This window comes from Haliotis cracherodii, unplaced genomic scaffold (assembly GCF_022045235.1).
Source record: "Haliotis cracherodii isolate W230 unplaced genomic scaffold, xgHalCrac1.p SCAF_15, whole genome shotgun sequence".
NCBI classification, from domain to species: Eukaryota; Metazoa; Mollusca; class Gastropoda; order Lepetellida; family Haliotidae; genus Haliotis; species Haliotis cracherodii.
In genome coordinates, this window is record NW_027266270.1 from 22,073,050 (window position 1) to 22,145,138 (window position 72,089).

General features: G+C 41.0%; 3 protein-coding genes across 3 annotated transcripts in view; 2 read left to right on the forward strand and 1 right to left on the reverse strand.

The window, feature by feature from the left end:
• Window positions 1-3,061: 3,061 nt before the first annotated feature.
• On the forward strand, window positions 3,062-45,063 carry LOC139461953 (uncharacterized). Its single transcript, XM_071243442.1, has 26 exons — window positions 3,062-3,274; window positions 4,243-4,366; window positions 6,513-6,623; window positions 9,134-9,238; window positions 10,423-10,557; window positions 11,201-11,233; window positions 11,654-11,748; window positions 13,669-13,750; window positions 15,261-15,350; window positions 21,458-21,584; window positions 22,321-22,400; window positions 22,911-23,015; window positions 24,154-24,280; window positions 24,824-24,900; window positions 25,883-26,125; window positions 27,147-27,257; window positions 28,613-28,712; window positions 31,299-31,419; window positions 32,755-32,908; window positions 34,474-34,632; window positions 36,897-37,072; window positions 38,682-38,762; window positions 39,258-39,335; window positions 41,440-41,633; window positions 41,902-41,988; window positions 43,820-45,063. Exons 1-26 carry the CDS (start codon window positions 3,102-3,104, stop codon window positions 44,038-44,040), a joined length of 3,189 nt encoding a protein of 1,062 aa, XP_071099543.1. The 5' UTR covers window positions 3,062-3,101; the 3' UTR covers window positions 44,041-45,063.
• Window positions 45,064-50,643: 5,580 nt separating this feature from the next.
• Window positions 50,644-68,075, reverse strand: LOC139462380 (apoptosis inhibitor 5-like). Its single transcript, XM_071244058.1, has 13 exons — window positions 67,938-68,075; window positions 66,669-66,830; window positions 65,061-65,226; window positions 64,193-64,353; window positions 62,436-62,576; window positions 61,887-61,952; window positions 60,798-60,992; window positions 59,437-59,615; window positions 58,253-58,346; window positions 57,493-57,612; window positions 54,496-54,539; window positions 53,491-53,621; window positions 50,644-53,054 (listed from the first exon to the last, which is right to left on the reverse strand). Exons 1-13 carry the CDS (start codon window positions 68,004-68,006, stop codon window positions 52,957-52,959), a joined length of 1,626 nt encoding a protein of 541 aa, XP_071100159.1. The 5' UTR covers window positions 68,007-68,075; the 3' UTR covers window positions 50,644-52,956.
• Window positions 68,076-68,378: 303 nt separating this feature from the next.
• The window catches only part of LOC139461954 (uncharacterized), a 20,025-nt gene continuing 16,314 nt past the window's right edge, over window positions 68,379-72,089 (forward strand). The window contains exons 1-3 of the mRNA XM_071243444.1: window positions 68,379-68,473; window positions 70,448-70,596; window positions 71,225-71,325. Of these exons, the coding sequence (XP_071099545.1) occupies window positions 70,485-70,596; window positions 71,225-71,325 (213 nt within the window). The 5' untranslated portion in view covers window positions 68,379-68,473; window positions 70,448-70,484. The remainder of the gene's footprint in view (window positions 68,474-70,447; window positions 70,597-71,224; window positions 71,326-72,089) is intronic.

Below are 72,089 nucleotides of genomic sequence, written 5' to 3' on the forward strand. Positions count from 1 at the left end.
GACCATTCTGTAGGTGACCACTTGGTTGTGTGATCAAACCTTATTTACTAAACAGGACACTGTGACTGCAGCAATTGTGTGTCTACTGTTTGAAACCTCAGTCACTCATTCACAATCACTTAATACATCTCTGTTCGTGTCTAACTGGTCCATAGCACATTTCGGGGTAGGGGCGGTGGGGTAGTCTAATGGTTAAAGCGTTCGCTGGTCATGCCGAAGATAGTGTTCCATTCACCACATGGGCAACATGTGTGAAGCCCATTTCTGGTGTCCCGTGACGTGATATTGCTGGAATATTGGTAAAGGCAGTGTAAAATCATACTCACTCACTCATTTCGGAGTAGTAAGTTGTGTACAATAATATCTGAAGATGAAACAACTTGTCCGTCTATAGGTTTCCAATAGTCTCGGACTAATGGTCTAGGGGCTGTGTCTTTCTCCCAGCTTATGATCTTGCATATGTAAGATTCCCAGTCCAATGTACCTGTACTAGCTGTGTACACTTATGACTCAAAGAGTTCTTAAATTGGACGCCAAGACAAACAAGCATAAAAATACTCATATCCCCCCGCCAATATGACGTCCGGGTGTGTGCAAGGCAAGAAATATTTACGGTTTTCAAGATCTGTTCCGGAAACCAGTACTACTGCCATTATCAAACTTAGTCAAAGTCGTTGCTATTGAAACTCGAAAAATATTTTTTTTAAATTTAAAATCCCAAGCTATCAAAAGCACCAGTTCACCATAATAACGTGACGGACGGACGTATGGATGGTTGGTTGGTTGGTTTGTTGTTTAACGCCGCTGTCAGCAATATTCCAGCTATATGACGGCGGTCTGTAAATAATCGAGTCTGGACCAGACAATCCAGTGATTAATATCATGATCATCGATCCACGCCAATGGGATCGATGACATGCATCAACCAAGTCAGCGAGCCTGACCACCCGATCCCGACGTATGGATGGACGGAAGGAAAACACCCATTCCTCTCTCCCCATTCCACTTACAAAACCATGACGGGGGATAAGTTAGAGGTATGGAGAGGTATGAGAGGGGGATTGGCACCGTCTAACCTAGTGTCTGTGAAGTGTTCGTACAGGACACGTACGACTGGACATCAGTGGACATCATATATCTTATGTTGACAGATGTGTGAACTGTGTCGCCTATAGGAGGGTCGCCCGACGGATACGTCAGTCAAGTCTTAGCTGGAGGATGGTACGCGAGACAGGCTGTCATAAAAGTGTTAACACATTCACAACAAAGAAAAAGAGGTCACGAAAAAAGCGACCAACAGGTATTGGGGTGTGATACGAAATAAATGGCATATACACCCAATCTTTAACCCCGCTTATATGTGGATAGACATTGATAGAAATTGGTATATTTTCTTAGCTTATCAAAAATGTAATTCTCCAAAGGTATTTAGGCTTTGAAAAATTAATATTCAGAATTTTATTTCCTTACTAAATTTCATTACTTTTCCGTGTTAATCAATACACCGTGTGTGCCTAGTTAAAAGTTCTGTAATAAGTACTTTAAAAGTACTACTTCTCCATGTTAAAACAAAAAACGTAAATATTTCTACATCGATAATCTGAATGTTCATGTACCATAACAAATCTATGTTGCCCAAGTAAATCAATCTAACACCAAATTCATTTACCGATAAAAAGAAACAAACAACCTTGACACGAACAAAAACATTTTGTCACGCGATTAACAGATTACCCTTCGCTGAGAGCACCTGTTGACAGAGTGGCCTCCCCTGATTTATGAGATTGTTTACAAATGGCGACTGACGGTTTGGATCGGTGGCACAACACTGATTTGTTTACCTGTTGATGCTTGTGATATGGATTTAATGTCTGAGTCAACGATGTATAGGATATTGAAGTAGACATTGTAAGTCATTTCCAGGAGGAAATCGCAAAATAGGTAATTTCTTTTCTTTATATAAGCTCGTAACCAACGAAAATGTGTGGTTGATTGATTTTGTCCCAGCAGTTGCCTATGGGATGGAGTTGATATCTTAATGAAAGTTTCAACATTGTCGGGGTTTTTTATGGAATGATCTAGTTTTTTAATAAGATTCTATTAAATTGTCAAGACTTCCAATTTAAAGTAAACTACAGTCCTGACGATTTTAATTTTAATTTGAAGTTTTTTTAATAAATAGGCCCTAGATCTATAAAAAAAATAAAAAATACGGGAATGTCTAATTTTAGTCAGTCTTCCAGCATTCAGAGAAATATATGGGCTGTGCATAGCCTACAGACACTGAAACTGAAGTAGGCCTATGAATTAAATATCAACATAGATTCTATATTCGACTAATTCAGAAAATGAGTACACAATCAATAATAACGATATAGCCTAGCCGAATACCCTATTTTCAAACAACACCTATTTTTGGACAGCCATGTTGAAAGTGATTTTGTCGTTTTATAACTGTTGCCTTGAGAGTGCACAAGTTCAGGGTGTCAACGTTGTGTTCATGTAAAGTACTGTACACCTGTCAGAACATTCCCTCGTCATTCAGAATTGCCATGTCCGTGCCATGATGAAAAAGAAGATTATCCAGAATAGTGTGAACATTATCATTTGACAAATATATACCTATAATTCAATTACTGTTTGAGTTTTAATTCCAACCTGCAAGAAATATGTTGACATGCTTGTTCATTCATGGAAACCCCGCTAAAGTACCATACCAATCAGCTGTTTGAAAACAGGTGACGTCGCTCGAGTGCAGCGGAAGCTTACTGACCATGCAAATGAGGTCACGCCTTTTATCGAGGATTGTTTTTCTTTTGGAATGAAGCTGAATTCTAATGTGGAAGACATCACCTACTGCTGTGAAGCAGAATTTGAGTTTTAAATCGCTTATCCCTCGAAATATTAGCAAAGCCATCTTAACTGTTCGAAAATATATAGTATCCTGAAACTCGTCCAATAAATCAATAGTTAGGGTTGTAAGGTTATTGTCCAATTTCAAACGAGATCTTTGTTTTTTATTTCATATATTCTCCAGTAAATGACTGAGTCACATCCTGAATTGAGGCAGACTTCATAGTGAGATTGACCTACATTCCAAGATGTCGATGCGTACAAAGATCCGTGGGTTTACTGCCTGGGTGAACCTTCGCACCATGTCCAACAACAGTCTGCTGAACAATGTTCTGATGGACTTACTGACAGGCACACACATGAAGTACCTCATAGAGAGCATTACTGGCAGGGACTTCAAGAGGCTGGAGAGTTTCGATGGGTAGGATGTCACATTTGTTGCAGTTTTTTTACAATAATACTTACCCACTGGTTGGTAGCTGGTAACATTTCAAAAGGGCAAGTGGATCACCGGAAAATTGAAGGCAAAGTTCTAGGCATTTTGCTAGCCCTGCTTGCTAATTTATCTGGAAAACTAGTAAGTCTTTCTAATTAATGGCATGTATGTTTATGAAGAGTTTTGTACACTTTTCTAAGATATCTGAACCATTTGGGTTAATTGGATATTTGAAAGGTTTGGGTCAATATGAGGCTGAGCTGAGACATGTAAAGTTTATTCCTTTCACTCATCCAGCCTGTGTGTGACTTTAGCAACTAGTCCGAAGGCTGAGTCAAGTAAAATTGTGTTCAGTCTGATGTGTTTGTTTCAGTCATTCTTCCCAAGGCGAATTAACTGACTATAAAAGTCCAGTTTCCACCCTTGCCGAACTAGGCTGCAATAATGGAGATATATTTTGGCTGGACTAACAAGTCTATGCATAGTCCAATCAAAGACACAAGGCGAAATCAACATCCCGTTCGTAAACTGGCGTGCAGATTTCTGTCAACTGCAGGATTTGCAACACATGTGTACCGTCATCTTGGTGTCAACAGATATTTTCCAAATCTTTTCATGTTTTTAATTAAGATGCCCACATGATTTGATGCACTTTGACAAGTAAGGCCCGTTTTATTACATCATACATCTTGATGTTTGATCAGGATCACCTTCAATGGGCGCTGCCGTTTTGTTTGAAACAAATGCAAGCAATATCAGAGGGGGAATCTGATTGGTCAATAGGAGGGATATAGAAGGGACATAACTCGTAATAGCCACTGATGGCACGACGATCGAACCCAGAAATTTGGGCTTTGTTCGGCAAGGGTGGAAACTGGACTTTTGTAGTCAGTTAACTCCCTTGCCTCAGGAAGATGGTTTCAGTCTGACACAATGAGTACTCTATGTTTCAGGTTGAGTCAGCAGCAGAAACAGACCCGTGTGGAGTGGGTCTTGGAGGAACTGAAGCGATGTAATGTCATCCCCATTGACACCTACGTGGATGCCAGAATGTTTGCCATGCGGAGTGCAGATCACGTGAGTCAAAATGTGCCTTTATTCAAGGCTAAATGTTGTTTTGTCTTGTTTATAGCCATAAGATATACATCAACACTATAAAGCTGCTGCTTTCAGAAAATATATAGTTTTAATTATTCACACTCACTTTTACTCTTTTTTTATAGAGAATCTCGTCCAAGTGTCTTTTGATATAAAATATATAAATTTTATAAAAGTTTAAAACATGCCAAGGAATTTTAGAAATTTAGCAACAAGTGTTGATATAATTGATATCGAAAGACACATTGGGAAAATTCCATATGTCATCCAAAATCATTCTTCTTACGTTTTTAGTTTGTAAACAGTAATAAGTAGTGTATTGAGTTATAGTTACAACACACCAAGACGAGTTGTTTGGGCAGTAAGAGCACGGTTTGGCTTAGCATTTGATTGACAGACAAAAGGGTCACCTCGGGGCTCCGCCCCTCGGTCCTTTTGTCTGTCAATCAAATGCCAAGCCAAACCGTGCTCTTACTGCCCAAACAACGAGTAGGTGGGTGTGTTGTAAGTGACTTGTAGCTCGGGTTTTTGACGGTCATTCCAAAACTGCGCGTTGTGTAAAATTTAGTGACGTTTAATATGACGTTAACTTTTAACGTTAACGTTTAACTTTTAATCTAATTGTTAAATCAAGTGTAAACTTTGGAATTTTCAAAGGCACATTAGAAATGTCATCTATTAATTTTCCGAATTTAGCAAAATGCGTTCTGTGTCCAGTTGTTTTTATGTTTGACAGTTACATTGTAATCTTTTAATTGAGTTATAAACATTTCTATTTTTTTTATTATTATTTACGTTATTACTCTTGAACACTGTGTACAACGCTAAAGAAACATTGTAAGTTTGAAATTTCTCAAGCTAGTAGGCGGGGCTTGCTGTTCTTGGCATCAGCCAGTGGTAATAATCTTTAACAAACCGTGCTCTTACTACCATGATACAGCACGGGTAAGATCAAAGGTACTGCTCGCAACCCGTGCTACAAGTGTAAGTACAGTTAACCAGCTTCAGTGGCAGAGAGACTAGTGATGTCATTTGATTGTGATGTCATGGTAACCGATGATGTCACAATGGTCTTCAAAGCATGGTGATGCACTTTCATTGTAGTGATATCTCCTAGGAGCCATCACTTTATATCACCCAAGTGATATCTGCTGTGGAAGTCAGTTTGTGATGATGAAAAAAGGTCTTTTCTTTAGGGGGGGTGGCACGGGTGGCCTAGTTGTCTACAGCGCCACGATTCACTGTGCAGAGTTGCGTCCCTTGGGCATGCCAAAAACCTATGATTGTTAGTTTGAATCCCAGTTCGCCCCGATTATGTTTCTAGGTTCGTCAGCACCATACCCATGCTTGTGGGTTTCACCGAAGTGGTAAACGTCTTAGACCTGCATCACTTAGGGCTTTCCTCCCACATTAAGCTGACACGACGTGATATAACTGGAATAATGTTAAAAGCGGCTTAAACCCAACTCACTCCCTCACTCTTTAGGGCATGTTAAGTATTGTATACCAATGTACATGTCTTTGTACTGTGAGTGTTTTTGTCCGTTGCACAAATATGTCAGGCTATATTAACATTCAATTATTATTTGTAGACATTGAATTATAGATAATCGTGCAGAGAATTCGTATGAAAAAGACTAATCCATCAATAGTGTTCAGTTATTTTCATAATTTGTAAAAACAATTTCAGTCTCAATAACATGCTCCAGCAACACTATACATAGACAGGACCCAGTCAAGCCTTGGAGCTGGTGACAGCAATAAAACAACCATATCGACTGTTGACAAACAAATAAATGACATGATTAAAATGAAGCAAATGAGGTACTAAATTACAGTTGAAGGGACCTACGTAAATACTTCGAGTTATCTGAGATTCGACATAATGAAAAATGATAAACAAAGAAGGAATTTTCAGGGACCATTCTTTTATTTCGAGACAACCTATGTCCGACACATCAAATTTCCAAAAACAAAGGTATTTGATGGTACTGAGAACAAATTAATTTTTTAAACCGTGATTTAAAAATGCCTTCTGAACTTGCTTGTATGAGAGAATCACTGTTTTAGTGACAGTTACTAGTCATTCCTGATAAATCAGTAAGCTACCTATTCTTTGTATCAGGTGTTTGAGTTGCTATGGCGACTGGTGAGCCATGACATCTGGTTTGTGTGGGAGAGAGCTGAGTACCTTCAACATGATGACCGTGACATCCTCACACAGGTGCCCTTCAAAGTGAGTACATGATACTGACATCCTCACTCAGGTGCCCTTCAAAGTGAGTACATGATACAGACATCCTCACACAGAAGCCCTTCAAAGTGAGTACATCACAGACATCCTCACACAGGTTCCCTTCAAAGTGAGTACATGATACAGACATCCTCACACAGGTGCCCTTCAAAGTGAGTACATGACAGACATCCTCACACAGGTGCCCTTCAAAGTGAGTACATGATACAGACATCCTCACACAGGTGCCCTTCAAAGTGAGTACATGATACAGACATCCTCACACAGGTGCCCTTCAAAGTGAGTACATCACAGACATCCTCACACAGGTGCCCTTCAAAGTGAGTACATGATACAGACATCCTCACACAGGTGCCCTTCAAAGTGAGTACATGATACAGACATCCTCACACAGGTGCCCTTCAAAGTGAGTACATGACAGACATCCTCACACAGGTGCCCTTCAAAGTGAGTACATGACAGACATCCTCACACAGGTGCCCTTCAAAGTGAGTACATCACAGACATCCTCACACAGGTGCCCTTCAGAGTGAGTACATGATACAGACATCCTCACACAGGTGCCCTTCAAAGTGAGTACATGATACAGACATCCTCACACAGGTGCCCTTCAAAGTGAGCACATCACAGACATCCTCACACAGGTGCCCTTCAAAGTGAGTGTATGATAAAGACATCCTCACACAGGTGCCCTACAAAGTGAGTACATGATACAGACATTCTCACACAGGTGCCCTTCAAAGTGAGTACATCACAGATATCCTCACACAGGTGCCCTTCAAAGTGAGTACATGACAGACATCCTCACACAGGTGCCCTTCAAAGTGAGTACATGATACAGACATCCTCACACAGGTGCCCTTCAAAGTGAGTACATGACAGACATCCTCACACAGGTGCCCTTCAAAGTGAGTACATCACAGACATCCTCACACAGGTGCCCTTCAAAGTGAGTACATGATACAGACATCCTCACACAGGTGCCCTTCAAAGTGAGTACATGATACAGACATCCTCACACAGGTGCCCTTCAAAGTGAGTACATCACAGACATCCTAACACAGGTGCCCTTCAAAGTGAGTACATGACAGACATCCTCACACAGGTGCCCTTCAAAGTGAGTGCATGATACAGACATCCTCACACAGGTGCCCTTCAAAGTGAGTACATGACAGACATCCTGACACAGGTGCCCTTCAAAGTGAGTACATGACAGACATTCTCACACAGGTGCCCTTCAAAGTGAGTGCATGATACAGACATCCTAACACAGGTGCCCTTCAAAGTGAGTGCATGATACAGACATCCTCACACAGGTGCCCTTCAAAGTGAGTACATGATACAGACATTCTCACACAGGTGCCCTTCAAAGTGGGTAAATCACAGATATCCTCACACAGGTGCCCTTCAAAGTGAGTACATGACAGACATTCTCACACAGGTGCCCTTCAAAGTGAGTGCATGATACAGACATCCTAACACAGGTGCCCTTCAAAGTGAGTGCATGATACAGACATCCTCACACAGGCGCCCTTCAAAGTGAGTACATCACAGACATCCTCACACAGGTGCCCTTCAAAGTGAGTACATGATACAGACATCCTCACACAGGTGCCCTTCAAAGTGAGTACATCACAGACATCCTCACACAGATGCCCTTCAAAGTGAGTACATGATACAGACATCCTCACACAGGTGCCCTTCAAAGTGAGTACATGACAGACATCCTAACACAGGTGCCCTGCAAAGTGAGTACATGACAGACATCCTCACACAGGTGCCCTTCAAAGTGAGTACATGATACAGACATTCTCACACAGGTGCCCTTCAAAGTGAGTACATGATACAGACATTCTCACACAGGTGCCCTTCAAAGTGGGTAAATCACAGATATCCTCACACAGGTGCCCTTCAAAGTGAGTACATGACAGACATCCTAACACAGGTGCCCTGCAAAGTGAGTACATGACAGACATCCTCACACAGGTGCCCTTCAAAGTGAGTACATGATACAGACATTCTCACACAGGTGCCCTTCAAAGTGAGTACATGATACAGACATTCTCACACAGGTGCCCTTCAAAGTGGGTAAATCACAGATATCCTCACACAGGTGCCCTTCAAAGTGAGTGCATGATACAGACATCCTCACACAGGTGCCCTTCAAAGTGAGTACATGACAGACATCCTGACACAGGTGCCCTTCAAAGTGAGTACATGACAGACATTCTCACACAGGTGCCCTTCAAAGTGAGTACATGACAGACATCCTCACACAGGTGCCCTTCAAAGTGAGTACATCACAGACATCCTCACACAGGTGCCTAAATCTACCTGTCCAAGCTACATCTTTACCAGTCTGTATCACAGATTTACCGTAATTCTCATTCTTTGTCAAGGATCATCTATCCAAAGCCCAAGAGTAAATGCCAGTGACTTGCAGTGCTCTGCTTACATGTGGAGTGTAAGATGTAACAATTTTCTTTCGACAGTGGACTCCAGAGCCTCCCCCAAAGAAGAAGAAGAAAACAAAACTGAGAAAGTCTCTGCTCAGTGGTTTTGGGTCAGCATCGATGGTGGAGGAGAAGATAGAGGGGGTAGGTCGGGCGGAGCCCGTGTTGAAACCAACAGGACACAAACACTTGTGACAGTTTGATGATTTAATATTATACATGCAAAATACAAGGTTATTTTATAAGTTTATTGGTTTAATTATTTTTGGAATTTGACGACCGCTGACAGTGGATTTTTAATGACTTCTACACAAAGGTTAGTGTCATTTGAGATTGGTCTTCCATAGACGGGGACATGGATGGGTCATTCGTCTAAGGCGCTGCAATTCACTAGGCAGAATATTGCTTTCAAGGTACCCTGGGTAATTCTTTTCGCACATGTCAAAATAGGTCAAAAGGCCAAGGTCATGAGTTGGAAAAAACTCATTGAAAGGTTTGTGGTCACAGTTTCTCAAGCTATTTTAATATTTTAATGTATATATCATTAAACTTGGTATATAACTTCCCTGGGATGGTGTCCTGCTTTTCAAAGATTTTTGGTCAAGATTAGTCAGAGGCCAAGGTCAGTATTCAGCATTTTGTAAGACAAAGGCTTTTTAGTGCAAAGATGATTGGCAATGTTTCTTGCTTTCAAAGATTGAAATATTTTTATTTGTACATGTTCATATCTCCTTAACTGAAGGAATACAGAAGTTGAAATTTCACACTTTATATTTTCAGTCAATTTTTCTGAACTTTAAGTGATAATTTTTTATTTACCTAATCTGTTTTCTCCAGTTTCTTGTTTTGCAAGGTAGGCATCTGATATCAGAATTTCAAGAACAGAAGATATCCACAAAAGTTCTGTTTTCAGGTTTTGAGAGGATTAGACAATAAAAAAATTAATAGGTATTTTGTGCAGGCCTGAAATGGTTCCTTCTTCATTGAAGTTTCCTATGATGAAATACAAAACACTTTGCACATGTTGATTGTTGTCTCTAAGGGGGCACTGGTGGCCCAGTCGTCTAAGGCGCTGCAAATCTCTGTGCAGAGTTGCATCCCTTGGGCACTCCAGAAACCTATGATTTTAGGTCCGAATCCCCGATTATGTTTCTAGATTTGTCAGCACATACCAGTGCTCGTGGGTTTCACCAAAGTAGTAAACGTCTGAGACTTGCATCACTTCGTGCTTTCCTCCCACATAAAGCTGACTCTCTGTGATATAACTGGAATACTGTTAAAAGCGATGTTAAACCTAACACACTCACTCACTCACTCTTCTCTCCCAGGCTGATGTGCCAGACGAGCAGTGGGTGAAGTACCCCAACTCTGATTTCATGAAGAACTTCAAGAGGAAGAGGACGGCAGGCAGATACCCAAACTCGGATAAGTGCATCCTGGAACTTGTCAATGCTCAACTTAAAGTAAGTAGCAAATAATTTTAAGCCAGCAGATTTCTGAAATTGGGACTTTTACCGATTTAAACATTTCAATATGTCTTTGTTGTAGTGTGATTATCTTTGTTGTGGATCATCTCACAAACATCTCAGTTATCTACATGTTGGTGTTTGTAGTGTTTGGTAAGCTGTCTAATGGTGTGATGACAAACATTTAATTTCCCACATGAACAGGGATTTCAAGGAATTATTTGTTAATGGATTACATGGAGGTAATTAGATAGCAACTATTTGCTTGGTTGGGGGGTTGGGCTAGGGGCAGATTTGGGTTTTGAGATCAGAATTTTCTTATAGATTATGTGTTTTTTTAATTAAAATTAATAAAAGTAATGAATTACTATTCTTTTCTATTTTTCTGTATATTGTCATTTAATGAGTTATGAAGAAAGAAAACATCTGTATCTAGTGTATAACTGACGCAGCAACTGTTTGTTTGGGACAGAAAAATAACCCATCCCCAGTAATATGGGCCTTGTATTGTAGGAAAATGATAATGGGCCCTTTTGTTGCAGATTATATTAGAGTGTCCAAAGAATACTATTGATAATTGATTTAAAAAACCTTTGCAAACACAACATACTTGTAACTGTATTTTTTACTTTTATTACAGAAAAGTAAAGAAGGAAGCAATCTGTTTTGTTATGTGAGTGTGAAATGTCCTTAACCAATACTCCATTATACATATACAAATAGAAGTAATTCCCTCATCAACATATATTAGAACTTATCTAATAATTTACATCAAAATTATTCCTATAAAGCTCTATGCTTTTTGACATTATAATTATTGAATTGTTTGCTTTCATCAAAGTAAATACAGTTTTTATTTATATGTACTGTTTGAAAGAAATGAAAGAACACCAGATTTTTGCATATTACTGTTGTTAATCTATCATGGCATGCCAGCTGTAGTAATGTGAAAGAATCAGGTGTTCGTTAACTTCTCTTGAGTCGTATATAAGCATGAACTAGCCAGCTGTAGTGCTGTGAAAGAATCAGGTGTTCGTTAACTTCTCTTGAGTCGTATATAAGCATGAACTAGCCAGCTGTTGTTTGCCTGCAGAGCGTGGATGATCTAGTCGACAGCCGAGTGCTGTGCATCCTCATAAACTCCTATGTACCCAACACCTTCACCACAGACCTGCTGCTCAATGACAGGTGAGGTCACACTTGTTTATAGGCCTGGGGATTCACCGACTGTAGCAAATGACTAGCTGGGAAGATAAAAATGACAATCCATTCAAATGACCTTTGTAATACCTTTCCGATCATTGTGTCTGTTGAAAATATAAAACAAATCTATGTTTATTTACAGAATACAATTGTTCATCTTTCAAAGGCAAGGGAGATAACTGACTATAAAGTCCAGTTTCCACCCTTGCCAAAGTCCAATCACAATCGAAAATCAACATCTGGTTTGTGAACTGCCATGCAGGATGCACAAAGCATGTGTACTGCCAACTCGGCATCAACAAATATTTTCCAAATCTTTTCATCTTTTTAATCAAGGTGCTCATGTGATTTGATGCACTTCACGAAGTAAGAACCCTTTTATTATCACAATATAGATTTTGATTGTCTTGACTGGGCGACGCCAGATTTTGTTTGAAGCAAATGCAAGTGATAAGTGGAATCTGACATGTCAGTAGGAGGGACATAGAAGGGACATAACTCGTAATTGCAAATGGTGGCGTTACGATCAAACCCACCCAGAAATTCCAGCATAGTTCGGCAAGGGTGGAAACTGGACTCTTATGGTCAGTAAATTCCCTTGCCTTGGGAAGATGACAATTATGGTCTTTATTTCCACTCTGACACTCACTTGAGGCCATTACAATAACGTCATGCATTTTCAAACAAATTTCAACAGCAACATATTATATTTTGACTGACTATGACAAGAACAAAAACATACAAATAAGGTTGATTTGTTTTAATTTGTTAAAAATAGAGTCTGAAAAAATCTCGAAACCTACAAAAATAAAATATGATGCTGAAGGGAGTGGAGCTGAGAAGTGATGAAGACATGCCAGCATTTGTAGCTGAGGTTGAGCCCTTGGCTCTGTCCACATGGAAAATATAATGTAACATGGGTTTCATAGTCATAAAATACAGTGAACAGAAGGTGTGTAATGATCGATCAGACTGTCAATTACACTGTAACTGGCCATTGTGAAGCTCAGGAAAAGGTTTAATAGCTGCAGTTGGCATCAATACTGTGTTGTTTATTGACAAGTTGAACAGATGTCGTTAAGTTCGCCTTCATGCTGTAATATATAGAGCATGTAGTCGGTGGTTGAATCCCCTGAGATAATAGAGATCGAGCAGTTAACTTAGTTCCAACATTGATGAAACTTATACTTCTTTGGTAATAGTTACTAGGCAACCATATACCTTTCTGCACTGCTGTTTTCTGTAACAACATGTTGTGGCCTGTGGTCATGTGCAGGTCGCGGAGAGTCCTTGGATGGGTGACTGTGTTTCGGCAGCTTGGCTCCTGAGAGTTTCTAGGGCTTCTGTCCCGCCCCACACTGAAGCACATGTAGCGCCGTGGTGTCTTCATAGGCAAATGACTGTTCGAAATGTGCCTCTGTTCACGTAGCAGTGAATGGGTACCTGTTAGGATGAGATGGCAATGTGGTTATTAACCTTCTTGCGCCTAAGAAGCAGCTTGGGTTGTATACTCCCCAGGGAGCTGAGAATGATTGTGGGATAATGATAGCGCTTTGAGCATCCCATGTGTGGTGTGGTAATATGCAAAATATAAATGGATTATTATTATTATTATTATTATTATTATTATTATTATTATCAAGATCAAGATCAAGAAAATACAAAATGTCATGTAAATCTTTGCTCTCAGTAGGGGGCGCTTATAAAGATATAATACTTCCAGATCGGTCTAGAAATTGATCAAGGGGTCCTTAATGGAACAGGGTGTTTATACGGAGAAAATGGTCCTCCTCATTGAGCTCCTTCTGTACGTAAAACTGATTCAATAAACCGGGACACTTCAATAACCCAGCCATCCTACATTGTATGCATGTGCTACACAACTGAGTGTTGTCTTGTCGACAGATGGACAATCAATACAGCCTTGAGAGCAGGGGAGAAGATGTTCAAGTTTGAAACACCATTTGACTCTGAAGACTTGGTAGAAGTAAGTGTCTGTTCTTACAGTGATGTGTGCACAGTACCGAGTTATGTATCAGTAGTAACGCATGTAACTCTGTTACACGGGCTGGGTAGGGACTTTGATGGTTACACTACTAGTCGCTAAAGTTCCATCTCCCCGCAGCAAGAACGTTAACTGACTATAAAAGTCCAGTTTCAACCCTTACTATACAAGGCTGGGATTCCGGAGTAACATTTTGACTGGACTAACAAGTCTATGCATAGTCCAATCAAAATTGCGTAACAATGACATGGATTTCAATGAGCAGATTTCAGTCGACTCCAGGATTTGCAAAGCATGTGTACCGCCAACTAGGCATTGATAGATATTTTGACATTTTTTTCATGTTTTTAATCAAGGTGATCGAGTGATTTCATTCGCTTCGCATGGTAAGACCCGTTTTATTAAAATATAGATCTTGATTGTCGATCAGATTGACTTGACTGGGCGACACCATTTTGTTTGAAGCAAATGCAAGTGATATGAGAGATGGAATCTGATTGGTCAATAGGAGGGACATAGAAGGGATATAACTTATCAAAGCCACTGGTGGGGCTACAATCAAGCCTGGAAATCCTGCCTAGTTCTGCAAGAGAGGAAACTGGAGTTTTATAGTCAGTAAACTCCATTGCCTCGGGATGATGATAAAATTCTCATTTCTTTCTTACTTTGCACACGTTCCTTCTGATCTGATTCCTTCTGAATGTCTTCAGTCATCTTCAGTTGACTATTTTGTCATATACATGTCTCTAAATAGTTTAGGCTCTGGTAAAACAATCCCCAATTTGACATTTTGTACGCACCTCTTGAGACCTTCAGCTGATACCCTGGTAGGGTGGTTGGTTATCCAATTTGGACTCATCACAGCCCTATATACTATTGTTCGATTATAAAATGTCATACAGCTGAAACAATACTGATGTGATGTTAAATTTGAACTTACTTCAATTAAAAGAACATCAACAGGGCTGGATGTGTTCTGTATATTTTGAAGGAAATAATTAAATCCAACAGTGGGATTCTTTTTTTTAATTAAACGTAACTATCTAAAACAGCAGTTGTAAGAATGAAAAAAGTAAGTCAACCATTTGAAAGTCTCCGATAATTTCAAACTTTATGGTTTTCAATAACTTTAAAATATGAATTTCAGTTAGCCAAAATCGGCTCTTGTCCTACGTTGTTCCTTTCTTTTGTTCATGAAGGATTTTGGTTGGTTGGTTTGTTGTTTAAAGCCGCACTTAGCAATATTGTAGCCATATGACGGCAGTCTGTAAATACTCGAGTCTGGATCAGACAGTCCAGTGATTAATATCATGAGCATCGATCCACGCAATTGGGATCGATGACATGCATCAACCAAGTCAGCGAGCCTAACCACCCGATCCAGTTAGTCGCATTTTATGACAAGCATGGGTTGCTGAAGACCTACGCTAACCCGAATCTTCACGAAGAAAGTATTAGGAATTCCACCTAAAGACCATGTTTCCCCTCCCAGGCTGAGCCCATGGCGGTGTGCTCCTACTTCTGTACATTCTTCATGCTGGCCTACAAGTACCGGCAGTGCAAGGCGGTCATCGACAGAGTGGTAAGTAGGGACTGTACCCTCTGATACGTATGTGTTCCAGGATACATTGTTATACATATGTTAGATTTGTATTACGAGGTTTATTCAAATTGCTGGACCAGTGATCATATGCGGTAAATCTTGAAATTAACTCAAGCATGAATTAAATGCTAAAAAAGCGAGTGGTCTTGGCTTGCATTATTAAACATCGCATTTATATCAACAATAAGACATTTTGGATAGCAGAAATACCAACTTAGACATACGCTGAAAACAAACAATATGTTTTCCACATCAATGTTTATTGAGCAGCACTTGTAACAAGTATATAATTCATATCATTCAAACACTAATTACATCCTGTGAATTGTCACTGCTGAGGTCAAGACAAGAGTTCTAAACACTTATGTCATCACTGATCACACGTCCAGACAGACGCCATCCACGCAACACTGTGTCTTTGTTCTTTGTGACTGCGTCAAAGGCCGACACGAGCCAGCGCGCATGCATTGTTTTAGTGCAGTACTCAGCGCTAATAAGCAGTTCTATTTGGTGTGTGATTGGATTAATGTAAGGTTGGATTAAGGTGAGGATTCTCCTGTAAACCTGACAGAGGACATTTTCTTTAGAAAACATATCCACTGATGCTTGAGAGGCGGGGAGGGGGGGTCGCATTCATATTGAGTCGCATTTTTGGCAACGGGCCAGCATTCGCATTCTTTTGGAGACGCATTAATTTCACAATTTACAGTGATCACTCAGGTATATGAGTGAGACCTGAGTGAGGCTTGAGTGAGTGAGTGAGTGCGTGAGTGAGACCTGAGTGAGTGAGAGAGACCTAAGTGAGACCTGAGTTAGCGAGACCTGAGTGAATGAGTGCATGAATGAGTGAGGCCTGAGTAAGTGAGACCTGAGTGAGCGAGACCTGAGTGAATGAGTGCATGAATGAGTGAGGCCTGAGTGAGTGAGACCTGAGTGAGTGAGACCTGAGTGAGTGTATGAATGAGTGAGACCTGAGTGAGTGAGGCCTGAGTGAGTGAGACCTGAGTGAGTGAGGCCTGAGTGAATGAGTGCATGAATGAGTGAGGCCTTAGTGAGTGAGACCTGAGTGAGTGAGTGAGTGAGTGAGGCCTGAGTGAGTGTATGAATGAGTGAGGCCTGAGTGAGTGAGACCTGAGTGAGTGAGGCCTGAGTGAGACCCGAGTGAGTGAGTGAGTGAGTGAGGCCTGAGTGAGTGAGACCTGGGTGAGTGAGGCCTGAGTGAGTGAGATCTGAGTGAGTGAGACCTGAGTGAGCGAGACCTGAGTGAATGAGTGCATGAATGAGTGAGGCCTGAGTAAGTGAGACCTGAGTGAGCGAGACCTGAGTGAATGAGTGCATGAATGAGTGAGGCCTGAGTGAGTGAGACCTGAGTGAGTGAGACCTGAGTGAGTGTATGAATGAGTGAGACCTGAGTGAGTGAGGCCTGAGTGAGTGAGACCTGAGTGAGTGAGGCCTGAGTGAATGAGTGCATGAATGAGTGAGGCCTTAGTGAGTGAGACCTGAGTGAGTGAGTGAGTGAGTGAGGCCTGAGTGAGTGTATGAATGAGTGAGGCCTGAGTGAGTGAGACCTGAGTGAGTGAGGCCTGAGTGAGACCCGAGTGAGTGAGTGAGTGAGTGAGGCCTGAGTGAGTGAGACCTGGGTGAGTGAGGCCTGAGTGAGTGAGATCTGAGTGAGTGAGACCTGAGTGAGCGAGACCTGAGTGAATGAGTGCATGAATGAGTGAGGCCTGAGTGAGTGAGTGAGACCTGAGTGAGGCCTTAGTGAATGAGATCTGAGTGAGTGAGGCCTTAGTGAGTGAGATCTGAGTGAGTGCGGCCTGAGTGAGTGAGTGAGGCCTGAGTGAGTGCATGAATGAGTGAGGCCTGAGTGAGTGAGACCTGAGTGAGTGAGTGAGGCCTGAGTGAGACGCACTAATTTCAAGATTTACAGTGATCACTGAGTGAGTGAGACCTGAGTGAGGCTTGAGTGAGTGAGACCTGAGTGAGTGAGTGAGACCTGAGTGAGTGAGAGAGACCTGAGCGAGACCTGAGTGAGAGAGAGAGACCTGAGTGAGTGAGACCTGAGTGAGTGAGAGAGACCTGAGTGAGAGAGAGAGAGACCTGAGCGAGACCTGAGTGAGTGAGACCTGAGTGAGTGAGAGAGACCTGAGTGAGAGAGAGAGAGACCTGAGCGAGACCTGAGTGAGTGAGACCTGAGTGAGTGAGAGAGACCTGAGTGAGAGAGAGAGACCTGAGCGAGACCTGAGTGAGTGAGAGAGACCTGAGTGAGTGAGAGAGAGAGACCTGAGCGAGACCTGAGTGAGAGAGAGAGAGACCTGAGAGAGACCTGAGTGAGTGAGACCCGAGTGAGTGAGACCTGAGTGAGAGAGACCTGAGTGAGAGAGACCCGAGTGAGTGAGACCTGAGTGAGAGAGAGAGACCTGAGTGAGAGAGAGAGACCTGAGTGAGTGAGACCTGAGTGAGAGAGAGATACCTGAGTGAGAGAGAGAGACCTGAGTGAGTGAGACCCGAGTGAGTGAGACCTGAGTGAGAGAGAGAGACCTGAGTGAGTGAGACCCGACTGAGTGAGACCTGAGTGAGAGAGAGAGACCTGAGTGAGAGAGAGAGACCTGAGTGAGAGAGAGAGACCTGAGTGAGTGAGACCTGAGTGAGAGAGAGAGACCTGAGTGAGAGAGAGAGAGACCCGAGTGAGTGAGAGAGAGAGAGACCCGAGTGAGTGAGACCTGAGTGAGAGAGAGAGAGACCCGAGTGAGTGAGACCTGAGTGAGAGAGAGAGACCTGAGTGAGTGAGACCCGAGTGAGTGAGAGAAACCTGAGTGAGAGACAGAGAGACCTGAGCGAGACCTGAGTGAGTGAGACCTGAGTGAGTGAGTGAGACCTGAGTGAGTGAGACCCGAGTGAGTGAGTGCATGAATGAGTGAGGCATGAGTGAGTGAGACCTGAGTGAGTGAGACCCGAGTGAGTGAGTGCATGAATGAGTGAGGCATGAATGAGTGAGGCCTGAGTGAGTGAGTGAGTGAGACCTGAGTGAGTGAGTGCTTGAGTGAGACCCTAGTGAGTTAGTGCATGAATGAGTGAGGCCTGAGTGAGGCCTGAGTGAGTGAGACCTGAGTGAGTTAGGCCTGAGTGAGTGCATGAATGAGTGAGGCCTGAGTGAGTGAGTGAGGCCTGAGTGGGACGCATTAATTTCACGATTTACAGTGATCACTCAGGTATATGATTTAGCCCTTAGTTAGGCTTGAGTCAGTGAGACCTGAGTGAGTGAGTGAGTGAGTGCGTGAGTGAGACCTGAGAGAGACCTGAGTGAGACCTGAGTCAGTGAGTGAGTGCGTGAGTGAGACCTGAGAGAGTGAGTGAGTGAGACCCAAGTGAGTGAGTGAGTGAGTGAGACCTGAGTGAGTGAGTGCATGAATGAGTGAGGCATGAGGCCTTAGTGAGTGAGTGAAATCTGAGTGAGTGAGTGAGTGAGGCCTGAGTGAGTGAGACCTGAGTGAGTGAGTGAGATCTGTGTGAGGCCTGAGTGAGGCCTGAGTGAGGCCTGAGTCAGACTTGAGTGAGTGAGTGAGGCCTGAGTAAGCGAGTGAGACCTGAGTGAGACCTGAGTGAGTGAGTGAGACCTGAGTGAGGCCTGAGTCAGACTTGAGTGAGTGAGTGAGGCCTGAGTGAGGCCTGAGTGAGTGAATGAGACCTGAGTGAGTGAGGCCCGAGTGAGTGAGTGAGTGAGTGAGTGAGTGAGTGAGACCTGAGTGAGACCTGAGTGAGACCTGAGTGAGGCCTGAGTCAGACCTGAGTCAGACCTGAGTCAGACCTGAGTGAGTGAGTGAGGCCTGAGTGAGTGAGACCTGAGTGAGGCCTGAATGAGACCTGAGTGAGGCCTGATTGAGACGTGAGTGAGGCCTGAGTGAGGCCTGAGTGAGACCTGAGTGAGACCTGAGTGAGGCCTGAGTGAGGCCTGAGTGAGACCTGAGTGAGACCTGAGTGAGGCCTGAGTGAGGCCTGAGTGAGACCTGAGTGAGGCCTGAGTGAGGTCTGACTCAGGCCTCATTCAGGTCTCACTCAGGCCTCACTCACTCAGGCCTCACTCAGGCCTCACTCAGGTCTCACTCAGGCCTCACTCAGGCCTCACTCAGGTCTCACTCAGGCCTCACTCAGGTCTCACTCAGGCCTCACTCAGGTCTCACTCAGGCCTCACTCAGGCCTCACTCACGTCTCATTCAGGCCTCACTCAGGTCTCACTCACTCAGGCCTCACTCAGGTCTGACTCAGGTTCATTATAAGCATGTTCACTCACTCACTCAGGCCTCACTCACACACTCGGGCCTCACTCAGGCCTCATTCAGGCCTCACTCAGGCCTCACTCAGGCCTCACTCAGACCTCATTCAGGCCTCACTCAGACCTCATTCAGGCCTCACTCAGGTCTCACTCACTCAGGTGTCACTCAGGCCTCACTCAGGCCTCACTCAGACCTCATTCAGGCCTCACTAAGGCCTCACTCAGACCTCACTCAGGCCTCACTCAGACCTCACTCAGGCCTCACTCAGGCCTCACTCAGACCTCACTCAGGCCTCACTCAGGTCTCACTCACTCAGGTGTCACTCAGGCCTCACTCAGACCTCACTCAGGCCTCACTCAGACCTCATTCAGGCCTCACTCAGACCTCATTCAGGCCTCACTCAGACCTCATTCAGGCCTCACTCAGGCCTCACTCAGGCCTCACTCAGACCTCATTCAGGCCTCATTCAGACCTCACTCAGACCTCATTCAGGCCTCACTCAGGTCTCACTCAGGCCTCACTCAGACCTCACTCAGACCTCACTCAGGCCTCACTCAGGCCTCACTCAGGCCTCACTCAGGTCTCACTCAGGCCTCACTCAGACCTCAGGCCTGAGTGAGGCCTGAGTGAGGCCTGAGTGAGGTCTGAGTGAGGCCTGAGTGAGGTCTGAGTGAGGCCTGAGTGAGGTCTGAGTGAGGCCTGAGTGAGGCCTGAGTGAGGTCTGAGTGAGGCCTGAGTGAGGTCTGAGTGAGGCCTGAGTGACACCTGAGTGAGTGAGACCTGAGTGAGGCCTGAATGAGGTCTGAGTGAGGCCTGAGTGAGACCTGAGTGAGGCCTGAATGAGGCCTGAGTAAGGCCCGAGTGTGTGAGTGAGGCCTGAGTGAGTGAGTGAACATGCTTATAATGAACTGACGGATATTACAAACTTAATGATTGGTCGCTGCCAAAAATGTTGTATGTATGCTCGAACTACTAACCAAACAAACTAAAATTAGTGGTCCATTCCAGCTCATTATAAGCATAGTTTACTGTATATGTAATAATACTTATTTTTTAATGTTTAAGAACAATTTGGACCATTTTTATGTTACACACAAATATAATGTCTGGTCTGCTTAAGAAAAATGTTCAAAGACATCATCAGATTGCCGCTGCCTATGTCCCATGGATTGTCAGTTTCATTCCTGTGTTTGCATGTATCACCAGTGTCTATACTTCCTCTACTCTGGGGGCACGGGTGGCCTAGATGTCCAAGGGCCGCAATTCGCCGTGTAGAGTTGCGTCCCTTGGGCACGCCAAAACCTATGATTGTGGGTTCGAAATCCCGGTTTCGCCCCATTATGTTTCTAGGTTTGTCAGCACCATACCCGTGCTCGTGGGTTTCACCGAAGTGGTAAACGTCTGAGACCTGCATCACTTCAGGCTTTCCTCCCACATTAAGCTGACAAGCCGTGATATAACTGGAATACTGTTAAAAGCGGCGTTAAACCTCACTCACTCACTCACTCACTCACTCACTCACTCACTCACTCACTCACTCACCCACCCACCCACCCACCCACTCACTCACTCCTCTACTCTAATAAACTTGGCACGCTGTGATATAACTGACAAATGATTCAAAGCAGTGCTCTCATCAATCAGGAAGATTCTTTTCCTACATAAACATGTGACCAATGTTTACTTATTCCAAGGAATATATCTCCATGTTCAAAGGGGCAGTGGACATTTTAAAAAATGTTGATACATTTTTCACGCTTTATTCAGGTGAGTGCTTAGAAAAGATCACAGTGTTTTCTTGGCTGTCCACAGAACTGGATCAACCAGCTGATCCGTGAGTGTAACCACGAGATGGAGAAGTTCCCTGCCAGCGTGTCCAACATGGCCGACCTGCAGAAGAGGATGGGCTTGAAGGCTAACATTGAGGCACACCAGGAAGGTAGAGTGGACTCCACTGACAGGTTTGATACAGCAAACAGCTGCAATCTCTCCTGAACTCCATCACTGGTTGATTTATCCCACTTGTGAACTTAGTAAAAAAGACGTCATGCAAACATCCTCATATGCTTCCGTGAATTTGGTCACTTATTAATAGGATAAATGAAAACTCAGTCTTTGGCAACCCATGCATGTCCCCCCTGTGTAAATCTGGGTTAGACTTGGCCTTCAATGACACATGCCCCGAGTGATACTGCCTCAACAAATTTATCCTGTTTTAGTCTGTCATTGCAAAAGAATAAAAAAAAATTGAAAATTGTTCGAAAACAGCTGTTCGATTGAGCTGGGGTTAACTTTTGCTGTGTCACATGACTCTCACTGACTCGAAAACAATGTGCAGCTCTTTGCTTCGTAGTGAGGTGATTTATTCTCCCACTCAGAAATCCATGGGCAGCCTGTTTTCTTCATGGCAGGGTATAAGGGATTTATTCCCCCGCTGAGAAATCCATGTGCAGTCTCTTTTCTTCATGGCGGGGTGTAAGGGATTTAGTCTCCTGCTCAGAAATCCATGTGCAGCCTGTTTTCTTCATGGTGGGGTATAAGGGATTTTGTCTCCCACTCAGAAATATATTTCCCTCCCAGATGGGAAAAGAAGTATTTTTTATCAAGAACACCTGAACCAATCAGATCTCAACATTGTGATATCGGGGTAAGATAAAGTTCCTTGTTTTCCCCAGCGGTGCAGAAGACACTGCGACGCTATGACATGCAGTACTGTAAGGATCTAGTGCAGCATGTGGCCGATGTCCGTCTGCAGGTATCATATTTCAACTTGTTTCATGTCTTCTCCATTTGTGTAGATAATGTGATGTAACGTGTTTGAATAGTGTGCACGTTTGTTTGTCACACAGATGTATTTTTTTCTGTACTTATGTATTTTACTAAATTTCTACATTTTTAATTGTGATTCCTGCAAGTGTTTTAATTTTGTTTATTCAATACCAACCCCTTAAACCATAAAACCAATGTGTCTATCAAGTGTGTTCCGTTTGCATCTATTCAAAAATACCATGGAAACCATTATAGAAAATCTGTTTTTCCTAGTTGTTCTCATTCACTCTCGTAGTTATATCATTGTTAACACATAGCTACAATGGTTTCATATCGAGTAGCATGTATATCCAAGGATGTGGATTTTATATCAGTTGTATCTGTCTTCCTCATGTAATGGACTCCGAGTCGGGTGAGCTGCAGGGCCTTCCTGTCTCTAATCATGTGTTTGCAGCAGTCCTGAGTCCCGATATCTACTGATATTCTTGATTTTCAGATTCACAAGGAGATACGAGAACAGATCCGTCACAGGTTCGACAAGCTCACCATTCCCCGCAACATCACCATCAACGACCTCTGTCTCTCCTACGTCATCAACCTGGTGAGATCTAACTGTCTGCTTACTGGCACATTATTACAAGAGTTATACATGGAGCTTTCATCAAATGCCAAGTTAAATCTTCTTAGAATAAAGCACCACAAAGGGATTTACTTATTATTTTACAGTTTTTAATGTTACTACGTTTTTACTATTTATTAGCAGTGTTGAAATAACATATACAGTTTAATTTCATTATGGTGAGGGATCGACCATTTCATTTTCAGGGGAGCTGGGATTTTCTCTGGAGTTTCCTTCAGTTTCTTTCAGTTACAGCTGCAAACCAGATGTTTTTTTAATTTCAACTACGAGCCTAAATATATAGAAATTTGAAAGCATCTTGCGACATTGTATTTTTTGTGACAGACAATATCTTTTTTTTTCAACAGCCTGTAGCATCATTATTGTTTTCTAGCATTTTCTGTTTAATAACATCCTTGGCCTCCAGGATATCAAATGGTCGGTCCCTTCTTTACCTTAACAACTTTTATATTTTTAGTTTTACAATCCGCTGTGTCAACTTTAACGTTACTGTGCTTTGTTATATACAGGTACTTTTCTCTGCAGACCCTTGAAGATCTGGGGTAGAATTGGTCCTCAGCAACCTATACTTGCCGTAAAAGGCGACTATGCTTGTCGTAAGAGGCAACTAACAGGATCGGGCTGTCAGTCTCACTGACTTGGTTGAAACATGTCAAAAATCCCAATTGTGTGGATCGATGCTCATGATGTCAATCACTGGATTGTCTGGTCCAGACTCGATTATTTAATAGACCGCCGTCATATAGCTGAAATATTGCTGAGTGTGACGTTAAACAACAAACAAACAAACAAACTTTTCTCTGCAGTGTTTAGATAAAATTCTACTCTACATTTGATAGGATCTGTATGCAAAGAGAAATAACCGAACTATGTCTATCAACAGTTGAATAGTATACATTATGTTTGAGCATGTTGAGCTATCTCCATTTTGTTTAAGTTGACACTGCAGCGTTTGACTCGTATAAATTCTTCAGAGTTTGAATGTCTCAAGGTTTCTGTTTTTCTGCACTGGGAAATACACCAACTATGTGTAGTGAGATATGGGATGAGGATGACAGTTGTGGGGGTGTCTAAAGTGGCGTGCATGTATGTTCCCCAGACTCTCACAAATGGTTCCGGGTTCTACATGATTGAACAGAAGGAGCTGCTCACCGAGGGTCGGAGACTGGTGCTCAGGAACAAGGAGACTGGGGAGTTTATTGATGACTTCACCAGTAAAAACAAGGGTAGGTCTCATCTATATTTACACTGAGGAACAAGGAGATTTGGGTGTTTCTTGATGACTTCACCAGTAAAACAAGAGTAGGTCTCACCTATATTTACACTATGGAACAAGGAAACTGGGGAGTTTATTGATGACTTCACCAGTAAAACAAGAGTAGGTCTCACCTATATTTACACTATGGAACAAGGAGACTGGGGAGTTTATTGATGACTTCACCAGTAAAAACAAGGGTAGGTCTCACCTATATTTACACAATGGAACAAGGAGACTGGGGAGTTTATTGATGACTTCACCAGTAAAACGAGAGTAGGTCTCACCTATATTTACACTATGGAACAAGGAAACTGGGGAGTTTATTGATGACTTCACCAGTAAAAACAAGGGTAGGTCTCACCTATATTTACACTGTGGAACAAGGAGACTGGGGAGTTTATTGATGACTTCTCCAGTGAAAGCAGGGGTAGGATCAGTGTTGAGAGATTACTTTATGCATGTCCTTCACCTTGACATGTCCTTCACCTTGACTCACCGTTGTGTTTTACAGAGTCTGTCAAGAAGTTTCTGCGTCTTCCCGACCTGAATGTGGTGGAGATAGATCCTGCCAAGTACCCCAAGTACGAGGTATGAGATCATATGTACAAATTATACACTTTAGATTAAATCATCTAGATTTTAAGAACATCTATCTTTGAAAACTAGCGGATGTCCTGAATCATAGTTTAGTGCTTGTCAGTCGGCGTGGCAATTCATTCACCATAGGGCACACCCCGTCGTGTATCAACCAATCATATTCCTTTTTATTATTTAATACGTACAGAAGCAAAGTGTTAAGCAGAAGGGGTTTGACGCTCTAACCAAGCAGACCTCTCTCCCACAGCCCAGAGGGTTGTATCGACTCTCTGCGGCTACACAGCTATAGTTAAGATATGGTTCATTGTTAATTGTTCTTGTAAATAAAATTGTGATTAGTCTCCTGTGACTACAGCTCTTTGCTGATTAATTCCCCCAAGAAAACCAGCATGCCGAACAGAACCATAATAGAGTTCTGGCGACTCTCGATTAAATGCTTTTAGTATCCCAGTCATGAAAATTGGGGTCGCAGAGTGACCACTGTCTGCAACTTGACTTTGAAGGATCTGATAGATGTAGTGTTTCGTTGTTTGAAATGGAACCTTGACTGTACTTCTTATCACAATGGAAATGACAGTAAGTATGACATGCAGGCTACAACTAAATGTTCGTTTGTTGTTTAACACAGCACACAGCAATATTCCAGTTATATGAGGTGGTCTGTAAATAATCGAGTCTATACCAGACAATCCACTGATTGACATTATGAGTATTGATCTAAGTAATTGGGACATGATGACATGTATCAACCAAGTCAGCGAGCCTGACCCCCTGATCCTGTTAGTTGCCACATACGACAAGCATAGTCGCCTTTTACGACAAGCATGGGTTGCAGAAGACCTATTCTACCCTGTATTACAACTGAATGAGTTTCAATGATTCAAGTGACTATTGGCCACTTCTATAGCCCAAGGTTGTACACAAGGTCATCCAGGATTGTCCAGTGTGTTATATCACCTGCTGTGTGTTCCAGTTCTACCTGGAGGCCCCGAGCCGCAACAAGCAGCTGAAGGCAGGAACGGTGTTCCTATACCAGGTGTTCCCCGGGAACACCATCGCGTGGCAGAGGATGTTCATTCGGGCGGCCAAGGATAATGAGTATGCCATCGTGGAGAAGATGATCTCGTTCTTCAAGGGAACGCCTTCCTTCATCAACTGCAGGGAACCGAAGACCGGGAACACAGCGCTTCACTGGGCCAGTCGCAATGGCCATTATGTAGGTCATGTTTAGTCTTTTTACTATGTTTGCAATATTTACTATGCTTACTATGTTTACTATGTTTACTATGTTTACTGTAGTGAAATCTTGAGCTCTGCACCATACCATTGACAGGTCCGGAAGATTCAAATAAGCAAGTCTAGATAGGATGTGCAAATCAGCATCAGAGGAAGCGCCTTTATAGAATTACTGTATTCGACGTAATAAACGCCCAGGGTGCTCTTGAAATTAGAAATAGGGGGCTCTTATTAGAATATACTTTTTGTGTGAAAAAAACAGAGTTGAAAAATCGTAAATTTTGTCGTATTATACACGCGAGATATATTTTCCAGAATTTAATTGCCCATAATTAAGGTTGCATATAACACATGATTGTGTATTATACACGAATAAACAAGTCGTGTGTACATTGATCAATCGGAAGGGGTGCTAATTGGGATTGTTCACTAGCCAATATGTTAACAAATATCGCCGTGGGTGCTTATTAGAGAGGGACGCTTATTACATTGAATACCGTAATTGAATAAGAATTTGTAGGCAAACAAATATTTCAAGACTTCCAAGAAAACTTTTATGCTTAGATTTTAATATTATTACCAAGTCTTCATTATTCTGCTTAAGACTTAGTAGAAAAAGCAGTGAAACCTTGTACCTTGAATTGATGTGGACTTTTGAAACATTAAGTTATTGGTAGTGTCCTAATGTAAGACAATAGAGCCAGATTCTCGTTCCACAAAGCTATTTTAATGTTAAGATGATCGTAACTCCCATACTTTAACCTAGGCTAATCAATCATCATTGTACAAAAATCACTTTGTGAAACAGGGCTCTTGGCTATATGTCAGGATAATGGGCTTCAGTATGTAGTACTAGTATTTAATAAATGCCTGTGACTATCATAAGTGTATGTTAAGGTTTCGGACTTAAGACGGTCGTAGCACTAATATTGCTTCGCATACGTGGACCCTGCTATGTTGAGGTGTTTCTTTTATAATGCAAGGCTATCAACCCGTTTCAGGACATTGTGTATCTACTTTTGGAGAGTGGTGCCAACATTGATGCCAAGAACAACTTCCGGTGCACACCCCTCAACTCGGCCATCGAAGGCCTGCACAGAAAAATATCTAATGTAAGTGCTTTCTGCATTCCATCATGGTGATATACTAGATACTGAGTGAGGAAGTTGCATGAACACTTCTGAGAGAGAGAGTTGGGTATTTTAACACTGCCTTTAACAATTTTCCAGTTGAATCAGTTTAATGTGTGAGGAAAGCCTATTTTTAAAAAAATGCAATCTCAGATATTTACCACTTTAGTGAAACCCAAGAGCTCGGGTATGGTGTTGTCAAACCTACAAACATAATCATGGCGAACCGGGATTTGGACCCACAATCATAGGTTTCTAGTCAAGCTCCTTCCCAGCGTGTGACACCTTTGTTACATTCTCGGTAACATCTCTGCCACCAGTGTGGGCGCGGCCATTACAAGAATCTTGAAATTTGCCCTCTAACTCCAAATGTAGTAACGTTTATACTTTTGTTTATGTCTTTGGGAATGCCATCATATTTCATTTTGAAAAGGTTTGCAACTGAGCATGTTTTCCAGATGAATTTACTTTGTTGTTTTAATGATCAGATTGGTTTGAGATTGCAGACTAACAGAAAATCAACCAACTTCTCCCTTACATTCTTACTATATCAATAACACGATAGTTTTAATGAAACAGAAATCAAATTGACAAACAAAGAAAGTAATTTAGCAGCGATAAGTGTTTTCGGTGTCACGATAACCTAGTCACTTGTTTGTAAACATAGTGGTCATTCAGTTGAGAGTTCAACTCCAAGCATGGTTGTGGCCACCTATCACAGTGGGGAGTCGGACTGGTGGCAGTGATAATATAGAGAGCTCCGCGAACGGACTATCGCTGTGAGGAGCTTGGTTTCTAGTGTGCCCGAGGTATGCAACTCTGCACGGTGAATTGCAGCAACTTAGCTGACTAGACCACCCATGCCACTGAAAGATTCTGAATTAGAATTTGGTAACTTCAGTGTCAGAAACTAACGGTTTTAGTCAAGTAGTGCTTATAATGATAACATATAGCAAACCTTTAAAAAGGGCAAATTTCTATCAGTCCTTATGATACCTTACCTATTGGACAATTTGGCAAGGACTACAGGACTAATGCTATTACCTGCTGATAACAGAAACAGACAGTCAGGGAACACTCACTTGTCATGTGCAAGAGTAGAATAGCTTATTCTTTTAAAAAGGATTTTGTCTCTCAAAGTTCTCTGGGCCAACTTTCATCTTGCCTCACACACAGCAAGGTCAAGGTATAGTAAGGGCATATCTGGGTTTGACAAAATTACTATTTTGATGTTGTACAATACAGCACTATGCTAAGCAGCAATACACTCAACTCTCTCACTCATACACTCATGGCATGTAACTGACTGACCGCCACTGTTGTATGTGATGTTGCAGCTGCTGATTGAGTGGGGATGTGACGTCCACTGTAAGAACAGCCGCGCTCAGAGTCCACTAGAGTGTGCCAAGAATGATGACTTCAGGAAATTCCTTATAGGTGGGTGAAGGAAATAAAGAACCCTTTCCATATCCAATAGAAATCTCTGCATGAAGCAGTCGATTGTACGATTCCGACTATATCATGAGCATGTCTTTGTGAATCACTATAAAATAGTAATGATACAAGGTGGTGTTCGCAAAAAGGTGAGCGTATCCTGCCCCATCAGTGGCACTCATCACAAACACATGCAAAGGCAAGTCAATTGTTCACCTGAAAAAACATGTAAACACATGGTACAAGTCAAAATAGAGAATTGCATCGGACATCATTTGTGTCACTAATGTGTCAAATTTGGAAATGTCCACCACTTTTTGAAAGCTTTACTAAGGCTTGGGAAATATCTTATAGGTGGGTGTAGTAAGGCTTGGGAAATACATTATAGGTGTGTGTAGTAAGACTTGGGAAATACATTATAGGTGGGTGTAGTAAGGCTTGGGAAATACATTATAGGTGGGTGTAGTAAGGCTTGGGAAATACATTATAGGTGGGTGTAGTAAGACTTGGGAAATACATTATAGGTGGGTGTAGTAAGGCTTGGGAAATACATTATAGGTGGGTGTAGTAAGGCTTGTGAAATACATTATAGGTGGGTGTAGTAAGGCCAGGGAAATATCTTATAGGTGGGTGTAGTAAGACTTGGGAAATACATTATAGGTGGGTGTAGTAAGACTTGGGAAATACATTATAGGTGGGTGTAGTAAGGCTTGGGAAATACATTATAGGTGGGTGTAGTAAGGCTTAGGAAATACATTATAGGTGGGTGTAGTAAGGCTTGGGAAATACATTATAGGTGGGTGTAGTAAGGCCAGGGAAATATCTTATAGGTGGGTGTAGTAAGGCTTGGGAAATACATTATAGGTGGGTGTAGTAAGGCTTGGGAAATACATTATAGGTGGGTGTAGTAAGGCTTGGGAAATACATTATAGGTGGGTGTAGTAAGACTTGGGAAATACATTATAGGTGGGTGTAGTAAGGCTTGGGAAATACATTATAGGTGTGTGTAGTAAGGCCAGGGAAATATCTTATAGGTGGGTGTAGTAAGGCTTGGGAAATACATTATAGGTGGGTGTAGTAAGACTTGGGAAATACATTATAGGTGGGTGTAGTAAGGCTTGGGAAATACATTATAGGTGGGTGTAGTAAGGCTTGGGAAATACATTATAGGTGTGTGTAGTAAGGCCAGGGAAATACATTATAGGTGGGTGTAGTAAGGCTTGGGAAATACATTATAGGTGGGTGTAGTAAGACTTGGGAAATACATTATAGGTGGGTGTAGTAAGACTTGGGAAATACATTATACCTAGGTGTAGTAAGGCTTGGGAAATACATTATAGGTGGGTGTAGTAAGGCTTAGGAAATACATTATAGGTGGGTGTAGTAAGGCCAGGGAAATATCTTATAGGTGGGTGTAGTAAGACTTGGGAAATACATTATAGGTGGGTGTAGTAAGACTTGGGAAATACATTATAGGTGGGTGTAGTAAGGCTTGGGAAATACATTATAGGTGGGTGTAGTAAGGCTTGGGAAATACATTATAGGTGGGTGTAGTAAGACTTGGGAAATACATTATAGGTGGGTGTAGTAAGGCTTGGGAAATACATTATAGGTGGGTGTAGTAAGACTTGGGAAATACATTATAGGTGGGTGTAGTAAGACTTGGGAAATACATTATAGGTGGGTGTAGTAAGGCTTGGGAAATACATTATAGGTGGGTGTAGTAAGGCTTGGGAAATACATTATAGGTGGGTGTAGTAAGACTTGGGAAATACATTATAGGTGGGTGTAGTAAGGCTTGGGAAATACATTATAGGTGGGTGTAGTAAGGCTTGGGAAATACATTATAGGTGGGTGTAGTAAGGCTTGGGAAATACATTATAGGTGGGTGTAGTAAGGCTTGGGAAATACATTATAGGTGGGTGTAGTAAGACTTGGGAAATACATTATACCTGGGTGTAGTAAGGCCAGGGAAATATCTTATAGGTGGGTGTAGTAAGGCTTGGGAAATACATTATAGGTGGGTGTAGTAAGGCTTGGGAAATACATTATAGGTGGGTGTAGTAAGGCTTGGGAAATACATTATACCTGGGTGTAGTAAGGCTTGGGAAATACATTATAGGTGGGTGTAGTAAGGCCAGGGAAATACATTATAGGTGGGTGTAGTAAGGCCAGGGAAATATCTTATAGGTGGGTGTAGTAAGGCTTGGGAAATACATTATACCTGGGTGTAGTAAGGCTTGGGAAATACATTATAGGTGGGTTGCGAAATATCCCATATGTGGGTGTAGTATGGTTTGGGCAATACCTTATAAATTTTGGGTGACTGGGTGACAACATATTCTATGGTTATACTGCTTCAAATGACCAGTCAACTTTGAGAATCACAACAATCAGCATGTTTCAAAATAGGAATGTTATTAAAGTTGACGTTTCTAACGGAAAGATTATTTGCACACACTCAGGGAATAGAAAAACACTGACTCTTGTAAAATCAGTACAACACGCTCATCTCCTGTAGTAATCTCTAAGGAAGTATCACTGAATCTGAGGAACATTGATACAACACTCTACCTGCTCTGCACACAGGACTCTACGACCACTACTCCACCGTGGTCCCCAAGGTCATGAACGGCGATGTGCAGGCGCTGGACCAGGCCATCAAACAGCATGTGACTGGAGAGAAGGAGTTTGTCAGTCTTACCAGCAGGTGGGTGGAAGTCTTATAGTCATGGAGATGTACTCCCCCAAAACTCTGACAGTTTACCAAGCACCTGCACAACATCTGTCAGTGTTCGAAATACCTGCCTGCTCGACCGTCCGAGACGGGTTGATTTCAACTCGGGCTGCCAGATTTTCAAATCCCCCTGCCCGACGGTCGGGTTATATTTCATATTCTAAATATTTCCCAATGATAAGCATTAATTTTACATGTAAAGATGAATGATAAAATGTAACCAAAAAGAAACCCTGTTAGCTTATCCTGAGAAACATATGATCATAGTGGGCAGGCAGGTTTTGGTCAGGGCTGGCCAGTCCTGTGGTCTGGCTGAAATTTTTGGGAGTTTCATACCCTGCATCTGTATATAAACCTTACAGTGGAGCCTCATAGTATCATGCTATTTTGTATCCTTATCATGCACTACATCGAGTCCAAAAGATAATATTAAGGGACTGGTCATTTATTAAGAGGGGGGAGTGGATTAGTGTTAGACAGTATCATATTTTTCTGACACCCCCATTATTGTGTAATATTATTTTATCCCAACCAACCCAAATGGTTTTATGCTAACTAGTACTGAGCTACTCAAAATTAATTTTATTTCGTATTAATGATAATAATCTGCATATAAAGTGCATAACTCTATACACAATGTCTGATGGAAACGCTGTGTTATTATAACCCGGGTAAATGAATCAGTGTGCACATTCTCAGCTCCTTAGGGAGTATACAACCCAAGCAGCCTGTGAGGCACTGGAATGTTAACACTCACATTACCATCTCATCCTACCGGGTACCCATTCACTAAGTGTCAACCTACTCAAGCTAACTGGTTAGCAATAAATCTGTTAGACATTGTATGAAAAACTTTTGTCTTATATATCAAAACATATTCAGAGAATACATGGTTCATGCACAAATGATTCCGTGAAGATCTGGGTAGAAAAGTCTTCAGCAACCCAGGCTTGCCGTAAAAGGCGACTATGCTTGTCGTAAGGGGCGACTAACAGGATCACGTGGTCAGGCTTGCTGACTTAGTTGATGCATCACATCGATCGCAATTGCCTAGATCAGTGCTCATGATGTCAAACACTGGATTGCCTGGTTCTGACTCAATTATTTACAGACCGCCCTCATATAGCTGGAATATTGCTGAGTGTGGCGTTTAACAACAAACAAACAAAACCATGCAGAATCAGTTCAGTGGTCAATGCATGTTCATTGATAGTTGTCTCCACAGCTCAATGTGAGACACGTATGATGCAGTGTACCGACATAGATCGTGTGACTTCTTACATGGTGCTGATGTCACTTCCTGTGCAGGTGCATCAACGGCAGCACGCTGCTGCACACCGCAGCCTACTATGGCCATCTGGATGCAGTGAAGGAGCTGCTGCAGCACCGCGTGGACATCAACCTCCAGGACTACAAGGGTGCCACGCCCCTCCACCGCGCCAAGGACCAGGACACCATACAGGTACGTGGACTCTGTTGCCATGGTTACACTTTGGCCATTGAGAGTGAATCAGTGGCTGAGTAGCAAAGACTTAAACCATCAGACCAGTTGCTGTATTCATTGTCAACTTGTTGATTTGTTGATTCTTTCTGGTGAAGATACAGCTAAATATATCAGTGTCAAGACAACAGAGCTTCTTCTACAACCCACATTGGGTCGAAAAGACCCCAGTGCCCATGTTTGTTGCAAATGTTGACTTAAAAGAGGACCTGTGAAGATCCAGGGTAAAATAGATCTTCAGCAACCCATGCTTGCCGTAAAAGGCGACTATGCTTGCCGTAAAAGACGACTATGCTTGTCGTAAGAGGCGACTAATGGGATTGGGTGGTCAGGCTCGCTGACTTGGTTGATGCATGTCATCGCATCCCCATTGCGTAGATCGATGCTCATGATGTCAATCACTGGATTGTCTGGTCCAGACTAGATTATTTGCAGCTGGAATAGTGCTGAGTGCGGTGTCAAACAAGTAACAAACAAACAAACTAAAACGAGGATCACATATTACAGGGGTGGTCACAGTGCCGTTGTGGTAGGCCTGGAATATTGTTGACTGTGACATAAAATTTCCTCGACTCACTACAAGCTTATCTTCAGTTAATAAGAAGAATGTATGGTCGTCCTTTTGGCACACCAGAAACCTATGATTGGGGTTCGAATCCTGTTTGCCTCAGATTATGTTTCTAGGTTTGTCAGCACCGTACCTGTGCTTGTGGGTTTCAACTCTGAGACCTGCATCACTTCGGGCTTTCCTTCAAACTGACTCGCTGTGATATAACTGGAATACTGTTGAAAGCATCTTCCCGAGGCAAGGGAGTTTACTGACTCTAAAAGTCCAGTTTCCACCTTCGCCGAACTAGGCTGGAATTTCTGGGCCCAGTCGCAATGCCACCAGTGGCTATTAAGAGTTATGTCCCTTCTATGTCCCCCCCATTGACAATCAGATTCCACCTCTGATATCACTTGTATTTGCTTCAAACAAAATGACGATCTGATCGATAATCAAGATCAATATTGTAATAAAAAGGGCCTTACTTCGCAAGGTGTATCAAATCATCTGAGTACCTTGATTAAAAACATGAAAATATTTGAAAAATACCTGTTGAAGCTGAATTGATTGTACACATGCATTGTAAATCCTGCAATGGACTGAAATCTGCACGGCAGTTTACGAACCAGATGTTGACTTCGTTATGCGATTTTGATTGGACTATGCGGACTCGTTAGTCCAGCCACAGTATAATCCATAGCTCCAGCCTAATTCACCAAGGGTGCAAACTGGACTTTTATAGTCAGTTAACTCCCTTGCCTCAGGAAGATGAATTAAAAGTGGCATATCACTCACTTTCTGAAAAAGGCTGCCTTTTTTCTTTATTCTGATGATTTGTTTTAAATGATATGTTACGCAATATACAATTAACGTTTTTCTACTGTGGAATGATTTGTCAGAATGATGTCTGTGACACAAATGAGAGAATGAGGAGGATGATGTAAAGAGGATGTTGTGTTATCCTCTCATTACGTTGCAGCTGCTGCTGGAGCACGGAGCTGTCATCAACGCCGAGGATGCAGAGGGCAACACTCCGCTACACGTCAAGTGTTACGGGGAGTCTGAGAAGCCCACGGAGCTTGGCTGTATCGAGACGCTGCTCACCAAGGAAGCCAATCAGATCAAGAGGAACAACAGAGTAAGCTACTCAGGCACTCCCTCCCTTGCACGTCTCAACCGTGTTGCTTTCTTACTTGTATCTTGTTCTTAACAGAGCTACAGATAAGCTTTTGGGTATTTTACCCAGGGGGGTGATTTTGATTGGGTATTCACAAGTTTAAGAGGGTTTTCAATTTTTTTACCAACCTGTTTCTTGTTTATTTAACTTATTTAAACCTGATTTGGAACCATCCCTGTAAATCATTTAAAACTATACAGAGCTCCAGATAAGCTGCGTATCTGCATGAAATACGCATCAGAAATGCAGATATACGCAGTAAAATAAAATCCAAGCGTATCAAATACGCAACTAACATTACAGATACGCTACAAAAATAAAACTTGTGCATATCATCAAAATATTGTGAAGTAACCCTGCGTATTCGATTAGCAAATCAGCAACCTTTTTGGAAATAATAAACGGACATTCCGTCAACCGTCAAACTCCACGATGACAGTTACATCATGATCATTTGCCATCACACTTTCTTGTGGAAGTATCGTGGTATTTTTGAGTCCTATAAAGCTCTCAAACCCACACTACACCAGTTTGCAGGGACTAGATGAATAGTGTTTTTAAATATTTAACTTAAATACACGGAGTACGCTGATCACTGTGTCGGATTAACGAGACTGATTAATGAGTGATTTCGGCAATTCGTTGCAAATTAGGTGTGTCGGAGTCGGAGTGCGAGAATGTCGGATTAACGGGACTAAATAGCACTGAATCAATCGGTTCCCATCATTTGTGTCGGATTAAGCCGAGTGTCGGATTAACGAGTGTCGGATTAACGAGACTTGACTGTAGTTATAATACACAATCATTTTATTTCAATAGTGGATTTATAGTTTTTGTTGTGTATTTGATACACTAGTATTTGATTTGTCTGCGTATTGCAGTTTATTTAATGCATATTTTACCCAAATATGCAGCATATCTCAAGCTCTGCTTTAAGAATTGACGTCCTCTGTTAAGGGCATGATATGAGTCAGTATTATAAATCCTTATAGTCATTCCTCATGGGGTACAGCGTCCGGGGTTCGATCCCCGACCACGTCATACCAAAAGACGGTACTTGTTGTTACTGTGTCTGGCGCTCGGCATTAAGGGGCTAAAGCAAGGACTGGTCGGCTCGGAGTCAGTATACTGTGTCTGAGGGGGGTATTCATGTTAAACTGAGGCATGGTATCTCAGTGTGCTAGCACTATAAATCAGCATCAGTCCGGACTAGTACAAGCAGCCACACAAACGCACACACGTACATGCACGTCGCTATATAAGTGCAATAATCTTGGATGCGACGTTAAACCCCATTTCACCTCACCTCATTCCTCATGGGGATTCATGGACAGGATAGATCCCCTGTTCTTCAGGATTGTCACAAGAGCAAACTGAGAAATAGGGACTTACTTCTCACGATGTATAAACCGCTGTTTCTGGCCTAGAGTTGAGTATTTACATGCCACAATCACATGCAGTAGAACACACATAAAACAAACACAGGTAGAGCAAACAAACGGATACAACAAACTGTTGCAAAATGCCCTATTTTCTCCTCTGTCTTATCATATTAACTGTACGTATATAACAAACTCTCTACAGCGAATCCCCGGTTGCGTCCTACCAAAAGACGTTAAAAGATGGTACCTGTTGTTACCCTGTCTGGCGCTTGGCATTAAGGGGCTAAAACAAGGACTGGTCGGCTCGGAGTCAGTATACTGTGTCTGAGGGGGGTATTCATGTTAAACTACGGCACGGTATCTCAGTGAGCTAGCACTATAAATCGGCATCAGTCCAGACTAGTACAAGCTGCCACATGCACGCATGCACGCATGTCGCTGTATAAGTGCGATCATCTTGAACGCGACGTTAAACCCAATTTCACTTCACTCTACAGTGAACTAACGTATATAGCAAACTAATATCTGTTCCCTGACAAGCCTAAATATCACCAATTAGTGACGTGTATAGCGAACTGAGTATCACTCAGTGTCAAATGTCACTGACAATTGGCTATATGCAATCACCGGTGAATCAACAAAATCGGGGTGAATCAACACAATCGGCAGTGACGATTTTAACTTTGTGAAACTTGCTTTGTGTTAATCTTACCTGTAACGGGACTCATCTTCCTCTTGAGTATACATGTGTTGTAGCCTGTGGTTCTATGTCCAGGGTCTGCTGCCGATCCACTGCTGCGCTGTTGAGTATACATGTGTTGTAGCCTGTGATTCTATGTCCAGGGTCTGCTGCCAATCCACTGCTGCGCTATGCAGGGACGTATTGATGCAATGCAGATGCTGCTACAGTTCGACACATCGGGTCAGATCACCAACACTCTCAACAACGAGGAGGACAGACAACCTCCCAGCCTTCTCCATCTTGCCATCGCCAACGACTTTGTCGAATGTGCTCACTGGTGAGTGTGTGTGACAGTAACATTTTTAACGTTCTTTGGGCAGTATTGCCGCAAGGCTCATCGAGGCCATGAAAATTTAAGAGGTTTGACTTGAGGTCTACCCTGCCGTACTGATTTGCCCCATGAAAATTTAGGCTAAAATTGGTCTTCAGCAACACTGCTTATTGTAAGGGCATCTAACAGGACCGGGTGGTCAGACTCTGCAACATGGTTGATGCATGTCATCATATCCCAACTGCGTAGATCGATGTTCATGATAATCAACAAGCTAACAAACAAATCTTGAACAATAGGTGTCTCACTATTGTTTTGATGGCTTCACTGTAATATTTGTTTGTTTATTTGTAGTTTAATGCTGCACTCAGCTATATATATTCCAGGTATATGAGGGTAAAGTGTAAATAATTGAGTCTGGACCACACTATACAGTGATTGATATTTTGAGCAACGATCCATGCCGTTGAGGTACGATGACACACAATCAACCAAGTCACCAAGTCTGACCACTCAATCCGTTTGGTCAACTTTTCCGACAAGGTTGCTGGGGATCAGATCTAACCCTGAAACCCCAAGGAGTTGAATATAGCTGGAATATTGCTGAGTGCTGCATTTAACAAGAAACAAGCAAACATACACTGATTTAGCTTGAAAAGCCCTGGAATTAACACGAAATGCCTTGAAAAAAACTGGAATTTGCAAAAATGATTTTCTGAAGGCAAGCATTGGATAACTGCCTACTACTCAATGTTTGCTGCTTGATATCACATTGTGACATTCAGAAGACAAACTGTGTGTGTAAATCCAGTTTACTAGGTCACCTCTGAGCACATGGTCAGTACAGGAAGTTCGATGGGAGTGGTCTCCCCTTAGATAAAACTGTCCAAGCTCCTTCCCAGCGCGTGACACCTTCATTACACTCTCTGTAACATCGCTGCCACCAGTGTGGGCGCGGCCATTACAAGAATCTTGAAATTTGGCCTCGAACCCCAAACGTATTAACGTTCATACTTTTGTTTATGTCTTTGGAAATGCCATCATATTTCATTTTGAAAAGGTTTACAACGGACGATGTTTTCCAGATGAATTAGCTTTGTTGTTTGTATAATCAGATTGGTTCGAGATTGCAGACTAACAGAAAATCAACCAACTTCTCCCTTACATTCTTACTATATCAATGACCTGATAGATTTAATGAAATAGAAATTCAAATTGACAAACAAAGAAAGTTATTTAACAGGGGTAAGTGTATTAGGCGTCACGACAGTCGTCACTTGTTTATAAACATAACGGTCATTCAGTTGCGAGTTCAACTCCATGGTTGTGGTCACCTATCACAGTGGGGAGTTTTGACTGGTGGCAGCGATAGTATAGGGAGCTCCGAGAATGGGCTATCACTGTGAGGAGCTTGAAAACTGTCAAACAACTATTCCCAACTCATATAATAAGCTGTGAACTTCTACTGAAGCTATACCCGTTACACCTGTGTCGGTAGATCATACCAGCACAAGGTAGCAGTGAATCCTACTGCCAAGACCACAATGAGTAGACATGTGTTTGGTGCATGGCTTACTTGTCTTTTCTTGTTGACTGTGTGTTGTTATTTCTTCAGGCTGATGGAAAGTGGCTTTGTGTTCAAGGCAAAGGAGACAGACATCTTGATGAGGAGGATCTTGACAGAGCAGATCAAAATGTGAGTCAGTTGAATGGGAAGGTCATTCTAGATTAATGTGGAGAGTGTCGTTCCATATACTGTATTTAGGCTACACTTTTTAATTTTTTTGTTTCACAGAATTATTCCAGCTTTTCCACACAAGGTTTTCTTGAAATCAAAATCAAAATATAGCTATGTCAAGCATTTATTTATTAAATCACAAATAGTGATGTAGATATGGATTTTTGTATATAATATTTTTTTATTGTATTTTAAAGAGGGTTGATATTATTCATGTTATTAGAGAGAGACATAATAAGATCAAATATTTTTATGTTAATTAATTCATGGATATACTTTTCAGTAGGAGTGGTAGGCCTGTGAAACAAAATATACAAATGTGTGGCCTAAAGTGCTCACAGTATGTATGTCAGGAAGTGTTGAGTTAGGGCTTGATGATGACCTTAATGACTATGACAGTGCATGCTGGTGATGCGGCTTCTGTAGTGACACATCCTCATCCCTCTGTTGCAGTAACAGTCGAGCCGATGCTGTCAAGTTTCTCCTGGAGTGTGGTGCTGATCCCAACCCTCGCTACCCCGGGGGGAACAGGTGAGGGATGGGGACACAGAACACCAGACAAGGAAATATAGGTCTAAACCCCGTGAAGATTCCAGGGTAGAATAGGTCTTCTGCAACCCACGCTGTAAAGGGTGACTATGCTTGTCGTAAAAGGCGACTAACGGGATGGGATGGTCAGGCTCGCTGACTTGGTTGATGCATGTCATCGATCCCAATTGCGTGGATCGATGCTCATGATTATTTACAGACAGCCATCATATAGCTGGAATATTGCTGAGTGCGGCGTTAAACAACAATCCAACCAACCAAATATAGGTCTACCTTGTCAGTTTGCAACTTTTGCCACTAGGCCAAAGCCTCACTCTAGTAAAATTCTGTCCGGTCTAGTAAATATAAAACGTCAACGCCAGAGAATAACCAGTCTCGATTATCCACTGAAACAGATTCCTTTGGGCATAAAATGCACAATAGCAGTGAAAATTATATGCAGGAATCGTTGAAAATCAGTGATGACACCAGGTGTTCATGAAAAGGATAGGAAGCACCCGCCACTCACACAATTTGCATAAAAAACTAATGTTTGTTTGTTGCCTGATGCAGTATAGCTACTCAGTCTAAAAATAACTTTAAAATCTACTGAAAACGATGCTTTTAGCCAAGTTCAGGCTTGCAGATTCAAAAGATTTTGGCACAGACTAGATTGTATTGGAATGAGATGACATAAAAAAAATCAATCTATTCCAACAAGACTTTCAAAGTGTTCATGTAATGCTGTAGATAATACCATGTTATTTTCCGATAGAATCTATTCATTCAACAGAATATTTCCGTTAAGGTTTTACTTGGCAGGGTAAATTATAAACTGAAATCCTGTTTATCTGGATAACTCCCTTCCAAGCAATATCTGGAGTATTGTTGTTAATTGCTTTCAGTAGAACTCAATGTGCAATTTTATGTCAGTTTCAATTACAAAAATATGAAACAGTGCATCATTTAGGGCTGACATAAACTGATCAGTGACCTGGGGTCAAGCGAAAAGACAAGATTAGCTGGGGAGTGGTCAAGTGACCACATGGTCATTGAATAGGTCATTAGTTCACTGTTGAAGCTAAGTTAGGATGAATTTTGAATGCATTTCAGACTTTATTTAAATTTTCTTTTCATCTGTATTCACCTATAACACTCATCACTTACTTGGATCACAAAGGTAGCATTGTAGCGAGGGATCACTGTATTTATTTATTTTTTTATCCTTATTAAGTGATTATTACCCTCATGTGCTTCTGTATTATAAATATCATATATAAGGAATGATATGAAGTGATCACTGATAAACACAAATATCATATATTAGGAATTGAAAATCTGTACTAGACTTGCCACAGGCTCCCATAATACTATTTTCATTCCTAATACATTGTATATTATATTCATGATACGAAAACACACTTGATTAAAAGAGATGTAGATAGTGTCAAAAATGGCAAAGGAAAAAAATGGATTCCGGGTGTTGATAAACACATCAAAACTGTATGGCAATTTGAAAGAGAATGAGTTGGCGGGGACAACCACATGATCAGCACATGTAGGTCAACCAGCATTCAAGAGTATGTGACCCAGATGTTAGGAGGTGACCATGTGAGATATGTATGGGTGAATTAGTTTTAGAAGCTGGAACGTTTGTTTCAGACACGTTTCCACTTAGGATGGAACGAAAGAAGAAAGTGAAATGCATAGTGTGAGATGGGAACTGTATATGAATATACAATTACTGTATTCAACGTAATAAGTGCCCACAGCGATATTTGCTAATATATTGGCCAATGAACAATCCTAATTAGCACCCCTTCCGATTGATCAATGTACACAAGACTTATATATTCGCATTTAATACGCACTCGTGTGTTATATGCAAACTAAATTATGGACAATTAAATTTTGGAAAAATATATCTGTCGTACATAAACATTTCAGGCTGTCAGCATAAACCACAAAATTTGTCTTTTAACTCTGTTTTTTCCACTAAAATAATATTTTAATAAGAGCCCCCTATTGCGAATTGCGAGAGTGCCCTGGGTGCTTATTACGTCGAATTCAGTAATTTTCAAATTTTCAATCATCTTCTCATCCCCAGTGCCCTGCACTATGCTGCGAGTCTGAGTGGTCCTACTGATGTCCTGGAGATGCTGCTGTCGTTTGGCGCCGACGTTGACCAAACCAACAATGAGGGCAGTACACCTCTGTTCTTTGCAACAAATGGCAACAACCAGTTTGCCGCCTGTGTCCTCATTGGCCAGGGAGCCAATGTCCGACAGAAAAATATACAAGGTGTGTGATCCTGTCTGATAGACATATGGTTGGCAGTGAGTGAGTGACTGGGTGAGTGAGTGAGTGAGTAAGGGAGTGAGGGAGACTAGACTATGAAGTGGTGCATTGTCTGTCATCTGTCCTTCCTTCTGTTAACGTTTAACTTCAAGAAATGATGTGATATGAAATATTTTACGTAACAGAAACTGCTTTGGGTATACCAATTGTGCAGATACTTTACTTCTGGATGTGACAGAAATATTCATTTGTCTCTTATTTCTATTGACAGGGCTGTCCGCATTTGACAACATTGTAGACTTTGAGGAGTGGATCGAGTCTGGCTACTTCACTGATGATATTAGGGCAAGACTTCAAGGTACCAGTCATACGTCTTCCTGGTCTGGTGTCATGTTTCTGTTAACCTTGGAAGCTAATTGTTTTGTTAAAAAGCTCATGTTGACTATAAAGACCAAAACGTCATTCAATTCTAAAATGACTTCACAATAGTAGTTCTCAACTGAAGTATGATACTTTACCAACGTCTATATTGTATAATCTTCTTGAGTAAGAATATTGTCCTTTTCAGTTTACACAGTGAACGAAATATTGATGGTTATCAGGCACTGCCTGCATCAATGAACACACCAATGATGGCATGGTGTTACTTAGTGGTGGGGTGATATACAGATGCATCGGGTCGCAATTTTTTACTTCTCGATACAAGTATCAATCAGGGTTGAACACTTTGTAAAAAATATTAATCCTGACCTTAAATGTTGCTTTAATAACTGTTCCATTAAGCACTAATCGGTAGTGCAGTAGTGCAAGTTGATAGGGAAAAGAGTATTGTTCATGTGTCGAGTGAAATATCAGGTTTCTCTCTTTAAGTGACAGGGGGAAAGGAGGTGTACGCCACTCGTGAAAATATCACCTTTTCCCTCGTCACGAGATGAGAGAAACATGATATTTCACGAGACACATGGAATATCCTATTTATTATATACTTTTTGTGCAGTTGTCTACCGGAAAATTAAACTAGTTCATTATAAATGTAAAACCTTGAAACATCAATTCTCCCTACTGAACACACAGGGACCCCTTGTATTTGCCACTTAAAAAGTAGTTTCGTGTTTGCAATATCTTAACAAATATAAACAAAAGTATCAAAAAATATTTAGGGTCACGATAATTCTTTATGGTACATTTCGATATGATTATATACAAAATCAACTTTAAGAAAAAATATTCTTGAATACTAGGAGACCGCTGAGAGAAGCGAAAGAATAAACGCTGGTCAAGGAACAAAAATGGCGCTTTGGGAAGCGAACAGTCTTTTAAATTTGGAACTAACGTAAAAAGAGCATCAACAGTTGTGTACGGGCAAGTCAAATACTACAAAGGGAGACAATTTAAGGGGAAATAACCCTTGTATGGCAATAGTTCCATCAAAGTCTTATGTTCACTGCAGTGAAATATCAAGTGTTATGTTCACTGCAATGAAAATATCACTTTTCTCAACTTCAGAAAACTCAGTCTTTCATGCTGAAGTATATAATGAATAAATATTTATAATTGTTGTGCCATACTTGACACTGCCAACTGTAAATTGTCAGTGTGCCAGGTATTTGGCCATCCTCTCTATGAAAAAGATAGCTTACGCACCACAGATAAGAGCACATGCAAGTATCATGATACATATCGGATAGTGAGTAAGGTATCCTAGTATTTCTGCTGTGGGTCAATTACAAGTGCAGACACTAGATAAGCACACCTTTTGTTGCTTGAGGAATCGTTGCCTATAAAGAACCAACAGTTTCTATAACTCTTCTCTATAGCTGTAATATTTGGGATCAACCATTTGAATTTCCGTAGGGGGGTAGTATGGGTGGGTGCCTGGAGGGTCTGAGGGGTGGGTGGGGGGTGTAGGGGCTGAGGGGTGAGTGGCTGGAGGGGCTGAGGGGTGGGTGGGGGGTGTAGGGGCTGAGGGGAGAGGATATTGGTTTGAGATCAGCATTTGCTTACTAATGTTTAGGAGCTAAATGTTTTCCAATACAAACAGGTGCTCAGATTTTGTTTAAAGTAAATAAAAATAACAATCTGTTTTTATAAGACACTTTAATACACCACTGCAAGAAAAGGGCTTATTTATTGTTTTCCTAATGTTACTCCTCTATGTCTGATGTCAGTTATACGATGATTATTTTCAGCCTTCAGTCTGAAACACGCGCGGGACCTGATCCGAGCGATCTCCAAGCGAGTGAAGCCCAATCCAGTGATGATGGCTCGCCAGGACCTGGCCCGGTCAGCGGCGTTGATGTCCCAAGTGTCCAGCAGTCCCATAGCCTGGACACGGTCCCAAATCTCCATCCCATCTGCCGGGTCCCAGAGAAGCCTTCTCCCACCCATCACGCCTGCCATCACCTTCTAGACATTACATGGTTTCATACAGTTGCCATGGTTACACATAGTTGCCATGGTTACAAGCAGTTAAGCATTGATGAGTGATGATTCTTTGTACTACATTGAGCAAGGGGTAACTCTAAACTCATGTTAGTGACTTGGCAACAAGTATTATTATCATGTCTTATAGTAATTAGATGGCGAACCAGAGTTTACTTCAACATTTATACGGGGAAGAGGTCCAACACCATCTTTCTGCCTTGAAATGAGCAATAGTTTCTTTTTAAGCTAACAGTCATTTCAATTGTTGAGTCCATTCATATTGTTGATAAATATAATTTCTTGATAAGCTATGTGATATGGACATTGTGTCTCAGACACATGATCTCTTCCGTTTCCAAGGAACCTGCACAAATAACTGGTTCCAAAAATGGAATGGTAAAATAATTGCAGCTATTGAATGTATATGCAAACGAGAAAATGATACGATGTGGAAGTATGTTTAGTATCCATTGTATGTCAATAACATTTTGTTCATGTCTTTGTTTTATATTAATGGTTTGATTAATTTGATGCCATCAACGATCAATTTATTATCACGATCATCCTGGATTGATTTTGATACAGTTCAGGGCCCCGTTCTACAAGTTGCCGCAGAGCTATGTTGTTCACAACTGCTATGCTTTGACACTGACTTGTGACAGTCCTCATGCTAAGATGTTGTTTTAACCAGGGCCCTGTACTGGATGTACCTGATGTCTAATTTCGACACAATGACAGGGTCTTGTCCTCCACTATGTACATATCCCACTGCCAACGTCTCTGTATTCGGAGGTGTATCATGCATTCCTGACCAACTCGTGTTATTCCGAGACAAGCTGAATAGCGACTCGTGCCCCTCTCGTGGCCATTTTTGCGACCTGGTTCTGTCTTAGCGCAAACGGGCATACCTAAAACAATTGTCAACTCGTTGTGAAATGGTTCACATATATTTCCCCGTATATTATATATATTTCAGATGGAATCTAAAGAACATCGGGACGTGCGGAATTATGCACTATGATTGAACACATTTAACTGTGTCGGGTATATTTTTAGATGCAAGACATGTTAAACAAAAAATTATTTCTGAGGGATTCTTTGGGAAAGAACTTGAAGTCATACGTGCATTCTGATTGGTTTGTCATATTTTCGCACATAACATTCATCGATAGGGGGACGAGTCTTCTTGCAGGTTGCAGAAAGGGGCGAGTGGTGACGAATGGTGTGTCATGTAGAGTGGTCTGCTTGACGCCATATATCCAGCATTAGGATATAAAATAGTCAACATTTGTTGAGGATAAAAATAGTCATCTTAAGTCAAAGATGTGATCCTTTGCAAATGTTGAGTAGAATACTTAATGGCTGTTTATTTTGTAAGCACTCATATATATTATGTATATCCTGCTTTGCTCAATAATGTGTATATATCTGTATGTACTTTGAATGTTCTATAAATTTTATAAATTATAAACAAATTTACAATGATTGTATCATTGAATATAATATATTCATTATGATGAACTAATATTGATATTATATTTTTACTATATGGAACAGGGCCATATACCAAGCCCACATACATATATCATTCCTTCTTGCCAAATTTTACTTCTGTACTACTTCTATACCAAAGAGTGTGCATGTTTTAAAATGTTTGCTTTCTGCTTGTGAAAGAATGTTGCACAAGATTCAGTACGAAATAAACAAGAAAAATATTCCCTTCGAAATCATTTCATTAGTCTGGATGACTGGATTTTTTCCCCCAACAGACCTGGATTTTTAACGAAAAAGTATGTTAACTTAGAAATATTAAAGTCTAGGCAAAGACCTTTTCCTGGTCAATTTTGTCGGGGCAGTGGACATTGAGCGAACCAGTTGAGTGGGGTAGTGTGTGAAGATTGGAGATTCATTAATAATCTGGGAGGTGCTTATCTAAAATATAATCAAGCACTGGTAACTTTTTGATACCTGTACTCATTTTTGGTCTATCAGTTTTACAATTGTTTTCATGGGACCAACATTGGTTTCATTATTTCCAGTTTATTGATCAGTTGAAATTAGTTTAAATTGAAGTATTGACTTCCGTGTTCAAGTAGTTTTTTTCACATATGCTAGGGGGCACAGGTGGCCCAGTAGTCTAAGGCGCCGCAATTCACTGTGGAGAGTTGCATCCCTTGGGCATGCCAGAAACCTATGATTTTCACCCCAATTATGTTCCTAGGTTTTTAAGAACCATACCTGTGCTTGTGGGTTTCACCGAAGGGTCAAAGATCCAAGACCTGCCTTCACTTCGGGCTTTCCTCCCACTTTAAGCTGACATGCCGTGATATAACTGGAACACTGTTAAAACGGCGTTAAACCCAACTCACTCATTCACATATACTACTCAAAAGAAGTTAAAGAGTACCTTATTTTTTCAAATGACTATAGTCAATCTGTCCTGACATGACATACATCATGGCATTGCAGGTTCTCTCGAGTCATAAGAAAAAATGGATTTCTCTTAAGTACTATAGATGAACTATCCTGTGATAATCCTGTGTTCAAGCAGCCTGAGGGGCCACAGGGGCCAGTCGTCTAAGGCGCCGCGATTCGCTGTGCAGAGTTGTGTCCCTTGGGCATGCCAGAAACCAATGACTGTGGGTTCGAATACCGGTTCGACCCTATTATGTTTCTAAGTTTGTCAGCCCCATACCCATGTTTGTGGGTTTCACTGAAGTGGTAAACGTCTGAGCTATCACTTCTGGCTTTCCTCCCACATTAACCTGCCGCGATATAACTGTAATACTGTTAAGAGCGGTGTTAACCCCAACTCACTCACTCATGCAGCCTGAGCATGATTCTCTGAATGTTAGTTACAATGTATATCAACAGCTACATCCTCTCTTGCATCCATCACAAGCAATGTTACTAGCTGGAGTGATAGGGATTGTTTTGTAAATGGATTTAGTCAGAAATTTCCTGTTCAAAGAATGAATTGTGACGAATGGAAAACTGAATTTCCCTGATGTATATCATCCAACCTTAAGAGTAACGAAGTGATGTCTTGTTTTCTTGAATCCATATCTCTTATACTTTTTATAAGAGTGATTTAATTGCACCACCAAACTTCCGTCAAGTAATAAATTAGGTTTTTTGCCATGAGCGTGTCTTTATTTATTTTGAATACACCTATTACACCAGATGTTAATGTGGGTCACACACACCTTGAAATAAACAGCCACCTCAGAGCCTGTAGTAAACTTTACTTTAGCCTTGATGGTAATAATACATGCATGCATGTGGAGTATAAAACCCATAGTGCTGTTTAGGCTAACAGTCACATTACCATCTAATCCTACTAATTACCCACTTACTGCTGGGTGATAAGAGGCATATTTCTAACAAAGTCACATGCCTAAGGAGACAAGATCTGGTGTAGAATAGGTCTTCAGCAACCCATGCTTGCCGTAAAAGGTGACTATGCTTGTAAGAGGCGACTAATGGGATCGGGTGGTCAGACTCGCTGACTTGGTTGATGTATGTCATCGTATCCCAATTGCCTAGATTTATGCTCATGATGTCAATCACTGGATTCCCTGGTCCAGACTGGTTTATTTGCAGAGCGCTGTCATATAGCTGGAATATTGCTGAGTGCGGCATTAAAAAGCAAACAAACAAAACAAAGCCTAAGGAGACACCACATTTAACATGTGCTTCAGTATGTGGCACCCAATGTTGCTTAACTTCACCCGATTTGTGATCTGTGTGCTGTACACAGGAACATGTACTATCACAATGACCAAGCCAAGTCACAGAGTCTCTTTGTCACAAGAGGCGACTAACGGGATCGGGTGGTCAGGCTCGCTGACTTGGTTGATGCATGTCATCAATCCCAATTGCGTGGATCAATGCTGGCGATATCAACTGCTGGATTGTCTGGTCAAGACTCGATTATTTACAGATCGCTGTCATATAGCTGGAATATTGCTCAGTGCGGCATTAAAAAGCAAACAAACAAAACAAAGCCTAAGGAGACACCACATTTAACATGTGCTTCAGTATGTGGCACTCAATGTTGCTTAACTTCACCCGATTTGTGATCTGTGTGCTGTACACAGGAACATGTACTATCACAATGACCAAGCCAAGTCACAGAGTCTCTTTGTCATAAGAGGCGACTAACGGGATCGGGTGGTCAGGCTCGCTGACTTGCTGGATGCATGTCATCGATCCCAATTGCATGGATCAATGCTCGTGATATCAACCGCTGGATTGTCTGGTCCAGACTCGATTATTTACAGATCTCTGTCATATAGCTGGAATATTGCTCAGTGTAGCGTTAAACAACAAACAAACAAACACAGAGTCTCCACAGTTTCCTCTTAACACCAGGTACTGGAGACAACTCTGACCCACAATTGCCAAGGGTTCTGACAGCACATTTTGAGACTGTACCATACAGTCGTGTCCATAGCAAAAACAATAAAACTGATCTTAATTCTTCATATTTTATGATCAAGAGATGACTTTTGTACAGAGCAAACAATGTCTACAAGCAAAGGGAAACATAACAAAATACAAAACATATGCACATTTCTAAAACGATAGGTTTACTCAATGTTATATTGACAATGTTCTAATATACAATGCAATAATGAAGGTTAAAATGTCACTTCCTAATATCTGATGAAGCAAAGCATTCAACATCAATTTACCCATGTAAAACGTGTATTCCCACATAAAAAGTACATTACACAGGCAGCGATATGAATGGAAAGTGCCAGCCTTGTTTGTGCTGTCAAAGGCCTATTAACAGGCCACTGTCATGTTCTTGCTGAGTCAGCATGAGGATAGAAACATGGAGTCAACACCTTATCCCTCATAGCAGCAGCAGCAGCAGCAGCAGGATTCGTTGTAAAGGATGAAACTTTCTGCTGTAAACAGATCCATATCTTCGATACCTTCACCTGTTCCTGAGAATCTTGCTGAATTCCAAGAATATTTGGTCAAGCTTTTGATGGAATGACAGGTCATCTTGTAAACCCACCAGGTTCTGCCTTGATACAACCTCCATGTCATAGGATGATGGTGAACAAAACTGACATTATTTACGAAATTACATTAGACGTCAAGGCTTTGCTTCATCTCGAGTTTAAGAAATGACCATAACATGGAACACGTGGTTAAATGATAATGACAGGCATGGTGCAAAATTCATCAGCCACCACCCACACAAACCTGGAGCTGCTCCTCCTCCTCCTCCAGAGTTTGGTCCTGATGTGGCCACTAGAAACATTACCTTGTCTAACCAGTCTCATACTGGAGTCTACAATCACCTTAGAGAGGCACTAGGCTCGGTAACAGTGCAGTCCTAGCAAGTCATTTTAGTACACTATTTCCAGCTGATCTGGTACATACAATCTAACAATACCTGGTTACTCTTGATTCCGTGCACAGAAGGCAGACATAAGGCTGGAGACTGGAGGTGGGCACATGATATACTGAGCTAACAGTGAAAAACACAAATAATTGCCTTAACTTATGTGAAGATTTGCCATTTGCATTTTCATTGTTCTCATTACAACCATGTCCCGAAAATTAGTATTTAGTAATCTGATTTATGTTCTGACAGGAATTCCGGTGTCACCAAAAAGAAACAGGAAGATATATCATTCCATTTGATGACAGGAATGACATCAACAGAACACAAACCTGTCTATGTAAGAGCGGTTCTTACCTCAGTCTTACATAACCGTGATGGCAGTTCATTCAGGTACGCAAGATCAGTATCAGCTTTGGTAGGATAAGGTTGAACACATTAATAGTCTTCGTTGAGGGACAGTTTGTATATATCGTGTAAAACTGTAGAAATGCCATAAACACAAAAAAATAATTGATACGTTTGAAAACGTCAAAACATTTCTAGAAATATTAATATTGAGACTAACGATAAAGCTAATTACACTCCTTGCGTCGTCAGTGGTGTTCGTCTTTGAGTCTCTCGAACCACACCTACCTTCCTAGGCTGGTACTACAGCATCCCGATCAGGTTCAGATGACATGTTCTAACAGCTTGTACTTACATACGGAGTAGGGTTTACACACCACCAACCTGAGCACAAGGAACTCTTACCTGACTGTCTTTCCGAACATGATGCCTCCGTGAGAAAACAGAGCAAGTACAAAGTTGAGAAAAGTATATACTCATTCCCAGCTCTTATGGAACATCTGCAGTGTTAATAGGAGACATTTACATGCATTTAGATCATACTGTGCAGTGATACCTGTTAACTCAAGCATCAGCAACACTCAAATATATCCAGTTATCTGCAGTTTGAGACAAGAGTGTTGATAGGAGGCCTCAGTGCTGTATTTGTACCATAAAGGTTACATTGTCTGATGTAGAGTTAACCAGGTCTTACTGGGTTAAACAGTCACATGATCAGGCTCCAGTCACTGAACAGTTCTGTCACAGAGTCATACTACCATGTCTTGCCAAGGAATACTTGGTCTCAAGCATCAAACCTGTTCTTTAGAGCTGTGTGTTGCGAGTTCATCGAATACCAGGGTCTTTAACAAAAAAATTTGCTTCATAATCTGAAAAATATGGGTCACTTGCTTCATGGAGACAAATAAGTGAGTCAGTTGTTAATGTTGCTTTGAACAGTACTTTAGTTATATCATGTCAGATAGATGTGAGAGTGAGTGAGTGATTGAGCTGGGTTGGGTTGACGTCGCTTTGAACAGTATTATCATGGGACATCAGCTTAATGTGGGAGGAAAGTCCGAACCGATGCAAGTGTTTGAACCCAGGATCAAAGGTGTGGTACAAACTTAGATACATATTCAGGACAAATCTGGGATTGAAGCTCATGGTCCTAGGTTTATGGGATGCCTAAGGGACACAACTCTGCATAGCAAATTGCGGCATCTCAATGACAAGGCTACCTAATGTGGAGTGGAATTGGGCTGAAGTTGTTTTGAATAAGGGAAGTATTCAACTGATAAGTGATGCAGTTCTGAAAGTGTTATAAAGCATGAACAATCTACGTTGTCTGGGCACACTGACACACAACAGCCAGCAACAGCCTGATCCTAACTCTGTTCTTCACAAGTATGGTGTTGTAATCATCCATTCGGCCCCATTCTACAATTTCTAAAACTCTACTGCTCAGATCATACAAGTTTCATTTCAGGATGGAAGACAAGAGCATGTCAGAACAAATTCAATACCTTTCACTTCAGGTAAGCTACAAAAACACTGCTTGTAACCTCTAACCAAAGGCACTCCTATGCTGATCATAAGAAAGGCTGTTAAAGTTGACCAGGTGATCAAGCAGTCATGTGGTTTGTGACCTGGCTGACTGTGCCCCAACGGTATCGTACATCCCTCATGTTGCAAGTCATTGATTTGCATGGTCCACAATGCGTTCTTAGAGCCAACATGATCGTAACGGCCATCCTTTTCTAAAGGCTTACGATAGTCATAGCACCATGATCGCTTTGTGGAATGGGCCCAGGCTGATGATTAACAGGCCGCAGAATATAGCTGTAATACTGCTGAAAGGGGTGTAAAACAACAAACTAGTCAGTTTTCACGTATCAAGCATGATGCCCTGGGTCTCTGTGACAGACTATTGAGTGACTGTAGCCATACCACCCTACCTTCCAGCTGACCATGTCGACACGGTTCCACAGCACCAGGGGTCCAGAGTTAGTAAGTGGAGACAGGCAAAACAAGGGCCCTGCTGGTCAATGGTGGTCAGGGGTTGTAAACTGTCTCATCAGGGTACCTTCACCAATTCAGCACATTCACCGATGCTCAAGGTATTCTCACACATATGAAACTGTTTCTGCACAGCTTCATGTCAGAGAGGCTCCATTTACCAATGTAACCTTATGTGCATAAAGAGTCTCACAAACTTGACTCTTACTCCATCAATACCTACGCTTTAGTGTCATGACAAAATCTTAAAGCATAAACGATCTCAACCATAAACATGATAGTGATTCAATAAAGTCAGATGTTTGAATTATTGTGAAAGGACAATATATACTGTACAAAAACAGTGATCAAAGTTTTGTAACAATTTCAATGAGCATTCTCAACATACAATTGGGTTGATTTATTTATCAATGGACATAATGGTCTTTGATTATAGAACAATCTGCTATTGTCCTGACCTGGATGCATGCGGGTACTGGATCTATATCTCCCAGGCAACAAGCCCCATTGCCAAGGAAACACTATAAATACAACTGAAGAAATACATCAAAGAATCTGTTCTCACTCAAACTACAATCAACAAAATGGCAATTTTCACCGTATTGTTTAAGTAACGTTAACTGACCTGACTGCAGTTGAGAAATACGTCAACTTGACAGAACCAACACAGCTGGCCTTAAAGATGGATTATTGTTCAGTGTCTGTTCTGGATTAATATAATTTGAAGTCAAGTCCCATCTCTCATCGTTACAGACAGAGCTGCATGAAAATGGTCATTTCATGATGAAAAACATTTCTCATGATTACATAGTAAAACTGCAAGACCAATTTATATCTTAATATTTCTCATACTAATATTCATTGAAACAGGCACATCAATTTCTTTCTTCATTTCTAATAGGTCTTACAGTGACATTCTTTCAGCATCATAGGCATGATGAATCTAAACAAGATCGTCCTGATCAATACTGCTGAAATAGACATAAGACAAACATTCGAAGAGTTTCATCTTCCGTCCCACCCTGCTGCCTTGGCGTCCCAAGCTCTAACATGTATTGGGCAATGGCTGTGAAATTCCTGTTGAAAAACTGTAATTCACTGTAATATGTCATGTAATACATAAGTGAGGAGGAGATCTGTGTGGCTGTTTCACATGACTTCACATCTGTCTTCTCCATCACATCCCTCGTCGTCTCACCACCGTCTGTAACCACGGCCACGACCTCGGTTAAAGCCTCTGTATGATCCTCGTCCACGACCTCGGCCGCCCTGACCCCCTGGGCCTCCTTGACCTGAAGTAATAATAGAGAGACAGAATAATCGCAAGGACAAAAATTAATACAGGATGTATTGTCTTCTTGTCGTGTTTTCTCATAAGAATGTTGGGTTTGAATCAATATATTACTGTAAGAAGCATCTTTACTGCTGGATGTCAGATAACATTTTTAGTCCACTGGTCCTTATAATGAAACATATACCAAAAACGGCAAATATCTACTAGTCCTTATGATACCTTACCTACTGGGAAGTTTGCCAAGGATTACAGGACTAGTGTCAATTTCTAACGCCTATATTAATTTATAGTTTCTTCTAATAATCAAGACACAAAGAAATAATTAACCTACAGTAAATAAACCATGATAACTAGTAAAGAAGCCATATTTGAAGTAAATCCTCCACAAAGCAAAATGTACTATCATTACACTTTTAGCCATCAGTCACAATTACCTTGTGGGAAGGTACCAGCTTTTTCGCTGAACTTTCCACCAGGAGGAGAGTAGAGTTGTCTCCCCTGTTTGTTCACTTTCTTTCCTCCCGACCCATCCGAGTCAAATGTGATTGGAGTGATTCTCTTCTGGCTGCAACATCAAAGGACAGACATGAAACACAAATTGGGGAACATTCTGGGAGCAATCTCTGGGAACACAGTCCTCTCACTTACCGCAGTTTACATCAGTATCACGACACAAAGTTCTTTATGGTTGTGCCTGATCATTAAACAATGCAATTCTTGTTAGTTAATCTATCATGCTTTTACCACATTGTATTTCCATGGAAACTTAATTGATTCAGATGATGAATGTTTTAGTGTTTCCATAGACAAAACTTTCACAATTGCATGAATCAAGCAGAAACAAAACAATGCAAGAGGTTATTGATGTATTGATTCTTGCTTGTTGCAAACGCCACAGTCAGTAAATATTCCAGCTATATGGCAATCCGTAAATAATCGAGTCTGGACAAGGCAATCCAATGATTGACATCATGAGCATGATCTACACAACTGGGATACGATGACACGCATCAACCAAGTTGGCAAACCTGACCACCCGATCCAATTTGATGCCTCTTACAACAAGCATGGGTCCCTGAAGACTAATTCTAACCTGGATCTTCATGGGACATTTAATTTTTGAAGGGTTTGGTTTGGTTTGGTTTGGTTTGTTGTTTAACGCCGCACTCAGCAATATTCCAGCTATATGACAGCGGTCTGTAAATAATCGAGTCTGGATCAGACAATCCAGTGATTGACATTATGAGCATCGATCCACGCAATTGGGATCGAAGACATGCATCAACCAAGTCAGCGAGCCTGACCACCCGATCCCATTTGTCGCCTATTACAACAAGCATGGGTCCCTGAAGACTAATTCTAACCTGGATCTTCATGGGGCATTTTTATTTTTGAAGGGAAACCCTAGTCCACTACTTTAGTTATAATCAAGGACTCACCCTGCAGCTCCATTGGCGGCGTTTGTAGTTGCAGGAGCTGCTTTCTGTTGATCAACCACAATCTCAATTACACACACACACAAATACAAACATCAATAACATCCTAGCCTGTATATAGAAAGTGAAAAAACATTTAGACAAGGGAGGAAACACAGTGACAAATAGCAGTACGTACTTGAAATGGTATTTTCTTACACACCTGTGTGTGAGAAACCCATTTGAGATAACTGGTATCAAACATATGTGTGAGATCAAATTCCAGGCCCGTGATTGGCTACTCCATGGTGATGACCTGGGGTCAGATGATGACGGACCACTTTCCTGGGTGTAAGTCATTCATAAGTAGCTTGTGCTTCAGTCGAATGTTCACCTACGTCTGTATTGAACAGCAAGACCGTGTAATTAATAATAAAAATAAACAAACTCGTCTTCGTCTGCGAGTTTGTTTGTTATTATTATTAGTTACATTGTCTGTTGTTATGGCAACATTATCGTTTTTTCAGAGTGTAAACCCCCTGGATGCCACAGCGACACATATGTCCCTTCTCTTCCACCCTCACTTCGAAATCGAATAAAATTCACAATACATCACGCAGAATCTTCACAGTTTTGAATTCCCCCTTCTGTTTATCATTTACTGTCATTTTAGGCAATTCAAAATTACTGAAAGTGACTGAAAGTTAGGTACATTGTAAATCGCGCCAAATCACGGCGTTATATAAATATTTACTGTGTGTTTAGAAATCTAAATATCGGATATTAACTCGAATACTTAAAGTAGAAAAATAGCATATTATAGTGATCACGGGTATCACATCACTAATGACAATTCTAAAACGTCGCTGATAAGCCTAGAATCGTTTAGAATGTTTTGGAAAATACGCATATACGAACGCCGAAGTGTACGTTCCGCCATATTGGATTGTTTACAAAATGCCGGTTATGAGACGCCTATTCGATCAGGTATATTTCAAACTCAGCTGCTATACATGCATCCCTGAATTCCTCATACATTTTCGAAACAACGGATAAATGGTCTTTGTCACCAATGCAAATTATCTAGATGAAATCATGCGAAATAAATTAGGTATGGAAACGAAAACTGTGCTCGGAAAACTGTACTTGCTGAAATGTAAACAAAGCAAAATTCAGATTTTACACTGTGTAGCATTTTTAGAGGTACTTTCGACTAATTGTTGCATACATTGGCTCCGTCACGCGTTTGAGAATATTCATGGGAAGAGTATCGTTGCACTAATTATGGAATTACACAAATATACAATACAATGATGTGGTAAATTCAACAGAAGCCGTAAAAGTTTCCGTCCTGTGTGACGCCATGACTGACGCTAAATCACACACAACGATGACGGTAGTTGTCTGCATTTCTGACTAATTCTCTTTGATATATTGGAAAACATGGTTAACAAATAACAGTACGCAGATTGTCAGAATGTTTCTGATTACCTACGTGACACATTTATGTGTATACGATCCCTCAATCAACGAAAACTTTCTCTGGAAATCCCGCGTACTGTTGTCAGTGAACACGCCATTTTATAAAAGTCGGTCACCGGTAGTGATGTCATACGGAAGTAAACATTGTTGTACATATTTGGTAATTTCTTTGAGGTGTAAACTTTCAACTTGGCACCCAGCGTGTTTTTGGTTTTTGTCTAGTATGCATTTTCATCATCGCCTTGATAATCCACAGGTATGACGGAAACCTTTTTTGTGTAGGGTCACATTATTTATGAGTAGTAAGCAGCACATAGGATGACGTCACTTATGACAGAGGTGTTATGTATTAACGCGCTACTGCAATCATGAGAATAGACAAAATTCATCGGTTCGATGCTAAAAAGGTGCGATTTTAGGGTGTGTAAGAAACAGATTACTGCACTCGTGCCTGTCAGATACCATTGATCTTACAACTCGTTGTTACAAAGCGTATCTAACTCGCTTTCGCTCGTTAGATACGTTTTGAAACAACTCGTTGTAAGATCAATGATATCTGACAGACACTCGTGTAGTAATCTCTATGTATGAGATTAGTTGTGGGAGGGAGATGTTAATATATTTCATTATTGATAAACCAAAGGGAAACACTTAATTCCATATCTTCTCAATATACCAACTCATTTAGATCATACTGCAATATGTATTGTTGAAGGTTTGTATTTCATTTTACTGTTAATACCGTTCTGTCTAACTGACAAAGGCACATGATATACTGAAACGCATTGAAAATGCATACTCTAATTTTTGTAATATTTGGCCACAAAAATCAAATTAAGTCATTCTGTGTATTTAGGGGTGAGGGCATTAAACACAAAGTTGTTGTTCGAGTTTGAATCTCATTCGGTGTGTTTTGAGGTGGACTTGAGCACAAAACACATCATGCATGATGCTTGAAAACATGGTTATGCGTTTTCAGTTTGTGAGTATATTATCAAGTCTACCATCATTATCTGAATGCAGCAACAAAGACATACAACTATAACCAGTTAATGCATGTTGTGAGATGAGGTGAAATGGGGTTTAACGTCACGTCAAAGATAATAAGATGTAGTACTCGACTACAGAGGTGGTCACTGCATATTGTGGTAGATAAACAACCGCTCAGTTTGTCATAGCGTCTGGTCAACATGTACAGTGTGTTGTTTAATGCTACATTCAGCAATATTCCAGCTCTAAGGCATTGGCCTGTCAATGATGAAGTCTGGACTGGACAAATCAAATATTGATATGAGCACCACCCACGGATTGCAGGGGACCTTCTGGAACTCGGACTTCCCATGTACAGACAAAAACCAATTAGTCCTGGACCTTTTACCTTCTGGATGATTCAGTTCCCTACATTTAATCATGTTAATTACTCCATCTTCATGGCGATTCACTTATCCAGAGACTTGTCAATCTGTTTGGTTTCACTGGGTTTGTATTGTACAGATAAACAGGGTTTCACTGTACGCAGCCATAGTTGATGGATCTTACCGTGATGGGTCTCCAGGAGAGGGTGATGCAAGCTTTGTAAGATGGTGGGTTGTGGAACAGATCCTTGATCAGAGTGTTGATGTTGGAGGTAATCTTCAGTGCCACAACCTTGATTTTGTTCTGTAAATATCACACAAAAAGGTAGGGAAATAAAGACAATGTTAACTTAACATGTGTTGAATACACATCAGTGGTCATCAAGGTCACTGGGCGAGACGGCTTAATGCTGCTTTGGACACTGTTTAGGTTATGCCATGCTGTGTCCACCATGTAAAGGGGGTTGAAGGTTGCAAATGTTTGCTGTAACCATTGTAACAGATACGGATGACTATTGGGGGGTATTTTCACTATTGCGATAGTATTGCAAAAGTACTTCACATTATTCAATAGCATAGTTGTTATATTACTGCAATCGCATTAAACCAATCATAATAATATTAGTCAATGTAATAGAAATGAATAAAGTATTGCCGACAATGTCAAAATCAGCCATTTTCCAACATGGCACTACTTATACAAAGGGAAGTAACTCGAATCTAAAGTTGTAATCCTTGCTGATAAACACGAAGCAAGTTTGACATTCAACTGTAAAAACTGACTTATAATAAGGCAAAATCATAATTTGTACCCTTCATCATAAGCTTCTGGCACGCCTTAAGGACAACACTCTGCACAGCGATTTGCAGAGCCTCAGACTAGGCGCCCTGTGGCCTCCAAGAATAGACTGTAGAAGCCATGTGTAGCTTGTGACACTACTCACCTCCTCTGTCTTGAGCGTCTCTCCAGTCTTTCCCTGCAGTGCTGCTCTCAGCTGCTTGATGTACACCTGCACACCCCGGGCAAAGTACTGTAACCTGGAGAACAACACCAGGCTCAGTACAGCTCATCACATGGACTCAGTCATAATCATCATCTATATGGACCACAAGACTTGCACCATACTCATTAAGCTGTTACAGTGTAGGCTAAGTTACACGTCCTATCATTGCATGATGTGAATGTCTGGATGTAGTTATTTCCTGCAAAGTTTTCACTGAAAGTTCTGTGAGCAACCTCTCAAGCCCACAAAATCTGACAAATATAAAAGTGGGGAAAACTGCTGAAAAATTGTTATGCACATTTATATATTATCAAACAAAGTGTCAAATCTCATTAAAATCACATCTTTGTTCTCGCTATCGCTAAACAAAGATCTGAGGACATCCCATTAACGGTCACGTCAGTACAACCTTTCTTCCAACTAATCAGAGCGTTGCTTACCAGATCATGAAAGTGACAGGCGGAATGTGTTTTCTAACCATGCAACCACGAAATGTTTAACAGAGGGTATTCTGAACGACAGTTACAGGTTTTATGACTATACCCATACAATCTAGGCCATCTGTAAGCCATTCCAAAGTGTTCTTCTCATCAGTTTTAATTTTTAAAATCGAGACTACGTCAAAATATGTTTCGGAGCTTAGTCACCAGTTTGAAACTATTGGCGTAAAGCTCAAGAAAGCTGCCTTCTGATTGGCTAATATTGATTTCTTGTCAGTCATTTCATTGGTCGGTCAAAATTCGCGAAAGGACCTGTAATGGGATGTCCTCAGATCTTTGTTTAGCGGTAGCGAAAACTAAGATCTGATTTTAATGAGATTGACAAAGTGTCTGACAGCCAACAATATTTTTCAAACCTAGCTTTGAGCAAATCTGTGACCCAAGACAGAATATTCACCAAATGGCTGAACTGAAAGTATCATTCGATATCAAATACGTGTGTATCTGTTTGGGTCAAGGTCTCAATCTTAGAATGACAGTAAGTAATATATAGAATAATGTTCATCATGAACGAATGAAGTAAGTCCCTCACCATTTGTTCACTCAAGACAGTCAATCTGTAATTCCTCATAGTGTGTTGGTTATTCTCTAATGGTGTCATGTTACAATTAAACATGTCTCTACCTTATCCTGAAATCTTTCAGCCTCTCTGCATTGCCTTCATCTGTGAGGAACTCGGGACTCTTCCTGGCCAGTTGATGGAAAGCAAACATCAAACATTCCACAAAGGAGAACTTGAGCTTGGGCTCCTCATTAGATGACAGCTCGTCGTTTTCTTCTGATGGTGGTAATGGCATGTATTCCTGGAAGAGACATTTCACAAGTGTACAATCTTACTGAACAATGTACCACACATACCTATCCTTTCTTCATGTAAATATTTATTTAATCATGTTAACAATGGTTAATCTAAAATCTCATCTGTAGCTTTTTATAGTTTCTTTGTTTGTTGTTTAACGTCGCACTCAGCAATATTTCAGCTATATATTTCAGTCTGTAAATAGACAGGTCTGGGCCTGACAATCCAGAGACATTATGAGCATAGATATACGCAATTAGGATATGATTACATGATCAACCAATCCAGTGGGCCTGGCCACCCAATCTCATTAGCAGCCTGGGTTGCTGAAGACTCTAATTGTATCTCCATGGGTGAGGAGAGGTGAAATTGGGTTAAATGTTGCGCCCAAGATTATTGCACGTATAGCAACGTGCATGCACGTGTGTGTGGTGGCTTGTGCTAGTCCAGACTAATGTCAATTTATAGTGCTTCCCCATGCCGCAGTTTAACATGTATACCGCACTCAGACACAGTATACGGACTCTGAGCCGACCAGTTCTTGTTATAGCCCCTTAATGCCAGACAGGGTAACAACAAGAACTATCTTTTAACATCTTTTGGTATGACACGGCCGGCGATCGAACCCCGGACCTTCCACTCTCCATGCGGACGCTCTACCGCTAAACCACAGGTACCATAGTTAGTACGACAGGAATAATAAAGATTTATACAGCACTGATACATTTTGATTCTGGTTAGTCAAATGGCCTTCCTAACTTTTACAAAATAAAAACAAGAGATCAGATCAGAAGATGACAAATCCCCCCCAAACAAAAAGGAATGAACAAATCATCTACTTGTCAAAGCAAGTCCTACAAGAGTGAATACTGATCTGTCCTATGTGATAAGAGTATTGGTCATGATCAGTACATTTTTCTAATGGGGAGCTCAAAAGGATTAAGAAATAATGGACAATAAAGAATTTTTTTCACTCGCATGTGTGTCATACTGATTTTACAAAATGAGTGTATTACCCTCATACTCACTTGGGAAATACAAGAATTCTGACACTCAGTTTGTAAAATCAGTATGATTCCATGCTCGTAATAATCTCTATAAATGCAATGTTAAAAAAACATCTGAAATAATGTAACCAAGAACTTGAAAAAAACCCTGTTTTTTTCACCAATAAACAAACACTCACCAGTAACCTGTCAAACACCTTTTCTAGTCGTTCATCGGTTTTCTCTATATCCCCACTGAACTCTGAGATTTCTGCAAATAGTTTGAGCATTTCCAGCTGAATGTTGACATCTTGCTCAGGACTGGCCAGGCTTGACAAGGATGGCAGCACATTGTCACAGATGTAGCCAACAAAAGCTTTGGAATGAACATTTTTCTGTAATATAAAAAACATGCATCTCATCTCAATACTTAATACATGATAGGTACAATGTGTGAAGTCCTTTTCTGGTGCCCCCCACTGTGATATTGCTCAATAATTTCCAAAAGCTGAATAAAACCATACTCACTCACTCACTAATAGTCATGAGGATTCATGAAAACAATACCAATTTCAACTAAGTTCATATTTCCAACAAGCTCACATTAGTTTCAATTTCACATTGTTTTCAAAACCTTAAACATGTTAAATCCTATTGATGAACACTTTGTTTCCACTTATTAGTTTAACGCAACAATTTATCACTTCTATATAAAGCCTACATCAAGAACAGTTATGTCATGCGTTTGCCTTGCTATGAGATATAGACCCTGGTCTAATAGAAATACCCCAACCTCTATTCAAAGGTGAGCTGAAATGGGGTTTAACGTCATGTTCAAGATTATTTCACTTTTATAGCGACGTACATGCATGTGGCTGCTTTTTCTAGTCCAGACTGATGCCAGTTTCATAGTTCTGGGCCACTGAGATACCAGGCCACAGTTTCACAAATGCCCCAACTCAGACACTTAACATGGACTCCAAACCGACCAGTCCTTGTTTTATCGTTTTAATGCTGAGCTCCAGGCAGGGTAACAACAAGTACCATCTTTTATATCTTTTTGTATGATGCAGCCAGGGGATTGAACCATGGACCTTCCACTCTCCAGACAGATGCTCTATCAACTAGACCTAGGCATCAGTAGTTCCATCTTAAAACAAGTTCTAAAATTCGCCCCGTTTGTAGTTTTTATTATGTTTATAAGATAACAATGTATTCAGAAGCTAAACACCCTGGATGCTGAACACCTGGAACCAAGTCTACAGTTGGGAGGGAGGACATGTACTTACAGAGAACAGGGGGATGGCAGTTCGGACACACTGCATCAGTCGGTCTACACAATCTGTGTCGGTCACCTGCAAGTCCAAATACAGCCATAACACACCAGGAACAAACACAAAGGCATTCAAAGTAACTTGACACAAACTCACTTGTATGTCCACAGATTAATTCAAGTAAGAACATCTTTCTGAAAATGACAACTTTTTTTCATAAAAACAAGAGCAAGTAGCACGAATGTTGTGGAGACTGGCGTGCTGTTGCAGTGTTTAAGTATAAAAGTATATGCAGTCTTTAACAGGCATTTATAAGTTGGAAGGACATGACATGAAACCTTTATGGATAACTTCTTTATTGTTTGTAATGATGCTTCAGGGCTTCTTGCCCCTTCATCAGGTGAATTATTCATCAGGAATCTCAGAATTCAGTGGGGACATAAGAGAAAATCAATGAATAATTCAACTGACAAAGGAGCAAGAGGTACCCATGAAACGTCAAAGAATAAAGAAGTTGTTGTCCATAGAGGTATCATATCTTGATATGTATGATGTGCTGCCTACTTCCAACGCTTGTCCGAGCTCCGCCTGCTCCGTGACGATGTCCACCAGCTGCTGCCTGCCCTGGACTGTGCTCATCACCCGCAGGTTCCGCAGGATGTCCATCACCGCTATGAATTCATCCTTCGTCACATCATCCAGTACCTGCAGGCAAAATAGCAAATACTGTCCTACTCAGGAAACATATCAGGACTGATTCAGGCCTAACTCTAAACAGACAGATAGAATGGTGACTATAAGGATATCTAACGGAAACTTTCAATAATACAGAGGATTTACTCCATATGTCTTGTTTGTTGATATTCCAGCTATATGATGGCAGGATGTGCATTATCAAGTCTGGACCAGACAATCCGGAGATTGATATTATGAGCATTGATCCATATCACGGAAGGAGTTTGATGACATGCCATCAACCAAACAACAAGCCTGACCATCTTTTACGACCAGGATGATAGCTTGGGGCTAATTCTAACCTGCAATCCCCAAAGGGCTTCTATATGTCAAAACAAGGTACAACAGAAGAAATGTGTCAATGAATGTTTAATGTTGCAGCCAGCAATATCATGAGTAAATATTCACGTTGGAGGCACCTTGGAATCCTTGTGCAACAGCTCAAAATGAGTTTAGCATCCATTGCAGCTACAATAGTTCATAAATCAGCTTCAATGACTTCACATCAAACCAAATGACAAATGACTTCAAATGGATACCAAATCTCAAATTGTAATCAATGCATTGATAAATGTCACAAGTTATCTTCCCTGTTGTCAGACATCCCTCTCACTAGTAGACCCCTCCCAGTGCTACACTCTCCTTCTCTTGTCAGTCACATCTCTCACAAGTAGACCCCTCCCAGTGCTACACTTTCCTCCTATTGTCAGTCACAGCTCTCACAAGTAGACCCCTCCCAGTGCTTCACTCTCCTCCTATTGTCAGTCACAGCTCTCACAAGTAGACCCCTCCCAGTGCTTCACTCTCCTCCTATTGTCAGTCACAGCTCTCACAAGTAGACCCCGCCCAGTGCTACACTCTCCTCCTCTTGTTAGTCACACCTCTCACAAGTAGACCCCTCCCAGTGCTACACTCTCCTCCTATTGTCAGTCACATCTCTCACAAGTAGACCCCTCCAAGTGCTATACTCTCCTCCTATTGTCAGTCACATCTCTCACAAGTAGACCCCGCCCAGTGCTACACTCTCCTCCTATTGTCAGTCACAGCTCTCACAAGAAAACCCCTCCCAGTGCTACACTCTCCTCCTCTTGTCAGTCACACCTCTCACAAGTAGACCCTGTCCAGTGCCACACTCTCCAGTCTTGTCAGTCACAGCACTCACAAGTAGACCCTACCCAGTGCTACACTCTCCTCCTATTGTCAGTCACACCTCTCACAAGTAGACCGCTCCCAGTGCTACACTCTCCTCCTATTGTCAGACACAGCTCTCACAAGAAGACCCCTCCCAGTGCTACACTCTCCTCCTATTGTCAGTCACAGCTCTCACAAGTAGACCCCTCAGTGCTACACTCTCCTCCTATTGTCAGTCACAGCTCTCACAAGTAGACCCCGCCCTGTGCTACACTCTCCTCCTCTTGTCAGTCACACCTCTCACAAGTAGACCCCTCCCAGTGCTACACTCTCCTCCTATTGTCAGTCACACCTCTCACAAGTAGACCCCTCCCAGTGCTACACTCTCCTCCTATTGTCAGTCACAGCTCTCACAAGTAGACCCTGCCCAGTGCTACAACAGACACGAGTCCTACCTTCTTTGACTGTGTCATGATGAACTCCTCTGCCTGTTTGTCCATCGCCTCTTCTCCCAGCGTCTTCAGTTTCAGCACCAGGAACTTGATTGCTCGATCTCTCACAACATCGTCCTCCTCATGGTCGGCTAGAATCTGACTGAAGAGACCCTCCAAGGTACCTGCACAGTCACAAAAAACAAAAGCATGATTACCTTGCTTCACATGGTAGAAGGAAAGGTTTGTCATTAATGTTTATACATTTTCAGACTTAGTCAAGTACGGCTTCATATTGTTTGGCATTAATATCCTTATGACTAATTTGGATGATCATATCAATATCATGTTAGTCTTGGTCTTACATGTCTAAACTAGATAAAATATATTGCAATGTGGAGATATCAAATACAATAGGATCATTCAAATGCATGTGATGTTCTTCTTTCATACACGATACAAATCAAGACATCTGCATCATCCATTTATATAATAAAGGTTTTGAAAATAAAATGTTACATATTCATTAGATATTAGGTGTACAACTCATCAATATCATCATGAGCATGGACGTAGAAACAAATCTAAAAATGTGACATTAATGAACTGACATATTTCGTGTTTAAATGGAAGGTAATTTAATGTATTCAAAGATGTTTTGAAGAAAGATTTTGAGAACAAATATACAAGGTATGGTAACAATTAATCAGGAGAACACCTAGTATTGTTTGTCTGCGTATTTGATAAGGTTGTAATTTGCAGTCAGTCTGTATTTGCCTAGCTTTCATTTATACAATACGCCGATATGGCTTCTATCTGGAGCGCTGGATGAACATGTCCATGTCCAACTAATAACAAGATAGTATGGATGATCAACTTGTTTATTACAAACCTTTTGTATTGATGGAGAAGAGGCTGTAGAGGGATGTCTGTACATTGCTCAGCTCAGCTGAATCTTCACATGCCAACAGCTGAGTGAGAGCCTCCGCTATCTTTGGAACATGCTCAGGGCTTACTTTACACAGGGACGGCAAATCTTTGATGGCCTGCTTTCTGATCTGTGCAAAAAAACATGACAAACCACTGGAGACAGACTCAAAACACATAGTGTAGTCGTGGGGACATCACAATTACAATGAAGCTTTGGTATATTGTATCAACTGTCATATCAGCATGATCAGTGAACATGTCAAACAATCATTACTAGCAAAAAATAATAAGGAAGTTTGAGTAATGTCATATCGACTCGTCATTCACCATGTAAACACCACAAAGTTCATGGGCAATCTCAAATGTTATAATGTGTGTACTGATCAAACAAGTTGGTTGGTTTGTTGTTTTACGCCGCAGTGAGCAATATTCCAGTTTGCATGGTTCAATGATTGTAATGTTGGGAGATTTAATGATTCATTTAGTGTTATGATATAGCAATGGGTATTTTATTATTAGAGGTGTGCGAGGACAAGTTATGTCCCTTTGAACAGAAGTGGGGAGGAGCACATGTTACGATTTGAAGAATGCGATGCGGTGAAATGTGCAGGATTTGCGAAAACGATTGCGTTACACATTGAACTTGTCAAGTGAAAGTGTATGTTTGCGACGATGTGTTATGCTTGTCTGAATCCTAACAATGTTTTTTACTTGGCCAACGATGACGGATCTCAGTAATAAATCCATCAAAAATCATGAAGTGTTGCATCTCATGGTTACATCATGAATAGCATGGAACATCAACCAGGTACGTGGAATAAGCTAAAACCACCAAATTAAGAACTGTTACAATGATCATGATGTCAATCACTGTGTTGTCTGGTCCAGGCTTGATTATTTACAGACCACTGTCATTTAGCTGGAATATTGCTGAGTGCGGTGTTAAACAACAAACAAACAAACAAAACATGTGTGAACATGATATATGGCTATTGTTGACACTAAAGCAATACCTGCTCAGAGCTCCAGATAGGTTGCGTATCTGCGTAAAAATACGCATCAGAAATGCAGAAATACACAGTAAAATAAAATCCAAGCGTATCAAATACGCAACGAACATTACAGATACGCTACAAAAATTAAACTTTTGCGTATCATCAAAATATTGTGAAGTAACCCTGCATATTCGATTAGCAAATAAGCAACTTATTTTAAAAATTATAAACGGGCATTCCGTCAACCTTGCCTAACTCCACTATGACAGTTACATCATAATCATTTGCCATCACACTTTCTTATGGAAGTATCGTGGAATTTTTGAGTCCTATAAAGCTCTCGAACCCACACGACACCAGTTTGCTGGGACTAGATGAATAGCGTTTTTAAATATTTAACTTAAATATCCACATGTGTAACAACTAGTGGGTAACAGAAATTTGAATACCCAGATAGAATTACTGATACCCAACGATTTTAAAATGCATGGGTAAAATACCCACAACACCAAAAGCTTATCTCGAGCTCCACTGCTGTCGTCTAGGAGTCAGTCACACTGGGCATACAGACTTACATTGACATCACTATCTTCACACAAATCAAACAGTGCATTGATTGCTTTTGGAGAAAGACCCGGGAAGTATTTGAAGAATCTAGCAATGAACTGTGACGCCAATCTCTTCTCTCCAGCTGTACCCTTGACTGCATCCAGGAAAGACATGTACTCTGTGGTGTGCTGCAAACAACACAATGACAGGGCTACAATATGTGCAGTGTACAAGCACATGTATGTCATTGAACGCATGGTGACAACATGGAACTGAACAAGTCGACCTTTCTTAAAATAGCATGGTCCTGCACTACATTTACAGGAGAGAAGGAAATGGTGTTCCATTTAATTGATTTGATCAATCCTAGCACTTGATAACATAGGTGATCAATCCTAGCACCTGATTACAGGTGATTAATTTGAGCACCTGATAACACAGATGATCAATGTTAGCATCTAATAACACAGATGATCAGTCTTAGCAACTAATAACATATATAATTATTCTCAGCACTTGGTAACACATATAATCAATCTTAGCACCTGACAACACAGATGGCTAATCTTATAAGGCTTTGTGTTTATTCTAGGGTTCAACCATTTCTTCAGGTAGCCAACACTATACAGGACAATGCTACAGAATATTTGCTGAGCCAAGCATGTGTAATAAATTTAAATTAATCTAACCAAGCTAAATTTCTGGATAAAAATGCATGAAAGAGTTGAATAAGAAGCTTCATGGTCCAAAGTATAAGAATGGAGTTGCATTCATTTTTATTTCTTGAGATGGTGCTTTACGATGTAATTATGTTGTCACTCTTAGAGTACGTGTTCAAAGCACAGGACATATTAGACAACAAGATAGTATTCCCTAAGAGAGAATCTTTTCAAAGCTTGTCTTGTGCATGATGCATCTTGTGTTATCTGAGCTGAAGGGGTCGTTTTCGGCACAGGTACTACAGATATGTACCATAGCCAAAAAAAGGGTACATATCTATAATACCGACAACGACCCCTCCAGAGTATTAGAGTAAACCAGAAGTTGTTACCCATAACGGTGTACGTTTTCTGACCCCTTCAGCGTTATCTAACTGATAATGGTATGACAGTTATCAAAATGAGTATCTAACAGTGTTTCCTACCGAAATCCACCAACAAGAAGGTATAAAGCTAACGGTAGAAGATGTTGTTTTCTTCCAAAGATAAGCAAAATGAAAACAAAAGCGATGGTGAGCACTCGTGGCTTCTTCATCACTCGCATGAAGAAAAATTACAAAAGCTCAGGATATTTACCTCTCCGGCTTTATCTTTAGCATCTGCTAATACCCCAAAATTCTTATACAGTTCTTCGACCGATACCATTTTGAACTTTTAAATTAGTACACGTTATTACTACGAATTTGTCTCAACGCGTCAAAAAATCATGCGTGCCGAATGCGCACAGGAAGTCACAAAATTGGTCCCTTTTAACTTCCGATGTTATGGGTTAACTGGTTCCACTGTTTATACGCGCACATGTTTGTACGGTTTATAAATAACACTAGACAGGAGAAAGAAAAAAACATTCACTCGATATAGCGTTAAATTTTCAAGATAAAATCAGATCATACAAAGCATCCACTCTACAGATGATGTGTGATAACTAATAACCGAACGTGTTTTTTTCCTTGCTTACCAAATTTAACGAAACACTGTAGACCACATGACCTGCATGTCACATGATCAAAAGATGGCGGCAGTTATATAAGCGCCAGTATTGTCTGATGAAAAGTCCATGTTAAAGCATTAAGCTTGTTTTGTCCGCTGTGTCAGAGATCTCAATTACAACTGTAAGATACATTAGCGCAAAATTCATTACCTCTGCAAGGATAACTGTTTTTCTTTGTTGACTATTGCACATTTAGTTTGTATAAATCTTCAACAGTCGATCAAAAGAAGTATTATCAACAACATACAATTTCGGACGAATACCAACAACATTACCTTTAGAATCGCAAGTCATGACGCAGAATCATGAATCCATTATATTGTTCTCTGTGCAAAATCAGAGTTGCACTTTGAATTTGTTCATACGGCCTATGATTAATTTGCTTTGTTTTATCATCACTGGGCTGAAATTAATCAATTCAATTATTGAATTAGATCACAACAGTTTCCAATAAGCAAAATCAATGCCTGTCATTAGCATGTAAATGTAGCAGGGTGTGTCATCCCACAGATCTGTGTTTCAAATCCGAACACATTACTCTAAACTTGTATGGCTGTTGTTAACGGGACAGTACATCGATGGTTCTATGTAAAATAATGCAATAGATAATTTCCAAGTGTGACATCACAAGCTTGTTTAAATTCTCAACCGAAAACAATAGAGCTCTGCACAGTGAAGCTGACAGCGCAAGCACTGCAAAGAGTAAACTGGATTCAGTCTTGTTTTTTTAATAGAGGCAAATTGAAGAGAAAGCTTGTGTGCTGCTATCATGGATGAGTTACAAGATACTGATTACCAACTTGATCAGATTAGAAGCCAGTGATTAGAAAAGCCTAGATTGCAATATAAATATTCCTGTCCTATGAAGTCAATCCCTTTCCTACCCTTGTTCCTTGCGGACAGGCGAGTATCTCTGTCAAGTCGTCACATCTTATATGTCAATTCATGTGTTTTCATCTGTTTCATTTTGGATGATTCTACACATTTAGATAAACACTTGTCATGTAATATTTAACTTTCATTGAGAAAATATCCTAAAATGTGAAAAATTATTTCCATTTGCATGTTTATCCTCTCCGTCCGGTCGTCAAAGCCCTTTCAGAAAGCTGGCAATATATGGTCACTGTGATGTGTAAAGCTATATTATCATGCACCTCACTGTCACAGTTGTAGTAGTAGTGAAAAATCATATTTAAAGTGCACCGAAAGGCTTGCATTAGGCCCATCTGTTCTTATTTCAAAAAATGTGCATTTGTTTACAAAAGTGAGGAAAGTTCGGTCACATGATAAGCCTACACCCATGAGTGTGGTCACTGTAGCAGAAACAGAATAAGGCGAGCAGAGCAGAGTAAGCTCGGGGATAATCAGCTTCCGATGGTTGACGTCCTGTCTCTTTAACATCACAGTACCTGTTATATTTCATCATAAAACATCCTAGCAGCAATTAAGTTATTCCCTCATCCGTTCATCATTATCATCAGCTGTTCCAATGAGAGCTAATGATAGGCAGTAATAAGTGTGTGCTGTAGGATGTACTGATATACATATCAGAGAATATCTGAAACTAGAGCCACTATAAGTTGTAGCAGGATCATGAGAGGTAGTGGTGTCAGATTTTATTCCACGAGCGATACTGCTGCAACAAATTTATCTTACCAACATGTTTTAGTCTGCTGTTGTGAAAGAATTAAAACAAATTCAAAATTTGATTGAGCTTAGTTTATCTTGTGCTATGTCATGTGACTTTCATTGACTCGTAAATACGGCTTTTTGCTTCTAAGAGGGGTATAAGGGATTTATTCTCCTGTTGCGAAATCCACGTGTAGCCTGTTTCTTCGCAGCAGGGTTTAAGGGATTTATCCTTCCTCCCAGAAATTTATTTCCCTCGCAGGTGGGATATCTGATCTGATCGTGTCATTCTGACATGGAAGTATGATAAAAATTCTAGCTCACAGACACTTGGAATGTTATCCTGTATATCATATTTATATGTTGTATCAGAAATGTCACACAACTGTAAAAATTAATAAGCAAAAGAAATAACAGATGTTACTCCAACAGACATTGTCACTGCATATATATTTTTATTATCCAGTTAGAGGGAGAAACATTAAGAGATACAATCACTAAACATGGCATCAATTCCAAAGACGACACTTTCTGGTGGTCTGGAGATTGCAAAGATTCTGAATGGAATGTGGCAGGTCTCTGGTGCCCATGGCAACATAGATCCCAGCAAAGCAGGTACCAATTACAGTTTTTCCCTTATACATGTATGTCCTTATTCATGTTTTGTGTCATTTGGGCCATGCCAGTGTGACCAAGTTAAGTAATCTTATTTCCCTTGCTTGTTTATCTGTTAAGTGTCAGATATTAAATCTTAATAACAAGGTAATATGACATAATAATGTGTTCTATCCACCGTTTTCTTGGGCAGGAAAGCAGTTGTTAAAAGTAGTGTACATCCTTTGAAAGGTTGTGTGATTATATCAACTGGCCCACTTTAGCCCTCTGTAATATGTCTGCTGTCCATGAGCCAAAGGGCCAGCAGTTAAGTCAACCAGACATCTATTGTTATGATTCAAGGGGTTGACCATTTGATGTTTTGGGGGAAACTAGGGACTTTATTTTTAAATATAATTTGTTCCAAATCATGCTGAAAACATATTTCACTCAGGTTTTTTTTCCCAATAAAAATTGTTCATTAGGCATCCTGGATGCCCTGAAAGGAATGTGTTTTTTTTAAATTGTTCAGCTCCTTCTTTTACAGAAAACAATTGTGTGATTTGAAGCATTGACAGAAAAGTATCCTGTCTCCAACAAAATTCCAATTTGAATTGACTGACAAATACTGTGCAAATGCTGATTTCAGTTGGGGAAATGCTCAGGTACTACGATGCTGGCCTCACAACCTTTGACCTGGCAGATATTTATGGTCCAGCAGAAGAGATATATGGTGCCTTTGTACAGAAGGTAAACTGTTAATAAAAAAAATGTAAAGCTGTATGACCACAGGTCAATGACATGTACCACATTGCTGAAACCCCAAAGCATGGTACAGTACTGACAGGCCAAGGGTCATAATCAGGGGGTTGGTGGGGTAGCCTAGTGGTTAAAGCATTCGCTTGTCATATCAAAGACCCAGGTTCGATGCTGGGTAGTATATGTGTGAAGCCCATTTCTGGTGTTCCCCGCCGTGATGTTGCTGTAATTATGCTAAAAGAGGCGTAAAACCCATCTTCCATAGGCAAGGGAGTTAACCGACTATTAAAGTCCAGTTTCCACCCTTGCCGAACTATGTCGGAATTACGGGCTCGGTCAAAGCGCCACCAGTGGGTAGGTATTATGCACAGTTATGACCCTTCAATGTCCCTCCTATTGACCAACCATATTCCTCCTCTCATATCCCTTGCATTTGCTTCAAACAAAATGACGGTGCCCACTCAAGACAATCTGATTGATACTCAAGACCATATTATTATTAAAAAGGGTCTTACCTCGTGAAGCACACCAGATCATTTGAGCTACATGATTAAAAACATGAAGAGATAAGAAAATATCTGTCGATTCGCTTTGCAAATCCTGCAGTCGACCCAATATCTGCACATCAATATTCTTATTGTTTACGAACCGGATGTCTCGTTTGTTACGCAATTTTGATTGGACTATGCATGGATTTGTTAGTCCAGCCAAAATGTAACTTTGGAATTCCTGCCTGGTTCGACAAGGGTGGAAAC

What these genes read in the sequence shown, in the direction of transcription:
- LOC139461953 (XM_071243442.1), top strand. Translation starts at nt 3,102, where the DNA reads ATGTCGATGCGTACAAAGATCCGTGGGTTTACTGCCTGGGTGAACCTT. An exon ending in CTTCACCAGTAAAAACAAGG is followed by an intron (nt 24,281 to 24,823) that starts GTAGGTCTCATC and finishes TGTGTTTTACAG; the next exon opens with AGTCTGTCAAGAAGTTTCTG. An exon ending in CCAAGTACCCCAAGTACGAG is followed by an intron (nt 24,901 to 25,882) that starts GTATGAGATCAT and finishes TGTGTGTTCCAG; the next exon opens with TTCTACCTGGAGGCCCCGAG.
- LOC139462380 (XM_071244058.1), bottom strand. Translation starts at nt 68,006, where the DNA reads ATGGTATCGGTCGAAGAACTGTATAAGAATTTTGGGGTATTAGCAGAT. An exon ending in CTAAAGATAAAGCCGGAGAG is followed by an intron (nt 66,831 to 67,937) that starts GTAAATATCCTG and finishes TGTTGTTTGCAG; the next exon opens with CACACCACAGAGTACATGTC. An exon ending in CTTCTCCATCAATACAAAAG is followed by an intron (nt 64,354 to 65,060) that starts GTTTGTAATAAA and finishes GTGACTGTGCAG; the next exon opens with GTACCTTGGAGGGTCTCTTC.